Raw genomic sequence first — 69,979 nt, forward strand, 5'->3', positions numbered from 1 at the left:
GTAAAAAGGAAATTACTAGATAGAGGAGAAAGGAACATAATTACTCAGGATAGAGCCTGCAAAGCAATGCGTGCTGGACTATGCAGGGGCTGATTTCATGGGAAAGCAGGGTTTCAGGACTGAGGGGTCCGGGAGTGTGCCAGGACTTCCAACTGACTGTTGGGGGAAATGGAGAAGGGGAGCATCCTGGAGGCTTGCAGGTGAGATGCCTTGCTGTGACCGGTGGAGGGATCGCTGACACCCCACATGTGAGAAGAGAGGGAGAGTGAACACAGGGAGGCTGCTCCGCTGTCCACTCTTGAGACAGGATTCACACATCAAACCCTACGACAAGCTCACATTTCCCAGCTTTTCTCACCCAGAATCACTGCCTTTGTTTAGAGGAGGGGATGGGGGAGGAGACAGAGGGCCAGGAGGGAGGGGCCCCGCGGTGCCGCCGCCGCCCCCACCCCCTCCGGTTGTGCGGAGCCCGACTGCCACTCAGCTCTGGCGCCGTGGGCGACGGAGGCGCCGGGTGCCCGAGTGGAGTCCCAGACAGCTGCCATCCCTCTGGACCTGACAGGCTGGCCCTGGATTCTTCAGGCATCCCTGGAGCAAGAGGCTGCCCAAGGCGTGGAGCTGGGAGGGCGCTTGGACGGAACCGTTCAGGTGGCTAGGAGCTCTGCCAGCTTTGGTCACCTTGGGTAAGTCTGTACCTCAGTTCGCCTCCGGGTCATCCCCAGTGGGGATGCAGGAAAGGGTTGAAAGAGGCGACTAGAATGCCCCCTTGGGGCAGGGTGTGTGCGAGGGTCCCTGGCAGAGCCAGACCGGGACCGGGGACTGCTAGGAGGCAGAAGCCAGCAGTGCCTCTGGTGGGTGGGCGCAGGGCATGTGTGCACTGCAAGCTGGGGAGAGGGGACCGCGCACCCTGGCTTGTTGCTCGGCTCAGTCCTCCAGACCCACGTCTGCCAGACCAGTCCCAGGTGCGAAATAGGGGCGCTACCTCTTTAAAAGCGTCCGGGCTGAGCCTCTGCCGCACCCTGTGATTGCCTGAAAGGCCCGGCTAGGAGCTCTGCGGCGGGAGCCTGGAGGACCGTGAGCTGCTACGCGCGGTGCTGAGAGCCCAGCCCTGCCTGGCGCGGCCTCGAGCCCTGAGTGGCACCAGGTGTCCGGAACTTTGGGCACAGCCTCTGGGACTCCCTGGCCACCAGCAGACAGGATGGTGAGCTCCCTGCATCCTGTTCTGTGGGCATGGGTAGGCAGAGCCAGGCACTGGGGACCCGTGTGGGGTGAGTGTGTGCTGGGAACTGCCTCACACCTGACAAAATAGCCGGTGGAGGAGTGAGTGCCGCTCTTTTATGTTGTCGAATGGATCCGCTGGGACTGATAAGGGGAGGGGACAAAGATCTGGCAGAGAAAGGGTTAGGGTACCCCACCAGCTTGGGCAGGCACTAGATGTGCCAAGTGGGGCACATCTCCAAAGGGCAGCTGGACTTCCAGAGCCGCCTGGGTTCCCCTCCCCTTCCCAGGCAGGCCTTCCCACCCCAGGCTTCCGTGACCACAGGTGCTTGCCTCCTGCCCCTTGGTGCCTGTCTGCTGATGTGCCCAGCCTGTGCCCACCATGCCGCCCTCCATCTCGGCCTTCCAGGCCGCATATATTGGCATCGAGGTGCTCATCGCCCTGGTCTCCGTGCCTGGGAACGTGCTGGTGATCTGGGCAGTGAAGGTGAACCAGGCACTGCGGGATGCCACCTTCTGCTTCATCGTGTCACTGGCAGTGGCTGATGTGGCAGTGGGCGCTCTGGTCATCCCACTTGCCATCCTCATCAACATTGGGCCACAGACCTACTTCCACACCTGCCTCATGGTCGCCTGCCCTGTCCTCATCCTCACTCAGAGCTCCATCTTGGCCCTGCTGGCAATCGCTGTCGACCGCTACCTCCGTGTCAAGATCCCGCTCAGGTGAGTCCAGAGCAGCTGAAGGTACCTGCTGTGCCCCATGCTGGGTGGCTTGAGGGCCATCTAGAGAGGATAAAAGGTAGAGCATAAGACCCCAAGTAAGCTGGATATTCTCTGGGCCATTGTGCCCCAGCCCTCACTCTGCCTTCCTCTCCTCTGCCCTGCAGTATCAGGCTGAACTCAAGTTGAAGCAGGAGGGGGCTGGGTGGCTGGAGGAATGTGAACCTGGCAGTGCTCAGGACCCCAGAGCTGAAGCTCTGCTGTTCTCCTGACCCGGCCAGGGAACCTGAGGCTGCCTGTTCAGCCTGGCCTGGGGTGGGGTGGGGGCGGGGGGGGGGCGGGGTAGACAGTGAGCCCTGGTTGGGAATGAGCTGATCTCCACCAGTTCGAGGGAAGTGGAAGGGGCAGAGCAGATTGCTAGGGTGGGCTCAGGGTGGCGCACCGCGGACAGGAGTGCTGCTTCTCTAACCAGAACTGGGAAAGCTTCCTGAGGATACTCTTTCTTGTTCTGCAGATACCCTTGTGCTAGCCAGCTCCCTGCCCCAGGGCTGTCCTGTTGAACCCAGACAGTCTGATTACCTCTGCCCAACTCCCACTTACGGAATCGCTGTTGCAGGCAGGAGGAGGCAGGCTCTTAATGTTCCTGTTGGGTTGCAAAACCACAGCAGAGGTGCTTATGCCGCGTCCAGGCAGCACCAGGGTGGGTGACCTAATAGTGGCGGTCCTGTCATGCAAGTGTCCAGTCCACATTGGGGCTCTTTCCCTGGGCCTGCCAGGCCATAATCTTGTCACCAGGCAGTGCCTGGGCCACCAAGTGCCAGCAAATGCCTGGGCACACTGCCAGTGCTGGCCTCTCTGGGACATTCTTGTGAGGCGTGCTTGCCCCCTCGTTAAATCTTCTCACCAGTAGATTCCCTTTCTACTGCGGAGTTCTAGACGTCTTCAGCACCTGCTGTCCCTGGAGTAGCTTCCATACCTGGGACATGGAGCCTCTGGCCTCACCTGACAACTTGCCCAGGCAGGCCTAGGCACCCATGTTTCTCCTGTTTGCATTACATTTGTACACATTTAAGTTTTCAAAGATTTTATAATGCACCATGGTTTTCCTCTTTTCATCGTGATCCTATAAGGGAGGTGAAGTAGGAGCTGGTAAAGGGGAAAGAGATCCAGAGAACCTCCTGAAGCTGATTGGGAGCAGAGCCTTGATTCCACTACTCCCCTTCCTTCCTGATTCCCCCAGTGTCCCAGCCCCCTGATGGCAGTGTTCCTGCCCTGTTTACCTCCTTCACAACCTCCAAGTTTCCCAGGGAAGGTGAGGTGAAGACTGCTGCTCAGGAGAGAAGGGAAGACAGGGAAGGCAGCCCAGAAACCCTGTAAGCTCAGCCGCTGAGGGGCCTTCATGCTGCCATTAGTCCCAGGTTGTGGCTGAGCTATATACCAATGAACCTGATTTCAACCCATTAGTGTGGGCTGGGCCTCTGAGCCTGGTGATTATAGCAAAGTGTTGCCACATTAGGAAAGTCATGCAGATACGTGAATATAGGAAGGCTGCTTAAGAAATCTGGTCTACTGAGTGGGTGCCAAGGCAAACCAAAGGCCTGGTCGTGATGTAACAGAGGTCACGGGCCCACAGAATGTGCCCTCCTTGTCCTGTGGGGATGGGGATGGCTGTGCTGGCAGAATTGCAGGCTCATTCTTCCAGAAGACAGCTTCTGTTGCTCCTTGCTCCAGCCTTGAAGAGCTGGGGGTCTTTAGGAGCTATCGTTGGAGGGCCAAGGCAGAGGTATGCATAGAGGCTAAGAATGCAGGCCTGGGTTCAAATCCTTGCTATGAATTCCTAGCTGTATGACCTTGAGAAACTCACTTATTAACCTCCTTCAATTTTAACTTCCACGTCAATAAAAGGAGACATTAATGATAGTACCTTCTTCCTAGGGTGATTGGAAGAATATAATAAACTCCTACATATAAAGCACATGGTACTGTATAATGCACCTGGTGGTATATGCAAGCCATAAGTGGTAGGTTTATTTTGTAGTTTTATTATCATTGTTAACATATGGCTCAAAGTGGGTCTGAATAGGCAAGCCCTGCGCCCTCACCCCCCCACACTGATGCTTTTACATAACAACACATATGCCCTTATACACATGCACGCACACATGGGCACACAAGACACACCACATTTCCAGAGAAGTGTCAAAGTACTGTTAAGTTATAGTTATACATGTTTTTCTCCCTTGCTAGATTGTCATGCCTCAAGTGCAGCGACCTGGACAGTGGCCACATTTTGTTCGTTTGTACAAATTCTCCAGAACGCCTAGCATAGTGTCTGGCGCATAGCAGACACTCAGTAAATGTTGATTGAATTGGATGAGTTTTCAGAGCTCACATGGTTGTGCCTCAGGCAGGCCTTCCAGGGGTCTAACCTCTAACCATCGTGCTGTGGCCTGTATCTTCCCAGCATTCTACCTCAGGGCCCTGACCACAGCTGCCCTTAACAGCTCAGGTGGCTCCTTCAGAGCCACACTCCAGTAGTGCCTGAGAGAGGAGTCTTTCTCCTGAGTTAGAGAAAGGCTGCTGGGCCTACCTTCCAAAGCTGGGATCCTGGAGGCTGGGCTGAGGTGACGGGTCACTCCAGGTCCCCCCGCAGGAGGAACACATGCGCTGCTGTCCCCTGGGCAGCTGGAGTCAGCAGGCTGCTGGGTCTGGGACAACACCTTTCTGCTGGAGGTCCCCAGGTGCCTGGCTCCCTGCCCTGACAAGCCAGGCAGAGGTAGATGTGGCCTGGGAACCAGGGGGCAATACTGCTCAAGCATTGGTGAGGCATGTATGGGGCGTTCAGTGACAGGAGTCAGCTGGGCCCCTCACCAAGCAAGGCATGGTTTGGTCAGTAACCACAAATTTTATTTCCTTCCACTTGGCAGAAAGCCAAGAGGAAAAAAGGTTCACGTGGTGTAGTGTGATCCAGTTACCAAAAAAAAAAAAAGCTTAAATTGTTGATGCATCAATAACCTGTGGTTATTTACATGTATTTTACAGGTTATTTGCCTTCCACCTCCACATGCTTGGTAATGGATACCCCATTCCCCTCAGCTCCTACTTCTAGGGAATCCCTGGGTTTTCTTGGGGGCACTCTGTGCCAACTTGATACCTACTCCAGGGGGCTTGTTATGGTGAGGAGTGCCACTCCCTGACCACCACAGCCCTCTCTGTGGGAAGGAGACCTGACCCTCTCTGTGGGAAGGTGACCAGATGGGTTGGTGTGGGGTGAAGGGGTGATGGGTATTTGGGAGTCAGAAATACCTGAGTTTGAACCTTGCTGTTACAAACTAGCTGTGCAACCTTCTTGGTTAAGTTACTCAATCCCTGAGCCTCCTCTTCGCCACCACACCCCCTGCCACCATCTGTTAAATGAAGGGAATGGATTCTGGATTCGAGGTCTCTGAGGTTCCTTTCAGTTCTAACTTTCTATAGTTCTTCCTGACCATGACTCCTGCCAATACTGTGTTGAAATCCTAGGAAGATTGTGTTGTGTTTTTTAGCTCCTAGTGCTTATGAGCTAGGCACAGTGCTATATATATATATATATATATTTTTTTTTTTTTTTTTTTTTTTTTTTTTTTCAGTACGCGGGCCTCTCACTGCTGTGGCCTCTCCCGTTGCGGAGCACAGGCTCCAGACGCGCGGGCTCAGCAGCCATGGCTCACGGGCCCAGCCACTCCGCGGCATGTGGGATCCTCCCGGATCGGGGCACGAATCCGTGTCCCCTGCATTAGCAGGTGGACTCTCAACCACTGCGCCACCAGGGAAGCCCACAGTGCTATATTTTTATAGTTTTATCTCATTTAATGCTCATAGTTTCTTGCTGGTAAAGGTTATTGTTATCCCCATTCTAGACATGTCTATAGATACACTGAGGTCTAAAGCTCAGGAAGGTTCAGTAATTTTCCCAAACATCTTATCAGGAGCCAAGACAGGATTTGAATCCAGGTCTGTCTACCAGAGATGCCTTTAACCGGTGAGCCCATATGTGTTTTGAGTCAGCCTCAGGAAGCTATAGGATTTATGGAGCAGTTTCCTCACGGCTATCAGCGGGGGTGATTTTTCCCCTCTGATTTTTGCCATGGCCTCTGCACTCTGCTCCAGCCCATGCTTGGTGCCTCTCCGTCCCTCCTCACCTTCACTCCAGTGGGCAGCTGAGCCCCTGGCAGCCCTGCCTCTGTCCACAGCTGGAGGCCTTCCCAACTGGGCTGCTGACCAGGGAAGTACAGCAGAGTGTGGGGGAGGCCAGACTGCTGGACCAGGGCTCTGGGAAAGAGATCTGGTAGATTAACGTATGTTTGCTTTTAGGCATCAGTTTAGCCCTCTCCCCCCACCCCCCAGCTAGCCTGGGCTTTTCTGGACAACTAAAGTGCCTCCTGTGCTTGCACCACAGCAGGTGACCATCTGTGGTCTCAGGGTCCCAGAACAGTTGCTCTCTGGTGGTGCCATCTGCTTTCAGCAGAGGTAGGCCATCTCTAGCTCCTGTACGGATGGATTAGTCGTTGGCCTAGAGTGGCTGAGATAGAAGAGGAGTGATAGCAAGCCCTGATGCCCAACTCCCTCACATTTGGACAAGAGGAAACAGAGGCCCAGAGTTCCAGCATGTTCAAGGTCACTCAGCCACAGGCTCTTTTCTCCTCCTAATTCTGACTCTGGCTCCCCAGCCTTTGATGTAAAAGGCTTACCTGCAAGGAACAGAACAGAGAAATTTCAGCCTCCACAGGTTAAGTCAGCAAATTAGTGGTGGGCTTAGAGGGGGAAAGTGATGGAAGGATGTCAAATTTGTGATTAAAAAGGTAATTTCTTTGTTTGAACTAGGGATAGCCTTCAGGTGGATTATGCTAAAGAGTGCTCTGGGCAATCCACATTAGTATCAGTGGTGAAAGCTTCTCCCAGCTGACATTGGAATGAGTCCTTTAGCAGTGCTGCTTGGAAGCAAGGGAATGGCCAGGATACTTTCTGAAGAGCCCCTCTACCCAGAGGTCATGGGGCAGAGCCTTGGAGGCTGTGTTGTGTTTGATATTTATTTCCAAGCATAAAAGCAATCCATGTTTATTGTTAAAAATTTGAGAAATATAGAAAAGAATAAAGATGACAAAATAACCAGTAATTCTGCCACCTGCAGATCACTACTGTTAAATTTCTGGTGTTCCAGAAAATTTTCCAACATATATAGATGATAGATGATAGATGATAGATAGATGATAGATAGATAGATAGATAATTACTTTTGCATAGTTGAGTGTATCTATGGTTTTTATATCCTATTTTATACACTTAATGTTACATTATAAGCATTTCCCCCATGTCAATAAAGAATATTTTCTAAGGATTTTTATAATGGTATAATATTAGATTGTCTTTTTATTCATCTTTTAGGTCTTAGCTAAAACAGCCCCTTCTTAGGGAGGCCTTCTCTGACCCCCTCCCCTGCTAGACCAGTTTCATTTCCTCTGTTAGTTACTCCAGGTGGATCTATTTTTCCTTCCCCATCTCTCCTGGCCCAGGTAGTTTTTCTGGGCTTGGTAAGCACCAAAAGGGCCAGGACCACATCTGCTCACATACCTATGTAACCCCCATGCCTGGCACACAGTAGGCATGCTATAAACGTTTTTTTGAATAAATGATTATCATATTTTATATGACTTTTATATTTTGTATGACTCATTTTTATAATTTTGACTAGATTTTTACTGATTTTTAATTTTTACAAATAACACTACAGTGATACCCACAATTCACATTGTTTGTAGGATCAGAGCCAAGCCTAGAACTTTGGGTTTTGCCTCCTAGTAGATAGCACAGCTTCTGTCTGTAAGGATTTTCTTATAAGGTTAAATATTTCCCAACTCCCTTTCCTCCAACTCTCCCTGCTCCTCCTGCCCAGTTTCACCAAAATTGCAAACCCCCAGAGGTGCACCTGGCATTTCTCTGCCCATTTGCCCTTCTGGGCTAGGTAGGGCAGGACTGTCTGGGCCCCAAGTCTAGTCCACATTGCCTAGTCTCTATTCCTCTTAGGCCTGGGCATCCTGTTTCTTTGTGTCTTAGTGAGGAGAGCAGTCCCTAGAGTAGAGGGCTTGGAGTATGGTACTTCCTGGTTGGCCTCATTTGGCAGGATGGTCACAGAACAGAGAGGAAGGAGGATACCTGGCTCTTTGAGCTGCATGAATCACCCCTTCAGCCTCAGCCTCCTTCTTAACTCAAGCCCCAAGGAGGCTACCAGCTGCCCAGGCTACCTATAGATTGATTTTGCCTGTTCTTGAACTTTTATAAAGGTAATTGAGTAGTATATACTCTTTTCTGTCTGGCTTCTGAAGCTTAAAATTATGTCAGAGATTCATCCATACTATTGAACAAAATAGTAGGTTTTGCTTGTTTGTTTTTGTTTTGTTTTGTTTTTTCTCATTGCTGTTAGAATTCCACTGAATGAATGTGCCACTATTTTTAAATTCTGGATGTATTTGGAAGAAAAAATTTTTCTTATGGATTGGATATGGGGTGTGAGAGAAAGAAGAGTCAAGTATGACCAAACTTTTAGTTCTAAGCAACTGGAAATATAGAGTGTGCATTATCTGAGGTGGGAAAGGCTGCAGGTGATACAAGTTTTGGGAGCAATAAAAGGAGTTCAGATTTAGACACGTTGAGTTTGGTGTATCTATTAAATGCCTCGGTGGAATGTTGAGCAGGCAGTTGGATGGATATACAAGGATGGAGTTCAGGAGAAAGGTCTGGGCTGGGGATGTAAATGTGAAAGCCATTGGCATGTAGATGGTGTTTAAATACATGAGGCTGGATGAGATCCCCAAGAGAGAAAGTAGAAATAAAGAAGAGGATGAAGATGATATGATACTATATGTAGAAAATCCTGAAGACAGCACCAGAAAACTACTAGAGCTCATCAATGAATTTGGTAAAGTTACAAGATACAAAAGTAATATACAGAAATCTGTTGCATTTCTATACACTAATAGTGAAGTATCAGAAAGAGAAATTAAGGAAACAATCCCATTTACCATCGCATCCAAAAGAATACAATACCTGGGGATAAACCTACCTAAAAGGCAAAAGATCTGTATTCTGAAAACTGTAAGACACTGATGAAAGAAATTGAAGATGACACACACAGATGGAAGGATATACTATGTTCTTGGATTGGAAGAATCAATATTGTTTAAATGACCATACTACCCAAGGCAATCTACAGATTCAGTGCAATCCCTGTCAAAATAATGATGGCACTTTTCACAGAACTAGGTCAAATAATTTTTTTTTTCTTTTTTTTTGCGGTATGCGGGCCTCTCACTGTTGTGGCCTCTCCCATTGCGGAGCCAGGCTCCGGACACGCAGGCTCAGCGGCCATGGCTCATGGGCCCAGCCTCTCCACGGCATGTGGGATCTTCCCAGACCGGGGCACGAACCCGTGTTCCCTGCATCAGCAGGCGGACTCTCAACCACTGCGCCACCAGGGAAGCCCCCAAATAATTTTAAAATTTGTATGGAAACACAAAAGACCCAGAATAGCCAAAACAATCTTGAGAAAGAAGAACAGAGCTGGAGGAATCACACTCCTTGACTTCAGTCTGTACTACAGAGCTACAGTAATCAAAAGAGTACGGTACTGGCACAAAAACAGTCACATAGATCAATGGAACAGGATAGAGAGCCCAGAAATAAACCCATGCACTTATGGTCAATTAATCTACGACAAAGTAGGCAAGAATATACAATGGAGAAAAGACAGTCTCTTCAATAAGTGGTGCTGGGAAAGCTGGACCTGTACATGTAAAAGAATGAAATTACAACATTCTCTAACACCATATACAAAAATAAAGTCAAAATGGATTAAAAATGTAAATGTAAGACCGGATATTATAAAACTCCTAGAGGGAAAACATAGGCAGAACACTCTTTGACATAAATTGCAGCAATATTTTTTTGGATCCATCTCCTAGAGTAATGGAAATGAAAACAAAAATAAACCAGTGGGACCTAATTAAACTTAAAATCTTTTGCATAGCAAAGGAAACCATCAACAAAACAAAAAGACAACCTACTGAATGGGAGAAAATATTTGCAAATGATATGACCAATAAGGGATTAAGAGCCAACGTATGTAAACAGCTCACACAAGTCAACATAAAAAAAAAAACCCTGATTAGAAAGTGGGCAGAATAACTGAATAGACATTTTTCCAAAGAGGAAATGCAGATGGCCAAAAGACACATAAAAAGATAATCATCAGGGAAATACAAATCAAAACCACAATGAGATATCAACTCACCCTGTCAGAATGGCTGTCAACAGAAAGAACACACATAACAAATGTTAGAAAGGATGTGAAGAAAAGGGAACCCTCCTACACTGTTGGTGGGAAGGTAAATTGATGTAGCCACCGTGGAAAACAGTGTGGAGGTTTCTCAAAAAACTAAAAATAGAACTACCATATGATCCTGCAATTCCACTGTTGGGTATATATCTGAAGAAAATGAACACACTAATTCGAAAAGATACATGCGCTCCAATGTTCATAGCAGCATTATTTACAATTGCCAAGATATGGAAACAACCTAAGTGTCCATCAACAGATGAATGAATAAAGAAGATGTGGTATATATATACAATGGAATACTACTCAGCCATAAAAAAGAACAAAATTTTGCCATTTGCAGCAACATAGATGGATTTGGAAGGTGTTATGCTGAGTGAAATAAGTCAGAGAAATACAAATACTGTATGGTATCACTTATACGTAGAATCTAAAAAACACAACAAACTAGTGAATGTAACAAAAAAGAAGCAGACTCACAGATATAGAGAACAAACCAGTGGTTACCAGTGCGGGGGGTGGGAGGGGTGGGGGCAATATAGGAGTAGGGGAGTGGGTGTAACATAGGCTTAAAGGTGTATTGTACAACGTGGGGAATATAGCCAATATTTTGTAATAACTGTAAATGGAAAGTAACTTTTCAAAATTGTACAAAATTTTTTTTTAAAGTTTAAGAAAGCAGAGGAGAGGACCAAGGACTGAGCATTGAGAGTCTGGGGAGACGATGAAGCACCAGCAAAAGGGACTTAAGGAGAGCTACAGATATAGGAAGAAACCCAGAGCCCCAGGTGTGGTGTCCTAGAAGCCAAGTAGAGAGTATATGAAGGAGGAGCAAGAGATTGGCTGTCAAGGGCTGCGAATGGGTCAAGTGAGGTGAGGACTGAGAATTACCATTGGATTTAGCAAGAGCAATGTTAATAGTGGTAGGAGCAGAAAGTCTACTTGGAGAGGGCTCAGGAGAGAAGAGGAATGGAATTGAAAACAGCTGGCGTAGATTACTTTTTTGAGGTATTTTGTTGCAGAGCGTAAAGGCATGGGGCAAGAGCTGTCAGGAGAAGTGGAAACAAGGCATTTTGCTTTGCTGTTTGCGAAGAAGGGACATTAGTATGTCTGTGTACTGACTAAGACCATCTAGTAGAGAGTGCAAAACTAATGATAGGGCAAAGGATAGAATTTCTGGATTGATGTCCTTGTTTAGGCAAGCAGGGCTGGGACTTAGGGCAAACACAGAGGGATTGGCTTTAGAGGAGCCTGGAGATCATCCAAGAGGCAGAAAGGCAGAGTATGTGGGTGCTGGTAGGTGACGTTCTCTTCGGAGTGTTTCGGTTTTCTTAGTGAAGTGGGAAGCGAGGTCATCAGCTGAGAGGGAGGAGGTGATGGAGAGAGTAGCAAGTGTGAAATAATTCTTTAGGAAGTAGGAGAAAGGCTAGACTCAGAAAGTCTAGTATAGTTGGAGGCAGCGTTAAGGGCCCACCTGAAGTTCGTGGTGATAAATTTGAGTGTTCAGATGCACAGGCCCAGGCATGGAGGAGGCAGCAAGTTCACTCCTTCACTAATTCAGAAGCACCAGACTCCATGCCAGACATTAGGTATCTTATCATGGCCAAGAAGTCGGTCCTGGTCCCTGCCCTCATGAAATTTAGAGACTAGCTGGGAGAGAGCCAAGACACAGATAAACAAGGAGGTAGCTACAATTACAACTTGAGAAGTATTTGAGGAAGGAAGCCATCCTGGAATTGACTGTGCCTGGCCCTTGTTGGCTTCTCTAAACCCTGTGTCAGTCTAGCCCTCACAGGGCTCGAGGACTAAGGTAGGGCCTTATAGGCCATGTGGTTCATGGTCAAGAGTTTGGATAGGATTCTAGGTACACATTGAAGCCTTTGAGTGCTTTAAGCAGGGAATGACATTATCCAGATTACATTTTTAAAATGTCAAGTCCTTAACCAAATATTAGCAAATCAAATCCAGTGACACATAAAAAGGATAATATATCACAACCAAATAGGTTTTATTCCATGTTAGAGTTAGAACCAACTGGTGATGGACTGGATGTACAGAGTAGGAGAAGGATCAAGTATGACTCCCCAGGATTAAGGCTGATGCCACAGGGTGGATGCGGTGCCATTTCTGGAGATAGGGAAGGGTGGGGAAGGGAGGGATGGGGAGAAGATTCAGATCCTAGTAGGTACTCAAGTGGTAGTGATATAATGGTGGGTCCACTAGTGGTCTCTCTCTTGCTCGTTCCCCAGCTTCTGTCCCTTCATGTGGTCCAACAGATGGGCCCCCTTTTGCCTCATGCAGCACCAAAGAAGGAGTCCTTCAAATATCCAGCAAGTTTCCTGGGTGCCTCCAGCTGCCCCATCTACTGTTCCCACCTCACTTCTCAGCAGGCTTTTGGCTTCCTTAGGCTGAAACCACAGCAATAAGGACATGTGGCTTTGGGCTCCCTAAAGCTTCCAGAAGGAGACAGCAGAGTTGGGGGTTCGTCCTTCTTGCCAGGCTTTATTCAGAATGAGACACAGTAGCTTCTGTGATAGCTAAGGCCCCCCAATTCTCTACCCATCCTCAGTCAGGTGGTCACTCTCCCTGGATGCTCTGTGCCTTCACAGCCTCATTTCCCACCCTCATCGCTGGAACCCACTAGTGGCCTGGCACTGGGGATTGTGTTAATCCCCTGCACAGTGGTCGTTCCTCCCCAGTTCCTCAGCAGGGTCCTCTCACAGCTGCTATATTGGGCACTGGGTGGCCCAGTTTCAGCTAATGCAGCAGAGAAGATGGTCAACCAATAAGCAGGCAGTTATCAAGTATCGGCTCCAGCCTAGCCCTGATGGGCAAAGCAGGAGGGCCGGGGGAGCCCCAAGGCTAGCATAGGGCACACGGGGACAGGGTCTCTGTCGCTCTGGACTGTTTGGTGGAGCACTGTCAGCTCTTCTGTGCAGAAACTATCTTTTGCCTTGTGTAGCAGAGAAAGCTTCGCAGTGCAGTTGGTGAGGTTGGTGCAGAACCTGAGGGCCAGACCTTGCAGCTCTCACCATGCAGCCTGCTCTCAGAGTCCACAGGCTTCCAATTCTCTGCTTCCCACCCCTGGGAGAGCAGGGGCCGAGACTACAGCAGAGCAAGAGCGACTTCTTAGCCCTTTTTTTCTAGCCCAACGGAACCAAGAGCTCTGATGCACACCCACCCAGCTAGAATGCAATGTCCCAGGCAGTGATTCTCTTGGGGGCACCAGAGGGAAAGGTCTGTTGAAAAAAAGCCCCTCTACCCCAGATTTTTTGTTTCATTTTTTTATTGAAGTATAATTGACTTACAATATTAGTTTCAGTTGTACAACATAGTGATTTCATATTTTTATACATTACAAAATAATCACCAGGATAAGTCTAGTTATTGTCTGTCACCATACAAAGTTATTACACTATTATTGACTATATTCCCTATGCTGTATATTACATTCCCATGACTTATTTTACCCCAGATATTTTTAACGATCACCTTTTCAGAGACACATCTCTCTCCCCCTGCTTTATGGAGGTACGCGAGTCGAATGAAGGGTAAGGGCGGTCTCTCCAGACAGTAAGTTCAGGTACTTGGAACTGTGTCATCTTGGAGTAGTTACCTAACCTTTCTGAGCCTCCATTTCCTCTTCTGCAAAACAGGCTTCTTAATACTTCCTCTAAAGGTTGTAATGAGGCTTAGGGATGAGATACATTAAGAGCCTGGCACATAGTAGGCACTCAGTAAATGGGGACTGTTACTATCGTCAAATAATCCAAACTTGGTTCTCACATACCACTTGCTGTGTGGCCACTGTAGTTCCACTGGGACAAGTCCTCATCGAGATGAGTTGCGTACTCTGTGAGAGAAGGGTGTGGTTCTCTCCATCTGCCTCGCTCATTGTATTTCAGTACCTAACAACACATGCCTGGCTGGCACTCAGTAGGTGGCTGAATCAGTGTCTGTGGGGGGAAGGAAGCCTTAGTGGGGCAGACTGAGTAGCCGGGTAGAGAAGAAGTTAGTTGGAAATTTTACATTCACCCACAGAGGGCAAACGCAGGTACTGGAGAGTGAAGGGTTATTTCATTAAAACGTCCCCAGGAGATGAGAGGAGTAAAGGGTCTCGCTCAAGCTTACCTGGCAAGTTAGGTGGGAGTATTCTGGCCTCCTGACCCCCAGCTCAGCTCCTGTTGGTCCCCGTGCTCCTGTTTCTATGAGGAAAGGGTGTGAATAGTCCCTCCTGAGCTCTGCTTGTCTTCCCAAGGCCTTGTCCAGCCCTTCCTGGACGGTTGGCCTCTGAGGGAGCCGAAGCAAGGGCTCCGCTGCGGGCTGGCAGCTCCGTAAATCCTCTCTGGGGAGGAAGACGTGCGGTGTGTTTGGGGACTTGCTGTGCTCAGCAGACACACCTGCCATGGTGGCCCACCCTCTGCAGAGTAAATACAGCACCCCGTACCCCACATTATGGGCTCCTGGGGCTGCCGTCCTCAGATGGCCCAGCAAGGGCAGGGGAGAGACGCAGAAACCACTCAGCGGCTCTGTCAGGCTCAGCGGCTGACAGTCTGGGAGCAGCCAGCAAGCCAGAGAGGGGTGTGAAGGCATGACACCTTCCCTCTGCCGTCATCACCTGTAATCATGACAGGAGGCCACGGTGGCTTCAGGCTCTTTGTGTGTGTGTGTGTGTGTGTGTGTGTGTGTGTGTGTGTGTGTGTGTGTGTAGGGAGCTATAGCTTTTTATTTTTAAAGGTCAAAAAATTATATCCTGGGTTTTCAGACCTTTCATTCAATTCTGCTTGCTCACCCCTGCCCCCGCCCATCCCAGTCCCTCATTCAAGGCCTTGTTGGGAAGAGTCCCAACAAGGCTAATCTCTTTCCTGTTTGTGCCCCACCCAATCCTCATGCCCTACCCCCACCATTAATCTTCCTTGACGTAGGAACACAGTTTATACGTTCAAGTTAAGAAATGTGTTCTGACAACACAAGTCCTGCCCTCAATGGCACAGACCCACAGTCTCTTGGGCAAGACTGACAATTTACCAGCTGCCACGCGGCAGGAGGCCTGAGCAAGCCTGGCCCACACAGAAGCACACAGGGCCAAGGTTACTCCCCCAGCCTAGGATGCTCAACCCCACCCCACCTTTTACCTGTGCTCAAAACTCACCTTCCCTGCCTCCTAGCCAGTTATATCTTAACCTGTCCAGGCCTTGGAGTTGAGGAGAAAGATGAAAGAAGGATGTTTAACATCTAAGACCATGTCTAAAACACACACACACACACATACACACACACACACACACACACACCGCTCAGAAATCTGTTCCCTTTTCTTTCCTAATTCCTACTCATTCGTTAATAGTCAACTCAGATGACACCTCCTCCCAGAAACCTTCCTTGTTTTGGTGTGTTTACAGCTCCCCATGCTCCCCTGTAACACAGCCCTTGTCAGATTGCACCGAGGTAACCTCCTTCACTGGCCTGTGAGCAACTTGAGGGTGGGGTCCAAGCCTATTCAACTCTCCTTCACAGTGCCCAGCGTGGTTTCTGCCCATTTTTGGTATCTGATGCCTGACCAATAAGTGAACGGTAATAGTAGCAAGTGACTCTCGAACACCTAACGTTTGCTAGGTCTTTGCGAAATACTTTATGTGGATTCTCTTATTTAAATCTTTGCACAATTTTATGAAGAGGCACTAATAGTGTTTTCTAATAGTAATAATATATTCCTATTTTCCACATTTTCTGAGGAAGCTGAGGCTCAGAGAGGTTAAACAACTTATTATTAGTCACACAACATGTAAGTGTAACTGGAATTGTTGAATGAACAATTGAATGGATGAATGAAAAGACCTGCATTTGAGCCTTGACTCCAACCTTACTGCTCGGTGATTTTGGGTAAATCACTTACTTCCTTGGGTCTCAGTTTCCACACCTATAGAATGGGCACAATTCCTTATCCCTACTGCAGAGAATTGTCTATAAAGGAGTGCTCTCAGAAGAGGAAAATGGCTGCATTGTTCAGGGATGAGTCGGTTCTGGGTGTGTGTGGGGAGGCTCCCAAACCCCCACCCCAAGCTGTCCTCTGGCCTGCAGAGTACCGCCCAAGAGCTGGCCTGGCATGGAGGTGGCAGAAGGAGCTAATGTTGGCTGCCGGGCTGTGGGTACATGAGTGGAGCAGAGACCCGAGAGACAGACACAACTGTCACCGGGAAGTAAGAAGGATCAGGAAGTGGGTGCTGCCGCACGCCTGGCAGAGGGACTGAGTTTGTCTTTGGAGCTGACGTTTAAAGAGAAAACCTCTTCCCTCTTCCCCCTCGGGTGTCGTGCCACACTGTCTACCACCTGCTCGAGCTGTAGACAGCTCTCCTGGCTGCTGGGAGACGGTGCTGCATCTCCAGCACTCAGTGGAGTGGAGGCTCCACACCAGCAGCTCCCTGACCACACGAGGTGGGCGGGCGCCTTGGGCCTGGTGGGGAGGGAACTCACAGCGACTGGATGTGCAGGCTACAGCTGGGCTTTAACTCCTCCATGATGGGCAGCTCCAGGGCCTCAAGGGGTCTGCACAGGAGCGGTTGTCACCTCCCACCGCTGAAGTCCACGCAGGCAAGGAGGGGCCATTCTCTAGGCCGCAGTCTTCCTGTCAGAACATGGCCTGAGTCTGAGCTCGGTCTACTGTCAAGGTTTAAAGAAAAAAATGTTCAAGGGAAACACTTGGGAGGAGAATCAAGAACAGGGGAACCCCCTCCCAAACCAGGGAGACCTGATCCCCGAATTCACCCAGTACAGAGAGAGACCCGGAGCCGGAACTCAGAGGCTGGAACTGTCTGCCGCTGTACCCATTTGGACAAGCCACCTCACTTCCCCGGCGCTGCATGTTCCTCAGCAAAGGGGACGCACAGTCCCTTCCTGACTTCTCAGGGCTGCTGCAAGGATCCAGCACGCAGTGTGTGTGCTGAGTCTCAGGAAAGAAGGGACGCTGAGAGGCACAGAGCTCTGAGTGCCTTAGGCGTCAGGCTGGCAATGTTGGTCTCCCAGTCCTGACTCTGCTACTTACTTGTTCTATGATCTTGCCCAAACTCTCTGAGCCTCAGTTTTACACGTGTAAAATGGAAATAATGGCATCTTCCTCACTGGATTGTTGAGGGGATTACACGTGAAAATAATGTAAGCCCACCATCTCTCTCCAGTATCACAGGGGCTTGTTCTTCCCCTTTCCTGCCGTTTCATGGGAGGGAAGACGATGGATGGGTAGCGGCATGCACACGTGTGTCTCTCTGTCTCTGTCGCGGTTGGGGCAGACAGTTAATACAGCCACCCTCAACTGTGGCTTGAGAGGTTCATTTACATGCATGCCATGGCCTAATGTTGGTGAGCTCCACCTGGGGAGGTGGCCGTGGCACGGCTTGGAGGTGCATAGAGCCGTATACACAGGTGAGGTGTGCTCTGTCACTGTTCTGGGTACAGTCCCCCTCTGCTTCAAGCTCCTCCATGAGTCCAGGGGCTGCCTGACAGGAGAGGATCCTGAGGAAGGAGACATGTGGTCTTGGGGCAGAGGGAGTACCTGCATGCTGAGTGTCCCCTCCATGTCAGGAACAGTGATGAGTGCCTTCTTTGGTAGCATATTTAATTTTATTTAGCCTTGCAAGGCTGGCATCAACACCATTTTTACAAATAAAGAAATAAGAGAACCAGGGAGGTAAAGGAACTGGAAAATAGTTATCCAGCTAGTAATTAGCAAAACTGGGGTTTGTACCAGCTTACCAGATACCAAAGTGAATGCTGCTTGTGATATACCCACTAACCCAGCCACTCTCCTCAGGGATTTCCAGACTGTGGGGAACCACAGCCCCTGTCCTCAGAGAGCTTCTAGGCTAAGATGGAGGCAGAACACAAGATTTTGCAGTTAAGAGAAATTGGCACAGGCCGAGCTAAGAGGGCTGAGATTTCTGGGACAGAGGCTGCTAGTGGGCACAGGCCTGGCCTGACCTGCCCTCTGGTTTCCTTTAGGCCCTGCCTGCTTTCTCTCAGGTTCTAGGGCCTGCATGTGCTCATTTGCACAGCTACCTCGATCACAAGTGCAGGGAAGCTAAATCAGGAGGTGTTGCTAACATCATGGCAGCAGAAATAATCCCATGGGGTCCGTGGAAGTGAGAATGGAGGAGGTGGGCTAGAGAGGCAGCCCAGCCGACCCTGGGCTGGGTCCTAGGGCTGAGTGTTGTGAGGGAGTCCAGGAGACCTTCTCTGCCACCCACAGGTAGCATGCATGCCGCAAAGAGCACTGGGCCAGGTTCAGAGGAACCTGGGTTCAGTCTCAGCTCAAACACTAATCAGCCAAGCTATAGCCTTGGGCACTCACTGAACCTTCTTGGGCCTCTGTAAAATGGCAACAACAGGGGCTTCCCTGGTGGTGCAGTGGTTGAGAGTCCGCCTGCCGATGCAGGGGACATGGGTTCGTGCCCCGGTCCGGGAAGATCCCACATGCCGCGGAGCGGCTGGGCCCGTGAGCCATGGCCGCTGAGCCTGCGCGTCCGGAGCCTGTGCTCCGTAACGGGAGAGGCCACAACAGTGAGAGGCCCGCGTACCGCAAAGAAAAAAAAAAAAAAAAAAAATGACAACAACAGAATCTGCCCTGTCTATCAGGCAAGCTGAAATGCTTTGTGAGGAGAGCTGTGCACCCCACTATCATTTTGCTGAGGTGGGGAGCCTCTTGCCTTCCCTTCTCCCACCCTGGCTCCCTGCCTTTCCTCTCTCCATATGGTGGAGGTGGCTGTCCATTAACAGAAACAAGTCACACAGGTGGTTTGCAAGGGACCTGGCAGGGATTTGAGTTCCTGTTTCCTGCAGGGTCCAAGACAATGCCTTTCCTTTTTCTGGGCTCCTCAGACAGGCTTCTCCCCAAACAAGGGTGGGGAGGGTTACTTCTGGGCCAGCATTAGGCTGAATGCCATTGGGCCTTGCTTCTCACACACATTGCAGTCTGAGAAGCTTGGACAATAAGGGGTACTGGGGAACATAAGACTATAGTCCCTATTCTCAAAGTCCTCACAGCCTCATGGGGATATGGTGTGAAACACAAAACCCTGGTTTGGGACGCAGCTGACCTGAGTTGCAGTTCCAATTCTGACCACCAGCTCTGTGACCTTGAGGGAGTTACCCAGTCTTCTCATCTGTGGAGATGCTGCCTCCCCCCTAAGATGATTGTGGGAAGAGGAAAGGAGAGACTGTATGTAAAGCTCAATGCCAAGTGGTTACTATAGGAACACTGGGAGGTGGGCTAGGCAGATATCAGCTCCATTTTGGATAAGGAAGCTAAGATTCTGAAAGGTGATGTAATCTGCTAACACAGCAAGTTTGAGTCTGGTTAGAACCCAGGCCCTCTAATGCCTGTCACACGCCTGCCAGTGTTGTGTTATCTGGAGCCTTTTGTTTCCTCGGCCAACTGGTGTAACGCTGTTGGAGATAGTGGGTACCAGCTATGGAGGTCAGAGAGGGAGAGTTTTGGGTGGTCAGGCCTTCGTGGGATTTGAAAGTTGGGGACCCTAGAGTTGGACCTTCCACACGGCCCATATTGTTGGTATTAATATCAGCTGGGTGAGGGAGGCCACTTTGGTGTCCCCACCCTGTGCCTGCAGTGCCTGTCCTACCTGATTCTTGCCTGGTTGAGTCCCCAAGGCCCATTATTGTCAGCAATCTGCATTTTCTTTTTTGTGGCTCTGAGCACAGCACTTTGACGTTTTTGTGAATGGTGGATGGGAAAAAAAGGTTTGGATGTAATAAGCTTCTTCCACTCCCACATACATCCTAATGTGAGATTCCCGCATCGAGGGTCGTGGCAGATGTAAGTGATTTATTGGGCTTTGCAGAGTGGCAGAAGTGACTGAAAATATGGTCATTGATCAATGCTCAGAGAAGCTGCCTCTCCAGACCCCTGCTCTGGGATGCTGCCAGCGGCTCCATGCTGCTCCGTTATCCTGGCGCAAATCACAGGGGTGTAGGGCAGCTCCCTGAGAATAGACCGTTCCCTACTTCCACCCAGGGACGGCTGTGAGGGGAAGGGCTGGTCTTGTAGTTAGAACCACCTAATTAAGTGGCTTAACGTATTAAGCTGGATGACTTATAATGGAAAGTGACTGGGTGACTGGGACAGAAACTTGGAATGGAAATCTCAAGGATTCTATGGAAGGTCCCTCATCTGGGTGGGCTGGGTGCAGGGTCTTCTACCTGCCAGGAGGGATGTTGTGGAGAGAAGCAAAAAGCTTCAAAGTGGCTTCCTCTTACCCTCCTTCCTACTTTACTCACATTTAAAGTGGTTATTGATATCATTGGATTAATGTTTACCGTGTTGGTAACTTTTCTATTCATTGGGTTTGTTGTTTGTTTCTCCCCTACCTTCTCTTTTCCGCCTTCTCTGGTTTTAATTGAGCATTTTATATGAATCTATTTTCCTTTCTAAAAATATTATTGTGTGCCGTACTGTGTACCAGATACCACAGTGTGTGCTAGGAATACAACATTGAACCAGACCTGACTCCTCCTCTTGGGGGGTTGGCAGTTATATGCTCAGGGAGGAAACAAATAATTTTACTGATTGCCCCACATGGGGAAGAGGAGGGCATCAGCTCCCACCTTGATCCAGGGGATCCTGCTGCATGCTGTCCTGGGCAGGGGACTCTATGCCCAGCCTGTATCTACCTGGGCAAGACTGGGTGCTTCCCCACCTTCCACTGCATCAGGATCCCCCTTATCCCCAGCTCATCTCTGGGGCTGGGGCAGAAAAGAGGAGGAAAACCTGCAGCAAATGCAGGGCGTTGGAGGGGCAGGGTGGGGCAGGGCTCAGGGCTGATAGCTGTTGCTAAACTCTTCTGCGTGCTGCTACCTGAGTGGCTGCACTGGTTCCTGGGTTGGGCCTGGCCTGCAGCTTCATGTAAATGTTCCTGCACGCTGTGGGGCTCAGTGAATAGGCATGTGTTGGGACGTAAGACACAGAAAGCAACAAGAGGCACCAAGGAGGGATGATGGGAAACTGCTGGGTGCTGGGGTTCTTACCACTGTTATCTGGGCTCCCAACTCCACCAACCTGGATGTGAAGTGGGGAGAAAGTCCAGGACCTGGGAGAATATGACTGCAACTTCTTCCAGGTCCCAAGAGCAGGACTGCCTTGGGTTGTGGTGTAGCAAGAGGGACTGAAGTTAGATCCTGGGTAGGACTTTCTTTCTTTTTTTTTTTTTTTTTTTTTTTTTTGTGGTGTGCGGGCCTCTCACTGTTGTGACCTCTCCCGTTGTGGAGCACAGGCTCCGGACATGCAGGCTCAGCGACCATGGCTCATGGGCCCAGCTGCTCCGCGGCATGTGGGATCTTCCTGGACCGGGGCACGAACCCGTGTCCCCTGCATCGGCAGGCAGACTCCTAACCGCTGCGCCACCAGGGAAGCCCCTGGGTAGGACTTTCTGATGTAAAAGTACAAGTGATGGAATGGAGGGAGGCCTGAGGGTGAAGGTGGGACCTTTCTTTAGAAAGAGGACAAAAGTCTCCCTGTCTTCTCTGTCCTCCTCCCACATCCTGCCATCTGTTGCATTTTTCTAGAATAGAGGGCTAGAGGCTATGAACTTTAGGGAGCCCTGAAGGCCCAGGCAGCTAAAGCAGAGAAAGACCCCAAGCCCTATGAGAGCAGTTGCCTCCTCAGGGCAAGCATCCCTGTCCCCCAAGCCAGCCTCTGTGACTCCAGGCTCTGGGCACTAGGGCACTGGGCCTGCTGTCTGGCTCTCAGTGGACCACTGCCTTTGGGCTGCTCTGGGATCTATATACTGTCTCTCTGGCCAGAGTTGGATCATCGTCCCTAGAGGGAAACAGGCCTTCAGATGTTGAGTACTCTGTGGCTCCAGACGGGCCAGGAGATATGCAGAAGGGAGGTGGGAGAAGGGGCATCACGAGCTCCCCCTGAGTCTGCCTCGCCTGTCTCCAGTCTCTACACTGGCCACTTACTCAAGAGAGCTTTACTGCGCTTAGCCAGGAAGTGTGGCCTCACCAGGGCCCTGTGTGGGGTTTGTGCTGGGCTCAGCGAGCTCCCACATCCCTATCTGCTCCCCACCCAAGACTCAGATGCTAGGCAGACAGACCAGGGAACACAGACCAATTCTGTACCAGGGTTGAGTTAGGTAGGAGAGCTGAGTGCAAAATGGATACTAAAGCCATGTGACCAGTCTTTCCAAAGTGAAACAAATAACTTTTTGTTTGTCTGTGTCACTGCAACCTGTTTTGTATCTCTTCAGGAGCTGACTGTATTCTCTGGGGGAGTCGGGGACATCCTTGGGAGAGGGGTGGTGATAACACTAGACACCAGCTGCCACTATTCACAGAGGGGCCTCATGGCCCCAGTGAGCCTGCCAAGCAAGTCTTCTTGTGCCGTTATGCTGAGGACAAAAGCAAGGCTCAAGGAATTTTTACTTGGTCAAGGCCACAAGCTGTTAACTGGGAGAGCCACAGCTTGAACTCAGATCTGGCTCCGCAGCACTCTTCATTCATTCCTTCATTCATTCACTCACAACAAGTATTTATTTCTCTTTCCATTCCATGTTGCTTCCCATCTTCCTCTCCATGGGGCACATAGCTGGAGCATGAAATCCTTAGAGGGGGGACTCCCTTCTGGGGAGTTGTAGGTGCCTCTCAACTACTGCCCCTGGGATCCCCATCCCCAAACTGGTTTTTGGTGTTCCCTCCCTCCACTAGTGCCAAGCTCACCTCTTCGTATAAGATGATCTGACACATTTCAGAAGAGGGGAACTTGACCTGCCAGAGCTTGGGAAACATCTCATTCGGTCCTACATTATCCAGATGAGGATAGAGATGCCCCCAAAGGAGAGGAGTTTCACCCAAGGCCAGCTCATTCCCTCCCAACAAAGCCTGGACCAGAACCGAGGTCTGCTGGTTCCCACCACAGTGAGGTGCTCCAAGGGAGGACTGCCCTGCTCTGGGGGTCCTCATGTCATTGCTGTCCTTGCAGGCACCTTGATGGGCAGCGTGGGCCCCCTGCTCTCTCAAGCCTGGGGAGCTCTGCACATTTCCAGCTCCCTCCTGCCCTCACCCTCTTGATGTGTCAGCCAGGCTGCAGGATTCCCTGCCACCTCTTAAAAGTGACCACTGTCTGCAAAGACCAGAGAGGCTGCTGGGGAATGATTCAATCAGCTCCCTTTTCCTATAATGTCAGGTCTTTCCACTTAGCTGGAAAAGAAATTTGGCCCCCTTTACTACAGTGGTCATCCCAGTAAGGCCTCACTGCGCCAGCCACTCGTAGGTCATTAAATCCATATGCAGACAGGAAAATTTTTTTCCATACTGCCGAATGAGTCAGAAAGTCTCCCACAGCAGGTGGGGTAATTTGCCCTTGGTATTTTCACCATCCTGGCCTTACCCCAAGAGCTGGAGAGAATCAAATCTCAGAGCAGGAAATGGCCAGGAATGCTGAGGTCTGGGTCCAGTTGTCCTGAGTTTACAGTTCAGGTCAGACACCCTCCTCCCTGAAGACCACCCTGTCACTGGGATGTGGGGCTGCACTGGTCTCAGGAGTTAGAGGACTGGGGCTGGGGAGGAGGTAGCTGCATCTCAAAATTACCTAGGGGATTGTGTCAAAGTGCAGTCCCTGGGCCTCCCATTGCCTGTGTGGGGACATTCTGATATGCCCCAGACTGCGGGAAAGGGTTGGGGATTGTAGGCAAGTATACTTTGAAAATATGCCTTCCCCAAACCTGAGAACCTCCCTCCCTACACTACCCCCTGCAGCCTCCTCTGGATCAGGTGCACTGGACAAATCCCAACCCCTCTTTGTAAGGATGAGAGGATGCAACCAGAGAGGAGAGGGGCTTTGTCACAGGCACACAGGCCTGAGGTAGAACTTGCAATGTCAGTTACCTGTGCCACCTTTCAGTCTGGGGTTGACGCCAGGAACTTTGGCCTCATATGTTTTATTTAGCCTGGGCTGCTCTCCCATCAGACTGGGCATTCCCTCTGCTCAGGGGCTATACCTTCCCCATCAGATGGAGAACTCCTTTAGGTCAGGGGCTATGTTTTTTCTGCTCACTCCCAGATTCAAGGAAGGGGCTCTGAATCTGAAGCAGGGAGAATAGAGGACGTTCAGAATAGAGGACGCTACTGGGTCACATACATAGACATAATTGTTTTTCCCACCAGGCTGTTGAGTTGTTTGTCCTCAGAACGTGACCAGGAGTTATTTCCAAGGCCCATTACGCTACTAGCCTAACGAATTTATCCAGCTCTCTTCTTTCAAGGAGTTCAGTGTCTGGGCCCGCTCTCTATAGTTCTGCAAACTAGCCTTGAGGGTGTCCAATGGATCCCCCTTTTGGGGATTGGTGACACTGATATTTAGAGTTGGTGGGTGATGCCACAGGTCCTGAAGCAAGCAAGATTCAAGGCAGGATTATTAGGACCCAGACATCCAAGTCCCTCCCCACGGTCCCTGATCCAGACTCCCCCGGGGAATGTTACCGTTAAATATTTGGCCCCTGGAGTGTGCCCAGTGCCTTTGATTGTATCCGGTTTCCTGTTTCCTTTGAGAGGGAGAATTTCTCTGAAGGAAGTGGTTTATAGTCCTAAAGCCTTACTTCCCTGGTCTTGAGATCCAAGTTTCCAGTTACAACTAGCTGAGATCAATGATAAGGAGGGAGGCAAGGAAGGAGGTCACCAGAGCTGTGGAATATCGCTCCTTCTTACAAGGCAAGAAAGTGGGAAGGGAAGATGGAGGGTTCAGTCCCAGACTATCCAAACTGCCCATTGCAGAAAGATGCAGACATGCTCCGGTCCCCTACCCAGCCGCATGCCCAGTGACTTGGTGACAAGAAACAGGGACAGCCAGGCCTGAGGACCCTGCCCTGGTCTCAGCAGTTCACAGGACACTTCATCACCCCTGCCTTCAAACAGAGCCATGTTTAGCCTTTTCCAAACCCATCCTGTGGATTCTCTCTCTCTTCTTTTGAGTCAACACATATTTATTAAGCGTCCGGTCAGTTCTCTCATCCCTCGAGGAGGGAGTTCTTTGTGATAACTACATTCAATTTTTCCTGCTCCAGCTTCACTCCTGAACCATTGGGATCTAACCAGGAACATGGAAATCGCTTAGGCGTTTACAGCTGAGGGCTTTTATTGCCAGGAATTGGTCACACAGGTGATGAAGCATCTAAGAAGTCAAATAGGGGATAGTGAGGTAACTCAGACATTAGCAACAACAGGAAGCTACCCCTAGGCTGAAGGGCAAAGGAAGGAGGTGGTCCTGGAGCCCAGGGGCTACAGGGGGCTAGTGGACGCTGAAACCATAGGGGTCCTGGCTGGTGGGAGGTAGAGCCAAGGAAGAGATATAACCGCTGCCTGAGACCCATCTGTGACAGAGAGAGGGGGGTGGAAATATCCTTCCACCTCCTTCCTCCAGCACTCCAATGCCTTCCATGAACCCAGCGACCCAGGAGCTTGGGAAATGCAGCCTGCAGGGGTCAGCCGCCCTCCCCCGCGACTCAGAGCAGGGCAGGGCAAGGAGGGGAAGCTGAGGACATACAGCTTCAGGACCAGCACACTCCAGTCTTGTTTGTACAGTGATGGAGCAGCTTCTCTGAGCACCTTCCTCCGTTGGTCAGTTCTTGGTCCACCAAAGAGAGTTTTTGCGGATCTCTATGCCGCCTGCCCCCCTTCTCTTTTCTCTGTCAAATGCATCTTTCCTGCCTCGGTCCCCTGGTGTGTTCACCACCTGATGGCATTCTGAGCTTTGCCTGTTCTAAGGAGGCTTATTGTTCATGTCCTCAGAGTCAGCCTAAAAGTCGGTCCCCAGTGGTGTCCAGGAAGAGCCCTCCTGTGAGGCTGTAGGCAGACAGAGGACACACCTCTGTGCAGTCAGGCCTCCACCTGGATTTGATCCCACCTATGAAAGGGGCCTCTTCATGAAGCAAAGGACCAATGGAGAGCTCAGGCAGGCTCGTGGCTCCTGCTGGGGCTTAGCTTGAGTTGGAAATGCTGCTCTGGAAGACTCTGGGGAGGCGAGCTCTGGCCGGGTAGCCTCTGCTGGTCTCACAGTATGCAGGGACAGAGCCGGGGCTCAGGGCTGCCGTAGGTGTGCTGGAGGCCGGCTGGTGGCCTGGTGGCACTCACTCACACCTCTCATAAGGGGCCCTCATCAGAGCAACCTTATGTCACAGGACTTAAGTAGGGGGCCAGCAGCTCTCTGACTTAGCAGCAGATCCCCACAGCTTCTAGCCCAGTGGGCAATGAACAGGGGAAAGGGCACTGTAACTGCTTCTAAGACTTCAGCTATGCCTTTCTAATCTGACTGTCTCTAATTGAACACCTACCATTTAATCCTTACCTGTGGTTCCCTGACGTACTCACATGGTAGGTCCTCAATTAATCATGAATGATCGAATAATTTTTTTTAATTTATCATTTTTATTTATTTATCATTTATTTATTTATCATTGAATAAAATGTATTTGTCATTGAATAAATCATAAATGATTGAATAAATGGATATATGGATTCATGTATCCATTTTTACGTCTATTTACTCATTCATTCAACAAATAATTATTGAGTACTTTTCTAGGTACTGGGAACACAGTTGGTGAACTTGCAAAATGAATCTCTGTCCTAATGGAGTTACATTCCACTGGAGAGAAACAGATAATAAATTCCTAAACACCTACATATTTATATCTATATCTAAACGAGAGAGGAAGCAGTTGTGGGCGGGGGTAGATGAATGGATTCAGAGAGTCAGGAAGTGATAAGGTCTATCAGGAGAATTAAAAACGGCAGAAGGCTATGGAGTGAAGGGCTTCTTTTGCAGGGTGGCCAGGGAATCTCCTCTGAGGAGGTGACATCTAAGCTGAGATCTGGACGTGGGGGAAGGAGCCTTCCCAGCCCTCTCAGGGAGGTGAGCAGGAAGTGCAAAGGCCCCAGGTGGGAGGTGCACACAAAGAAGCGTCCAGTAGTGTGGTCTGGACTTCCTGAGTGAGTGCAACAGGATTGGGAGTAGGGGAAGGGGCCCTGGCCAGAGAGGGGTCAGGGTCAGGGAATGGCCCCACTCTCCCTTCAGTGGTCGGGATCAAAACATGAGAGTCATCCTGATGGTGCATTCTCTCACCTGGACATCCAAACTCAGCAACAGGTCCTGTTGGCTCTGTTCCCAAACACATCTGACAGCCAGGCACTCCTCCCCACTCCCCACTGCCACCCACGAGAGCTCACCACCTCGCCTCTTATCTGGATGGCTGAAATACGCTCTCCCCACGGTGTTCTTGCTTCCCCTGCTGCACACAACACACTCTCCACACCGCAGCCCGAAGTATCTTTTAAAAACAGAAACTGGAGATTACTCCTTTGCTTACAATGGCTTTCCCTGCACAAGAATAAAACCTTGGAAACTTTCGTGTGGCCTGCCCAGCCCAGGCGGCCCCGCCCTGGCCCTTGCCTTCACTCTCGGGAAGCCCCCACTATAGCTGCTCTGCTCCCTGAGCCACTCGGGCCTCAGGACTTTGCCTGCTGGTACCTCATGCCTGGCTGCCCTCGGTGATCATGTCCCTCTCAGCTCAGTGTCTCCTCCCCAGAGAGGCTGTCCTGAGCACGTACCCAACCTAAGTCAGCGGCACTCCACGCCCAGCCACTCGCCCTCAGGGTGTCCTATTTATTTCACCTGGTAGGTCTCAAACAATCTGTTTATTGGTTTATCCCCTGCCTCTAGAATGTTACTTTCCTGAAAGCCTGTTCTCTTCGATATTCCTGAACCCGGCACTTGTAACCGGGCACCTAAGAGCCCTCCGTGAATATCTGTTTAATGAATGAAAAGGGAGGGTGCCTCAGCTGCCTACTTGCCCCAGCACTGACGACTAAACCGCTGAGCAGATCATGAACAGACCAGTCTGAGGGCTACAAAAGAGGTTGGACTTGGAGGGAGGAGGGAGGCTCCCAGGCAGGCCTGCTGCCATCTTCAGAGCTGCCCAGTCCAGAGGGTTACCTGAAGCAGCGGAGGTCCACCATGACTCCCTTCTTCTGTACTGGACCTCCACCCTCTGAGCCCCCCTTGTCCTCCATCTTCCCAAAGTGGCAGAGCTGGGGTCCTTCATGGGCTTTGGACTAGGACAAATCTCAGTCTTAGAAATTCCATCTCTACCTCTTACTCACTGAGTGACCTTGGACATGTTTCATAATCTGAATCTCAGTTACTGCGATTAGAAAATGAGAATAAAAATCATAATAATGCCTAAGTCACAGGGCTGTCTATAAAGTTGGTGCCAGCACATGAAAAGCATCAATAAATGTTAGCTTTTATTAGCATTGTTATTATTGCTGTCAATCAGTTAACTATTATTTTTGAACATCCCCCCTCCCTTAGCCTCCAGGACCTCCTCCCCTCCTATGGCAGCCCTGCCGAGGTGTCCAGGGAAGTAGCAAAGGCTTCCTCTGCCTTGCCCTATTTGGGTACAGGATTTGTAGCCCTCCTTCCCTAACTTTGACCTCTAAACCACACTTACTTATTGTTGCAGCAGCTATATTATGAAAAACTTGTCTGTTCAGCTAGGCCAGCTCTTGGCAACAGGAGACTCGTCTACCTCTCTCCTTAAGCTCTCCCCTTTCCTCTTGGAGTCTCTGCCACCCCAACTACTCTAGGTACCCAGTCTTTTCATTTTTCTCATCATCAATAAGAAGACACTGACAAATAGAGTAATTCATACTACGGAGTCAGCGTTATCTTGGCTTTAAAAATAACAACCCAAAGGAACATCTCACCAATGGGGGGATTTTATGCACTGTGTGGGAGCTACAGGAGCGGGCAGGGCTCTCCCTGGTTTCTTCAACAACATCTTTAAGGAGCTGCCTGCCCTGCTTGCCTGTGGACAGGGCTCCACTTGGTATTCCAGTGCCTCCATTCTGTTGCCTCCCCTTTGTCTGTCTGAGACTGCACACTCCCGAGGACAGCCATCTCTCTGGCTAGCTCTCACAGGGCTGTCTATAAAGTTGGGGGTTATGAGGCCTTGGACCATGACTTGGTGGGACAAGTGTTTGTGGCACATTCAGCACGCCCCACCCCATGTGCACCCTAGGACTTGCAGCCTCTGCTTCTCTTTCCCACGTGTAGGGAGAGGTAGGTTTTTCTCCCAGCTCTGAGAGGCAGCCCTTCCTGTGAGAGCCAGCCCTACCTCAGCCAAGGTCCTGGGTCCAGCCCTTTCCCACCATGGAGAAAATAGCAAGAAAAACAGATGAGAACTGATACCCTAAACTGCAGGGTCTGCTGGGACCTGGCCCGGAGGAGCCCTAGGAAAGCTTTAACCCCCGGGGCTCCAGGCAGTTGAGAAGGGTGAGGGGAAGAGAAAAGGCGGCACCTCTCTAGCTAGAAGTTACCTCCTCCTCTGTCACCTGGGACACTGTCAGAATTCACCTCCTCTCTTGGTGGGTCATCACTGCCCAAATGTGGGTCCTGGGAAAGATACCCCCTCCCCTAGTCCTCAGGCTGGACGGCAATACCAGAGGTCACTTTGTCTACCCCCCTTTCTCTGGGTGGTACCACCCTTGAATAGGGTCTAGACATTCCCATTTTAAAGCTTGTAGGAAAGGGATGTTCCCAATCTGCCAGTCACCCACATCTAAACAACCCACAGTCAGCCTGGTGCCCTGAGGAGAGCTGGTCTTGGAGTCAGGAGATGTGGGCAAGTCGTTGCCCATTTCTGGACCTCGAGTTCCTAATCTGTAAAATGGGGATTCCATTTTGCGCTGTACTCACCTCACAGGGTGGTTACGGGGATTACCTGGGACATGAACGTAAAAGGGCTTTGTAAATGATCAATATGACGTAAATCATAGCTGTGATGGGCTGTGATAGGGGGTGCCTGGCCTACATCCTTCCTTCCGCAGCTGCCGCTCCATTGGGCTCTGCGGCGGCTCGCCACAGGGACCTGCACCCTGCCTGTGACAGCTGTGGCAGAGTACCTTAGCCTTTTTTAAAAATTTTTTATTTATTTTTATTTTTTATTTTTACAGCTTTATTGGAGTATAATTGCTTTACAATGGTGTGTTAGTTTCTGCTTTATAACAAAGTGAATCAGTTATACATATACCTGTGTTCCCATACCTCTTCCCTCTTGCGTCTCCCTCCCTCCCACCCTCCCTATCCCACGCCTCTAGGTGGTCACAAAGCACCGAGCTGATCTCCCTGTGCTATGCGGCTGCTTCCCACTAGCTATCTATTTTACGTTGGTAGTGTCTATATGTCCATGCCACTCTCTCGCTTTGTCACAGCTTAGCCTTCCCCCTCCCCATATCTTTTGATAGAATGACCTGCGCTCCTTTAGTCTCACCCCATGGACTTGCCCAGAGCTTCTTTCACTATAGGACATGTGGGAAGCACTTTAAGCTCATCAGAAACAAACATTGAGCCAGCTGTTTACAGAGCCATTAGGCTGTGTTTGCTGAGCATCTAGAGATAGCAGGGTTTCTCAGGTGCGTGTGTTTTCAGGGGCTTGGAGGGTTAGGAGCTCAGGCACAGGGATATTGGTGGCGTGCTTACAGAGCATTTCCCATATGTTAGCTCATCTGAAGTGGGTCCCACAGTCTCACTTTACAGGGGAAGAACTGACCTAGTAAGTTGCAGACCTGGGGCCCAGATATGGATCTCTCTGACTCCAAAGTATGCACCAGGCTGGCTTTCCTGCTGGGGATTCAAGAGGTGGAAGTAGGCTTTAGTTACAGCAAGAGAGCAAGGATTAGACCTAAGAAAACTTTGGGAAGGCAGAAGCAAACTGGCCAGATTTCAAGGCCCCTTGGAGCTTTGGGGACACAAGGACCCTATGATTGCAGAGTAGGGGATGGGGCACCACACTGAAGGTGCTGGAGTCATCTAGGGGCCTCAGTTTCCCCACTGGAATGATGAGATTAGAAATGAGGTTGCTTATCTAGTGCTTGCTTTCTAGATGGGGTGGGGGTGGGGTCCAGTTTCTCCCATCCCTCAAATCATTCCCCTTCCCACTCCTGTAAAGCCTTCAAGGAGCAGTGGGCTTTGGTCCAGGGTGAGAGGGACCTGAAGAATCATTGCTGTGAAGGAGAATGCCGCAGATTCCACAGGCATGGGACAGAAGAAAACGGAGTCAGAGGGAGGCCTCCGCCTCCACACCCGTGGGTCTCAGTAGCTGTTCACATGCTCAGGAGGGGACTCCCTCCATCACAGAAGCTACATTGGAAAATAACAACTGGGCAAGCTGCTGGGCTGAGCCAGCTCCTCAGCACAGAGCTGGGCGGGCCCCAGCCCTTGGCGCTAGCTCCAAGGCCAGTGCGTGGGCAGAGGACGTGCTGGCTGCTGGCTGGATTGGTTTAAAGGGAAGTGGGGAGCCCCCCCCCTCGGAGGGGCATCACCTCAACCCTGGGGGCAGGGGTGGGGGAAGAGTCACGGCCCATGGGCAGCCACATCCATTTTCTGTGTCATCCAAATGCTTTCATCATCTGTGTATGTCATGGCATGAAAAAGCTTGGCAGCTCTGCCCCCTGACATCGTCCTGCTTATTTCCTTCAAAGGACGTATCACAACCTCTAGCTGTCTTGTCTATTTATTTCCTTACTTTTGTGTTATCTATTTCTTCACCCAAAATGTGAGCTGCATAGAGGTAGGGATTCTTTATCTTACTCCTAGCACAGAGACCAATGGCACAGAAAGCACGCAAAAATGAATGAATACACCCATGCATGCATGCATAAATGGGAGTCCCTTGCATGCAGTCCTCAGTGAACATCAGTTTTCTTTCCTGAGAATAATTCCCAATTATCTTGGGGGTGGAGAGCTGGTTCTTGAGATCAGCCCCTCAGGAGATAAGTACTGTACATGACTGAAAGGGGAGGCGAGGTAAGGATGGAGGTGGGAGATGGGGGCACTGGCAGAGATGGGACACAGCCGAAAGGAGGGGGTGTGGGAAGGCTTTTTATGATAGTGTGTCAGCTGGCCCAAGGGGAGGGGTGGTTTGTTAATCACCTTGTCGTTGTGGTCAGTTAGGAAGCACAGGACAGCGCTGCCACCCTCCATGTGGTCTCGGGCAGAACGCGTGGCTACTCTGAACCTCAGTTTTCTCAGCTGTCAAATGGGCATTCATTCTGCTGGTGCTTTTCTACCCCATGGGAACTGTCACGAAGCAATGATAAGGTCACCAGTGGGGGTGTGCCAAGCACATGTGAGCAATTTTTACTTTGGTAATTTTAGTAAGACTCCTAAAGGAATTCATTTGTTATTTTCTTCTCTGTTTTTTCCCACCCTCAGCAGTAGACATGAACCAGTGCATCGCAAGTTCTGGCCTAAATTTTAGATCCCAAAGACTTGACCCTCTAGCCAAAGACATGCACCTCCCCACTCACTGGGCCCTGGCTGAGCAGGGGCCTCCTCTTAGAGACCCCCAGGGGCCGGGTGAACTGAGGAGGGGGCCTCACACTCTGCCCTCCTCTCCCCCAGGTACAAGACAGTGGTGACTCCCCGAAGGGCTGTGGTGGCCATCGTTGGCTGCTGGATTCTCTCCTTTGTGGTGGGCTTGACACCTATGTTCGGCTGGAACAACCTGAGTGCGGTGGAGCGGGCCTGGGTGGCCAATGGCAGTGTAGGTGAGCCCGTGATCAAGTGTCAGTTTGAGAAGGTGATCAGCATGGAGTACATGGTCTACTTCAACTTCTTTGTCTGGGTGCTGCCCCCACTGCTGCTCATGGTCTTCATCTACCTGGAGGTCTTCTACCTGATCCGCAAGCAGCTCAACAGGAAGGTGTCGGCATCCTCTGGCGACCCGCAGAAGTACTATGGGAAGGAGCTGAAGATCGCCAAGTCGCTGGCCCTCATCCTCTTCCTCTTTGCTCTCAGCTGGCTGCCCCTACACATCCTTAACTGCATCACCCTCTTCTGCCCTTCCTGCCATAAGCCGAGGCTCCTCATGTACATCGCCATCTTCCTCACACATGGTAACTCGGCCATGAATCCCATCGTCTATGCCTTCCGCATCCAGAAGTTTCGGGTTACCTTCCTTAAGATTTGGAACGACCACTTCCGCTGCCAACCTGCACCCCCCATCGATGAGGATCCTCCAGAAGAGAGGCCCGATGACTAGACTCCACCTCCTGCCCCCAGCTGCGCACATCTGGGGCATCTCAGCCCAGTACTCACCTCCCTGCTGTCCCGCTCGTCTCCCTTGTCTCCCTGACTCTTCCCTACTGGCCTTTGGGCTGTGAGTGCCCTGCACCGCGAGGTCCTGGAGGAGTTTTGGGAGGGCAGTCCATGGGGAAAGAACGAGGTAACCTGAGGGGACGGGGAAAGTGGGGGCAGCACCCTAACCCTAACCCTAACCCTCCCCACCTGCCTGACCAACCCACAGGCAGCCCAGCGCATCAGGCTGAGTGGGGCTTGGGGACACTGAGACTGCCATGGGGCCATGTGGGCCAGGAGGGCAAGCTCAGCTCCCGTGGCGGGAAGGGAGGGGAGTCTGCTTGTCTTAGGTGGTAGTGGTGCAGCCCTGGGACCAAGTTTAAGGAGAGGAGAATATCCCTGCCAAGATGGCGGGAAGGGGAGAAACTAGATGTCCTGACCTTGTTTTCTCTCCTGTTCTGTAGCAGAAGGTGGCCAGAGCCACTGACAGGCAGGAAGCAAGGAGCCTCAGTCCCCACCTCCCAGAACCCTGTGTTCCTGGCCATGCTGCATGCCAGGGTGCCTGCTCTCTTTGCCCTGGGGATCCCAGGGTTATACTTGGGAGAGGCCGAAAGAACGAGTCCAGAAATAATTTCCAGTATTTGCTTTATTCTCCACTAGCCCTTGGACCTGAGTGGGGGCTCCGAGCTCTCTGGAGCTAATGTGGAATGGTAGGTGTGGGCCTCAAACAGCCACTGGGAGACAGTGTTGAGCCCTCATTCTTGCCTTGAGCCTCCCAAGTAGGAGACTTGGAGTGTAACTGCCTGTCCTCTGGGTCACCAGCTCTCGGTGATGGGCATGTGCCCTCTTAGGTGACACCCATCTCTGTTGCTTCTGAGCCAGATGGAGAGGAGAGCCCCAGACATGCCAGCTCTTGGGAGCATTCCGCCTGCCTGGGGAGTGGATGAAGAAGGGAAAGTGGGCTGCTGTGGTCATGCTGGGATGAAGTGTGACAGGGTGGTCAGGCCAGAGGAGACTACCCTCCTGGGTGTATGGGCAGGAAGGTCTTACCAGAATTTAGGTACCCTCAGTACCCCTGACACTTAGCACAGTGTTCATGGGCTTTGCGGCTCTGTTGCAGAGTCTAGGCCTTTAGCCTAAACCCTTGGGGAAGGGTCTACTCCTGGCCAAGCCCAAAGCTCCTTATACAGAAGAATGAGGGGCCAGATTCTAAGTGTGAATAGCAACTCCAGACATGATTCCAGGCCCTTCCCTCTCTCAGAGGTGGGATATCCCCTGGCTCCCAGGGCGGGCCACTTGACTAATAAAAGACTGTGAACCCTCATGGAGAACGTACCCCACCACCGTCTGAGGGCAACAAACAACCTCAACAGAGAAAAAGCAATGGTGGGGGATAGGGAGAGGTGAAGAGAGGGGGGACTTGGAGGCATTTGGAGCAAGGAGGGTTCCAAAGAAGGGTGTGTCTCTTCCTATAGTTATCCTCTTAGGGTAGCAAACTCTGCATGTGAAATGAGATCCTAAAAAATCTCATATCTGGAAAAGCCCCATGACACCACGAGCCCCCTCCCACGGGCACCTTCCTCATGGTGTCAGAGGTGGAGACCCCCTCATGGTGACACATTCAACACCCACCTCGTGGTGACGCAGTGCCGCCCCCATCGTGATGATGCTCATTGTCACAGAGGCCCCTGCACTGTATCACCACACACCTTTATTCAAGTGCTTCTCGCCCAGTGTACAGCTCCCTGCAGGAGCGCTCCAATCTTTGCACTTTCCAGGGCCCCTTGTATCCAGGAAGCCTGGCCTGGGGCCTGCTAGGCAGGTACCAAGGAGCAAAGCCATCAGTCATCACTGTGGAGATGGGAACCTCTGGCCTCCGTGGAGCTTGATTCTGGGCCTGGCTGCCCTGAACCCTCAGGCCTGCAGCACCTAGCAGAGAACATGTTTTATGAGCCCCTGCTGTTAGGCAGAGCTGGGCTATACGTGCCCTGCTGAAGGGTTGATATGGGGAGGGCGAAGCAGTACCCCTCTTCCTTTCCCAGGCCTCCTTCCCCTTAGGCCCTTGGGCCCAAAGCCCAGGTCTCAGCTCTGCCCACTGCAGCTCCAGGATACATCCTTACTAGTCCAGGGCCTCAGAACCACCTGGGGACGGCAGTCAGGGCAAGGATGTTGCCCCTACTTCTCTGACTGAGGAAACAGGTCCAAGGGAAGGCCCTGGCCTAAGGTCTTTCAGAGCCAGGACTAGATCCTGTCCTCTGACCATCCACTGAATCCCTTCCACTGAATGCCCATGCCTTCCAGGCGTCACCAGCAGCACCCTGCCCGGCAGCATCTGTGGAGCACCCCCAGGACTGTGCGTGTTCGTTGCCTGTGACTGCAGATTTGTACTCAGAGCTGGCTGCCCCCTTCCCTTCTCACTCCCACCCCTGCTCCTGGCCTCCACCCCCAGAGGCAGCGGAGGGAGTGCATGCAGCCATTTACCTTCCTGCTCATCACAGCCTCCACCAGTGGCTCTTCAGTGTGTGGCTGAGGCTGGGAGAGATCTGAAGGTTAGAGCTCAGGGAGGGGGTGGGTGTCTGCTGGGGACCCGAGTGGGGGGTGAGGGGGGGTGAGTGAGTCTCATGCCCTCACCCCAGTGATCCTTCTGTCTACGAGGCAGACTCTACCGCCTCCTTTACCCACATTAAGCCATCCTCCCTCTTGGAAAGTCCTTCTGACAGCCTGACCTCGATTTTCACTACCCCTGTCTTGCCTTGATTTTCAGCGCTCAGCCTCGTCTAGTCCAGCAGGAGAAGAGGTGGCTTCTCCTGGTCTCCCATCCATTGGAGGGTTCCTAAGGAGTGACCCCTCTCAAGTCCTCACCTTTGACCTCCAGCCGGCAGTCCACAGACGCCTCCCCCAGCACATTGATGGCCTTGCAGGTGTAGACCCCGGAATCGAAGGGGCTGGGTTTCCGGATCTCCAGGGTGCAGACACCTTGCTCAGAGAGGGCGCGGTATTTGGGATCACCCTGGATGTCCATCTTGTTTTTCATCCAGATGATCCTGGGCTGGGGAAGCAAGGTCAGAGGAGAGCTGGGAAGTTTGTGGGCCAGGACGAGGCTCTCGAAGGCCATCCTCAGCTTAGGGAAAGATGCCTGGGAAGATTCTTCAACCCCGGTGCCCCTGCCCAGGCCACAGCAGGGCCCTGCCCCTCACCTTGGGTGACGCTCGGACACTGCAGAAGAGCTGCGTGCTGTAGCCAGGGGTGGAGGTGTGGTCAGCCAGGGGCTGGGTGAACGAGGGGGCTTCTGAGAAGTCTCGCTCAACAAAACTTTTAGGTTTGGCAACAATATCTGGTTTGGAGGGAGAAAGTAGGGTGAATTTGAGGTTACAGGAGGAGACCTCTTAAGACTGACCTCATCCATTTTCTTAAGATCACTACAGCTTACACTTCGGTATGCCATTTAATCTACACAGCATTCCTTTGCAAGGATAAATTTGTCATCCCCAGTTGACAGATGGAAAACTTAGACCCTTCATAGATGAGGGACTTGCCCAATATCACGTAGTGAGTTTGTGGCTTAAGCGATGGAAGGTCACATGATGACTATGGCTCTCTGAGCAGAGAGCTGGTGGTCTGGAGGAAAATTAAGGGCGGGAGACAATCCATTTCATCCCTGCCTCCTCCTCTGGAACCCCATGGCAGGACCCTAGGCTCCTGGGGTCTTTGGGAAGCCAGGCACAGCCAACATGCCGGAGCTTAGAGGCAGAACGTCTCAAAGAGGCAGAGGAAAGCCGAAACGACAGCTGGGTGAGTCACTGAGGGGAGGAGAGAGGGGGCTGGGCAGCAAAGCCAAACAGATGAGATGATCTTGGCTGAGGGTGGAGACTAAAAACCCAGGGATTCTACATTTCATTTCTGTTTGTCTTTGGAGACTTGACTGGCTTTCTTCTTTTAAATGAAAATTTCTTCCTAATTCTGTGCTGTTCAGGCTAATGTGTGCTTTCTGCAGCCCGCACAGACTGTACGGGGGAGGGCCTTGGAGCACACAGGGTGACAGGGAGAAAGGGCTTGGAATTTCACATTTGACGCAAGAGGGCCATGTGCCTGTATAGAGACAGTAAATACCCTTATCTCTCTTGTCCATCTATGTGGTGTTATATTAGGGTCGGGAGTTTGCTTTTAGCAAACTCACCAGTCTACCTATCCGCACACATTGCCCTTCACAGTAGCTCCCTTGGGACACTGCACAGGAGACCCAATGACTGCTATGATGTTGGCAGCCATACAGCATCTTTAGAACAAGTGCACAGCCTCCCAAGGGGTGCTTCTCATTTGCATGGGTTTGCTCTGATGTGTTTGTTTCAATCAATCAACCATGTCCATTTCTTTACAGTCACAAGGTGTGAATGTGTGTGTGGGGGGGTAGCTGTGGAGTGGGTGTGGAGAGGGCAGCAAAATCTCTGGCAAGTGGGCACCCATGAGAAGCACAAAGGGAGGGGTGCTGACACACCAAGGAAACGTCAGAGACAGGGAGAAGGGTCAGCATGGCAAGGCCTAGCTTGGTTTCCAGGCTTGGACCCAGACCCACCTGTCTTCTGGATGTGGGCGAGCTCCTTGGTGACGGCCGCCGAGGCACTGAGTCCACACCGGTTTTCCGAGAAGACTCGGAAGGAGTAAGAGTTACCCACGATGAGGTCTGAGATCGTGCAGGTGGTCGGGTGGTAGCGCTCCAGCACTGTGAACCATTGCTGCAAGGACCCTGGGCCTGTCATCCTCACCTCCCCCCTGCCCTACCCCTCCCTGCTCCCCCTGTGGCCTCTTCCTCAGAGGGGCTTGTTCCATGCCCCAGCCCTGGGAGGCTGAAACATCCAGCTTTGGGTCTGAGGGACTTTAAATTGGGAGAAGGAACCCCTGGGAGAATGTGACCTTGCTGGGGTCTTCAGAGAATTCTAGAACTTTACTGGTCAAAGTGTGGCCCGAGGTCCTGCAAAGTAAGAATCACCTGAGAACTTCATAGAAGTTCAGGATCTCAGTCCCCACCCCAGACCCACTGAATTAAGATCTGCATTTTAGCAAGATTCCCAGGTAATTCATATGCACATTACATTTCCTGAAGCACTGCTCTAGAGCTTGAAGGGCCTCCAAGAGCCACCCTTGCAGTCTTCAGGAGGAAACTGAAACCCAGAGATGAAAGAGATTTGCCAAGAGCCACACAGGGAGTCAGGTTAGTGGAAGGCAGACCAGAGCTCTTCAGTCCGTGGACTCTTAGTGGACAGGCCTTCCCAGATACCTAGGCCACTTCTTCCCCCACAAACCCAACCCCAGTCAGACCTTCCTCCTCCCCTTACTCTGCTCCAGCGGGCCTCACCCCTGTCTTTTTGTCTGCCTTCTGCACCGTGTAGCCCAGGATCTCAGTGTTGCCTGTGTCCTGGGGTGGTGTCCACTCGAGGGCAGCGTTGCAGCCCCAGACATCCAGTAGCCTGATGCTGCTGGGGGATCCAGGTTTATCTGTAGGACCCGAGTGTGAGAGAGAGTGAGGGGGAGGGCTGGGCTTGCTGCAAAATCCCCCCACCCAAGATCTGGCTCTTACCACTCTCTCTTGGCCTGACCCCATTGGCCATCAGTTCTGGGGCAGGAGGAGAGGTCTCTGGGTCCCCAGCAAGTCAGCCCTGCCTCCCCTGGCCCCATACCGATCACCAGGATGTCGATGGCTGCCTTGGCCTCCAGGCCTTCCAGCTGTACTGTGAGCTCATAGCAGCCTGAGTCGGAGCGCTGGGCTGAGCGGATGAAGAGGATGGAGTCCTGGTCCCCGGTGCGCACACTCACCCGCTGGCTGTCCAGGGCGTGACCGTTGTGGGTCCACGAGGCCTGAGGCTTGGGATTCCCCTGGGAGGGAGGAGCCCTCAAGGTGAGCGCAGAAGGCACCAGCACCCCCACACCCACTCAGCTCCAGGGATCCCTGTGCCAGGGGAGCTGTCCGCATTGGCCCTTCTGAGCAGGGGCAGCAGAGGCTAGAGCCACAGGTGCTGCCTAGAGCCTCATTCTCCGGATGTCCAGCCAGCCCCGGGGCCACCTGTCCTGTTCAGCGGCTGGAGAATCACAACTGAGTCATGTGTACAACAGAGGGAGGATGAGGCCATCTTGGTGGGTGAGTCTCAGGCAGACCTCCACGGGGATCCTGACATTTCCTGGGCTCCTCTAATACACCTCACACGGGGGCCCTTATTTCACCCAAGCTCTTATCCTGGGCAGGAGGCATACTCACCTGGAAGGGGATTTGCAGGTTAATCATCTCTCCCACCTGACGGACATAGGTCTGACGAAGGTGGCGGGGAACGCGGATCTTGGGGGCCTCTGCATTAAAGCGAGAGGCTAGGCTTAGCACAGCAGGGGGCTGCTGATTGGAGGCTTCTGTGGCAGGGGCAGGGGACAACTGGAGAAGGCTGCTGGCTGGGCAGGAGGTCTGAGTGTGCTCTGAGGCTGCCTCCTTGTGGACAGGGCAAAGCTCACTCCCCAGATCCAGGGACCCAAATCCTCTGAGGCCCTTGGGGACTTGAGAGCCAGGAGGTTCCAGGAGGGCAGGACCTCCACGGTGTGAACTGGTAGGCATCCGGGGCACTCCCTTGGTGCCCTGACCCTGCCAGGCTGGGATTTGCCCTGCTGCTCTGGTATTCCTGGGCTCCAGATGGGCCCCAGCTGGCTCCCTGGCTCCCCCTGGTGGGCAGCGTGTGCTGCGCCTGTGGGCCTGCATTCCCTGGAAGGGTGGCAACACTGCCTTCCCAGTCCCTCTGCCCTTCTGCTTTGAACAGCTCAGGCCTTCAGAGAAGCCCCTGTGAGACCCATTTGCCCACTGCTCTGTCTCCAAGCCATATGGGAGGATTGGGATCTTTCCCTTTTTAAATGAAGCCAGAGCAGACCTACCCCCTTCCTTCTCTCTTACTCCTGCCACTACCTTTCAGTCTGCGGTGGGGGAGTCCTTCCAGACACTTTACTTCAGCCCCATGCTACGGTAGAGAACCACCTTCCTGACTATCACCTAATCATGTGCAACCACTGAAACGGTCGGGCATTCCAAGGGAAGCTGCAACAGCCCCTGCCACTATCCCCCCGGGCGGGAGCAGGGGTGGTGGTAGCTGAGGCTCCTCAGTGGCAAACAGGTGGCAGCAGTCGGTCAGTGGCATGCAGGGCAGAGAGGGAGGAGACAGAAGGAACACGGTGTCTCTGAGGATTAGCTGTGCAGGCACTTGGCCCTGGGAGCATCAGGCGTGGAATGTTCCAGGGGCAGCTGCAGGGGGCCAGGAATGCTTGGCAGCTCCAGGTGGCTGAGGAGGGACAGCTGAGCAGCTGAGGACTCTGGACAGGGTCCCCACCCTGCCCTGCCCATGAGGGGGGCCTGGCTGGCTGCTCCCTGTTTATTCACAGCCTCCTCCCCTCTTCTCTCCAGGAAATCCCCTTCTCTCCTGCCAGAGGAATTTTAATGGAGTAGAGGGCGCTGAGTCTAGCGGACTCCTCCAGTGTTAGGCCTTGAAGTAGAGGACCCTGGCCCCTGCAGGCTCTCAGAGTCTGAGATCCCTGGGCCCTCAGGAAAGGTCCAGGATGCCCACCAACCCCACTCCCCAACAAGGAGGGCTTCCTGGCACTCCCAGGCTAGAATCGGTGAGTCCATATTAAGTTGCCAGGTGGCACCATGTCTCACCAAGACTCAAAGGAGGGGAAAGGCCTCTGGTTTTGAAAACCACCAGAAAAAGAGTCCCTGCTGCCTGGTAAGACATGAACTGGCCTGTGTGGGAGTCAGGTTCTGGGACTGCCGCTAATAGGCTAGGTGACCTCAAGGGAGTCCTGGGTGCCTTTGGACCTGCTTGGCTTGGATGGACAAGCCGTGACAGTCTACAGTTCTACACTCCCAACCCCCTGGTGCCCACATCTCTCAGGCCTTAGAGTTGAAAAGTATTTCCTTGAATCCAAACTTGACCTCCTTCTGTGGCCATGAAACCCCCTCTGTCTGGAGGCCTTGTCCAGAATTATGGGGTCAAGATGAGGAGGGGGGAACAAGGAGAAAGGTGGAAAAGGCCTCAGGCCACCTGCTGGCCTATGTCTCTTGTCACCCTGGGGCTCTGGGCTGTCCCCAGAAACCTTGGATCAGACCAAATGACTCACTGCCATTAACAGACTGAAACCTGATCGGTCCTGGGAGGGCTTGAGGCTAATGCACCCTACAAATAGAAATCTTAGCAAGGGGACAGCAGCTGGCCTCCCAGGTTCCCAGGGCAGCACTGGCCTCTGGGGATGGAGAAACCTTCACGGACCTTTTGTAGGGCATTAATCTTCTTCCCACTAGGGACGTGGTGCAGCAAGAGGCAAGCAAAGACTCCTATCTGGAACCCAGGCCATATGAAATGAGCAGAAAATGAGCTTCCATGGCCGCTGAAGGATTTAAGATTAGGTAGGAAGAATGAAATGACTCTAAGCATTGGGACTCTGAGACAGGTGACCTGGGGAGCTTGAGCTCTCACTTCTGGAGGTCAGGAAGCTTGGGGGCTGGGCCACTCAGGGAAGTGGCCTCTTTGACCTCTAGAGGCCCCTTGCTGCTGAGGAACCTGGGACTTTCTTAAGGCAGAATGGCGATAGCAGGTGGCTTGTGCACGTAAGTGTGGGATGGGGGGAAATGACTGTCCTGTTCGCTCTACCCATTGGCATCAGTTTCTCCATCCATTAGATAAGGTGCCTGGGAAGGGCTGGGGAGCAGGATTTACCGATGATCCTTTGGATGTGGACAGGCTGGTCCAGCACAGCCGGTGGGCCAGCCCCTGCAGAGCTCACTGCAGCCACACGTATGAAGAACTTGTCACCTAGAGCCAGGTTCCGCACGGTCTGCTGGGTCACCATCATGGGCCGGGAATTCACAGGCACCCACTCCAAGGCTGAGAGAAATGAAGAGAGTGCAAGGCCCTGGCTCCATGACTGTGGGCACCCTTCTCAGTGGGGTTTCCCTTCTCGCTGATGATCTGAGGAAGCTGACCTCCCTTTCTGGGACTTATTTTCCCTTTGCTTCCCTGACTTCTTGTTGTCAAATGGCATCAAAGACACCTGATGTTAGAACCCTTGAGTGGTGGCCAGAGATGGGTTTGCCCGGAGCCCAGAGAGGGTTGGACACATTTGCCAAATCACACAGCAAGGTAGGGGCAAAGGCAGCCACACGTATGAAGAACTTGACTGCCATGGAGGTGGATAACAGGATGCTGGCATGAGGAATTTGGCCAGAGCTGCCCGTCCCCTATTTCTCCTCACTCTCTCTTACAACTTACCCTCCCCCTCAGCTTCTTTTGCTCTCCACCTCCTGCTTGCCCTCCCCAAGCAGGGTCCTCTGTGACTTAGCACCTCCTTCGTTCTCACAGAGGAGTGCCCCACTGTCACCTACCCTTTTATCTCTGTTACTCAGAGGCTTCCTGGAGCTGGAGGACAGGGGGCCTCCTAAGGCCGTTTGGACATCCTCCTGCTTTCAGAGGTGCATTTGTGGAGCAAGAAGCTGTGTGTGAGTGGCTTGAGTGGACTGCTTCCTCTCCCTCCTTCTGTATCTCCCCTTGGACTGACCCAACTGCAGAGTCTGGGGGCTTGTCCCTGCTGCCCTCTAAGCCCACCTCCCCTGGGTGTATGCAGGGCTTAGCCCATAGCTCACCTCCCTCTCGGCGGAGTTCCAGAACATAGCCCTGGACCCCCAGCTTCCCTAGCCTCTCCGGGGGTTCCCAGCTCACAGTCACCGAGCTGTCACTCACGTCCTCCACAGCCAGCAGCAGCGGGGCACTGGGGACATCTGAGGGAGAAGCAGGGGGAGATAAAGAGGTTCGTAGCCAAAAGCTCTCCCCGCGCCACTCTCCGCCAAGGCTGCCTCCCTCCTCCACCTGTCCCGCCTCTTGTCACCTTCACTTGGAGGTGCGGGTTTAGAGGCTGCGGGGGCAGGTGCCTGAGGGGCAGGCTCCTGTGGCTTGGGAGCCTGCTCTTCCCCGGTAGACTTCGGTGCCGCCACTTCTCCAGAGGGCTCTGTGGTGGGCACATTTGCAGACTCAGAGGCAGTCTCCTCCGGACCACAGGCAAGGGCTTCCCGGGTGGCTTTTCCTCTCATTGCAAGGATTGCTGGAGGGTCGGGCTGGAGGGCGCAGGTAGTAGCACTGGAGGGTCTGTGCTTCCAGGGTGCCTGGGACACCCAGGTCCAGGCTTATATAGTCAGGGGGCTGCCCCACCCCCAGGCAAATGATTCCCAGCTGTGGGGTCAGGCCAGGCAGGGGGACTGGGGGGGGTGCGTGGGGAGGCGCTGAAGCCAGGAATAGCTCTGGCGGAGGACTGCAAGGGTCCCTTGAGGAGTGCACGACCTCGTCCATCACCCCGACTGGATCTCAGCAGGCAGGGTTCTGGTGCCCAGATGGGAGGAGGGTACAGATCGGTGAGATGGGACATTGCCAGGAGCCTGCGCCAGGGGTCAGGGCAATGGGAACGAGAGCTTCCATCTGGAGAATGAACCCAGATCAGGCTCTGTGTGTTTGGCCTCTGGGGGACCACTTGTGCCCAGGGCTTCTCAGCTTGGGTGCTGGGGTTCCAGACAGCCTGGAAACAGCCTCCTCTTGGGAGCACTCCCAGCTTTGTCCCTGGGGTCCCACACTCCCCTGGTCCTCACATTCCCTGGGAATTCTCACTTGTGCTGTATGAGGTTGAGGGCCTAGAGAGGGAGGGAATTGGGATGCCCAAGGTGGGCCTGATTGGAGGAAGGTCTTCTAGCAATGGGACCCCAGGAAGGGAGTCTAAGGCCCCTGGTTACCCAGCCTCTCCAATCCCTGCTCTGGACCTCAGTTTCGCCATCTGTTACAGAGAACACTATGACAGTCCCCTAGCCCTTGGGGGTAAAATCAAGTCATAAGACAGGTCTGGAAGAGACCTTGGAGGAGGACAGCACTCTGAGACTTGTATTCTTCGAAGCAGGACATCTGCATGCCACGGGGAAATGAGGCAGGTACAACCAAATTCCTAGTCATTGAGTCATTCATCCAATAAAACAGTAAGATTGGGAATGATTTAATAAGCCTGAAAATAACACGTGTCGGGGAGGAGGGGAAGTAACAAGAACTCTCATTGCTGGTGGGAGTGTAGATGGGAGCAATCTCTTTGGAAAAAGTGAGACAGTATCTAGTCAGATTGAAAATGTGCAAATTCTATGACCCAGCAGTTACACCCCCAGAAACTCTCACACCTGTGGCCCAGGAGACATGCATGCAAACATTCACAGCAGCATTGTTTGTAACACCAAATCTGGAGAACACAGCTCTCCCTCAACAGGGGAATGCATAAATAACTGTGACATGTATGTGCCCCTCTAAACCAAAAATGGAATATAAAATGAGCAAACTTCAGCTACATGGTTGATCTAACAGACATAATGGGGAGCAAAGGAGCCAGGCACAGAGAGCGATGAGACACCTTTCATATCCAATTCAAGCACGGGGAGCACCAGCTCTCTTCTTCAAGGGGTGTCTCTAGCGGGTGAGACCACAAAAGAAGGCAGGCAAGGTCAGGACAGTGCCTGCCTCTGGGCAGAGGGACAGGGAGGTATGTGACTGTGGAGTTTCAGGGGCACTAATGAGGTCTCATTTCCTGTCCTGGGTGGTGGTTACACAGGCTTTCACTGTATAGTAATTCTTTAAATTAAACAAATACATTTTACGCACTCTTTAGCTTGTATGATATATCCCCTAATTTAAAAATCAATACACATGTAATTTGTTTAGGGCCCTCAGTGGCATGCACTGAGGGTGGAGGCCTCACACCGGTGAGGTGTGGCCACCTCTCACCACTGGCTGTCCTTGTTGGGGAGAGGCAGTGGAGGGCCTGGGGAGCCTCCAGATCCTGCCCTGCTTGGGTGACCGTGCCCTCTGCCGGGTGACTCAGTGTCCTGCTGGGCAGTCCTCCAGGACTGGAGACCCGATCTCTATCCCTGGCCTCTGACTCTGCAGCTATAAGTGAATGTGACTAACTCTGCAGGACCCTGAGTCAGCCCTCCAGAGACTGTCTCAGGATGGGGGAAGGGTGGCCAGGGGAGGTAGGGTGGGGGTTGACTTCCCTGGAGGACTCACAGCCCCTGGCTTTTCAAACACCCCTGTGTGGTAGAGTAGGCAGTGGGCAGGGATTAGGGAATGCTTGGCCCACTGGCCAGCAGTGAAATGCCAGGTACCCCTGAAGCTCTGGCCAAGTTCTCACTCTCTTTTCCTTTAGCTTGGCAGTGACCTCGGGATCAGTTGCATCTGCCCCGCCCCAGCTGGTTCAGATTTCAGGGAGGCCGATAGGTATTTTCTTCCCCACACCTCAAACCAGTGTCACAAATCACTAGGCCAAGTCACAGATAATCCAAACATCAGGGAATCCACAGATAAATTCTCTTTGGTTTTGAAGCATGCAGCTGAACTCTCTTTGGATACAAGGCATGTTTGGGTCTCTGGGAGTTCACAGAAACTGCTGAGAACGTCTCTACTTCATAAAGCCTGGAAGGCTGGCTGATCTGAGCTCATCCCGTTTGACCCATCCCATCCCATCTGGCCCCCACCTCATGTCCCAGGCTGAGCTAAGGAGTCTTGGTCTCTGCATGGGCTGAGGGCTATGTCCCAAGAGGGGAGAGACGGAGGGCTGGGTTACAGCCCTAGGACATCTGACTGATTTCAGTCCAGCAATGGAAAGGGTTCCTCTAAGGGAATGAGCAACTGGTCACTGAGAATGTGGGGGGAGGTTGGAAGGCTAGCTCTCAAGCCCTGTAGAGACTCTAGGCCTGGGACGGAGGGAGGGTATGTGAGATAACATAGGTGTCTCCTTCTAGCCCTGAGAGTCCAGGGTCAGGGCTCTCTCTAACCTGAGCCTGTGTTGGCTCCTATACCTCCCCGAGGTGAGAGGAGATGAAGGGTTGGTGTTAAAGCGTTTCCTTCCTAGTGCCTGCTAGCCCTGGAAACAGAAAAGGCTTCTTTCAACAAGGAACTGTATCGAGATGTCTGGATGACAATGACTTTAAGATCTGGAAGCCCATCGGCCCTCTTGGGTTAAGTCCATGACTGATGGGTCTGGCGATGCTTGCCTCCTTTGGGGACTTCTTGGGGCCCGGCAGAGGACAGGGTGGCCTCATTTTCTGCAGCTCAGGACTACCAAGCCTGAGAGAGAGGAATCCAGAAGAGATGGGGGAGGTGAGCCCCGTGGGTCCGGTGGGACCGCAAAGATAGACTGAAGCAAGCGCTAATAACTGGCGGGCCCCAGTGCTTTACTGAGCAGGTGCAGAATCAGGAAAGGGAAGCGGAGTGGGGACATGATTATGACCCTGAGTAAAGGTTTCAAGCTGGGCTTCGCAGAGGATATAATTAGCGTGGTTGCTGCTTCTTGTAAGATATTTCACTCTGCAGTGGTACAGCTTGCCAAAAGGGTGTCCTTAGGCATAGAGGCCTGGGGGTGAGGGAGGTGAAGAAATCTCCTTGTGTGGGGCCTGGAGTAGTTGAGCATGCTCCTTACTCAGCGGCTATGTGCTGACCCCGTGTCTTACACTGTGCTGGTCCCACAGCCCCACTCCTACCTGCCTGTCCACCAGAGCTGAGCTCAGATGGCAGAGCTGTGGCCCTCCGCATGGGCCCAAGGAAGGGAGACTGAAGCTCAACAGGGGACCCAGCAAGGCAGGTGATCAGGCTCCTAGCCAGTCAGGGCCAAGTGATCTCTGCCCCACTGTGTGCCCAAGAACCGAAGGCTACACCTCAGCGAGCGCATCCTTGATGGCACTGGTGAGAGGGAAGTGCAGATTCTGTCCGCAGAAGGTGCCCTGAAAGTCATCCAAGTCCAGGGCCCACACCATGGCGCCAGCCAGCTGCCTGTTCCTCAAGTACCGCACCTGCTCTGGAGACCCAGAGCAGGCAGGGCTGGGTTCCCTGGGCCAGGGTGCTTATGGGAGGCATGCTATCTGGACACCTCCCCATGGGAGAGAAAAGCAGACACCTGAGACCCCAAACACCTCTGTAGCCAAGCCCCACCCTCAGTGCAGGGGGCTTCCCTCCCCCTCTTCAACTTGGGGTGTGGCCTTAGGTACATACCTTGTTTTCGATGCTCTCCTGGTCGTCATACCCCCACCCACTGGTTGCCCTTAATGGCATAGGGGACCTGCTGACCAAGGAGTCTATGGACTGTGGCTCCGCGGAGAAAGTCACAGATCTGAACAGAGAACAGAGCAGGCGTGGTGTGGGGAGCTGTGCTGAGACTTTGCGGGTCACCAGGGGGACGCCACAGCCCAAATCTCTCAGCCCCTTGCTTCTTCCTGCAGGCTACATCTTCCCCTAGAGACTGCAGGCTTCGCACAACTTTGCTTAAAACAGATGCAAAGATCCCAGGATTCTGTAGCTGCTGTAATCTGAGGGCATTATGGGGGCTCTGATTAGCATCCTGCGTCTTAAACAGGGATGTGGGAAATAGTGCTTTGACACTGAGGACCGGCCCAAGGCAGCACAGAGCAGCAGAGGATGGGCCGACACAAAAGAACCTACCTCTTGGCCATTGCTTTTTCCTGGGCTAGAAGGAAGGCCCCAACTTGGTGGCCAGAGGGGGTGCAGACAGGATGTGCCTGGCCTCCTCCTCCCTCTTCTGCAGAGTGCTAGGTCTGCTGGAACATTTTTTTTAATTTCCAAAGGAGTAAAGTGTGGGTGGGGTGGGAGGCTCAGCTTCCCTGGGGCTGCGGGTGCCCCGGGAAATCTTACCTTCTCCTCAGCTCATACCTCATAGTAGGCGAGGGTCCCTTTCTCCTTGGTGAACCGGCCTGGTATTCCTGGCCCTGAGGTCGGGGCTCCCACATCTGTCTTGGAAGAGGCCAGGGTGAAGCTCCTCCCAAAAGTGGGGATACCCATCACCAGCTTATTGGCCTGGGCCCCCAGCCTCAACACATAGCTCACAGCGTAGTCCTGTGGGTGGGTAGGGCAGGACAGTTTGAGCAGTTAGATGCTGGTGGTCTAGGAGGGGAAAGGTTGTGCAGTACCCACTGCTGCCTTGAAAGGTGGAGTTCCAGGTCTAGACACGTCTGGAATTCCCTTCCTTCTGGGAACCTATAATGTCAGTCTAAAAAGCATTGTGTAATTTCAGTCTTGAAAAATATCCTCTTAGGTGTAGGAAGGGATTATTACCGTTCGATAGTTGCAGGACTCTGGTGATTGGCCCAGGTTACACAGCAAACAATGGCAGGTCTAGACTAGACTCTTGCCCTCTCAGCCCCCAGCCTTCTCTGTGCTCTCTTCAGTCTGCCCTCTGCCTTCACTAGGTCCACCCTACAGGCCCGTCAGGAGATGTCCTGACTCTTTATGGAAGTATCACCTCCCCAGTTCCCAGAGCTGTGGAGAATGCATAAACTTTGGGCCTCAGTTTCCTCATCTGTGAGGTGGGCCCTGTAACCCCTCCCTTGCAGGATTACTGAGGAGTGGAGAGGTTGGTGTCTGAGCTCTGGCAAGTGGCATGTCTGTGGTCCCCTCTCAGCCCTCCCTCCTTTGGGACACTCACAGCATTGCTGAATCTGTCAGAACTTGTATCTTCCTGGCCTCGGAATAGGGGGCTGTGATGTGCTATGGTCTGGCGCCACGCTCCATGAAAGTCGTAGGTCAGAAGGCTGATGAAGTGCAGGTGTCTGTGGAAGAGTGGATGCAGGGCAAGGCGAAAAATTGAAAAAACGCACCACCCTAGCAGGATGTGAGCTGGAGAAACAGGCAGCCAAGAGAAAAGCCATTAACCCCAAACCCAGTAGAACCCAGTGACCCACTGTCTAGGCTGCTGGACCACCTCCCTTGTGCCACACTGGGAAGTGGGCTCAGGGTCCCACAGGAGCATTCAAGGCAAGAATGGGGTCCTTCCAATCCACCCCCAGCACACATTTGGGAGCTGGCCTCCAACACACGTCACCCCCTCCACTCCAGCCACATTCATCTTTGAGAAAGCCGATTACAAGTGGCATCAACAGCTAGCCTTGTCGGGAGAGAGAAGGACCAAAGGATGGCCTGAACCTATGATTCCTGCTGGTGGGAAGTTAGGTTTCCACACACAAAGGTGGAGGGTCTGCAGGTGGATTGCATGAACATGAGCTTCAGGTGTTTGGGGCAAATGGTTGAGAGCCACCTCATTCCCACCCTCTAAGTGATCAATTAAAGCACCAAGTCTACACTCCCTAAGACCCTAAAGAAGATTCTAAAGTCAGAGCGAAGAGTCTTTGTCTCTTACTCTTGGGTTTCCTAAGACCCATGCCTTTGTCCCACCGAGAGATCAGCCTGCTTGGCTGGGGACTGCTCATTCTCATGCATGAGGAGGAGGGGCGGGATGAACAGGAAAGGGAGGGGGTCACCTGCATGTGGCAGCACCGTGAGGACTCCCCAGCAGCCTAGAAATGAAAGGTATCATTACTGCTGCCTTGCCCCTCCAGAGACTAGTGACTGGCTGGTTTGTATAACTTTCCCTGCTTCCTGTTCCACAAATACATACATTCATAACGACTTTCTCAACTGAGCAGCGCAATACCCCAAATGAAAAGGAAGGATAGGGATCGTTATGCCCCGTTTGACAGATGGGGAGGCTGAGGCACACAGAGGGGAAGTGACTTGCTCAAGGTCACACATCTTTGGAGAAACTGGGACTAGAAGCCCAGTCTTCTGGTTGTACATGGAGTGCTAGGGCAGAGTGCATCAGGAAGGAGATTCACCGGGATATCTGGGCGATGTCATAGCCTCTGTCAATGGCAATCTTCCCAGCAGACACTGCCGCGCTGAGCAGGAGTTGCTCTGCTCCTGCCTGGGCTTCCCTTGCAAACTCAGCCTCCATTTCCTGGTTGGGAGAGAGGCAGGTGAGTGACAGCAAGCTTGAGGCGAAAGATCTCTGAGCATGTCATTGGCCTTCGCTGTCTGCTGTAATCTCCAACCTGACTGGAGCTCAGTGGGAACGATAAAGAGGTCTCACCCTCAGATTCACCCATCTTTTTCCTAAAAAACTGTTTGGACCCATCTCATCCCTACGCCCCGCGCATACTCGTCAACACTCAATTACTCTCTGTCCTGGAGGGACCGTGAGGATAGAGAGTGACCCCACTTGGTCCACAGATGATGCTGGAAGATATTTACCTGTCGGTCTGTGCTTTGTTCAAGCTTATAAAGAAGAACACAAAATTAAAGTGATTTATATTGTACCGTGAACAGTTTGTTTAAATGATCACTCTGTCCCTGGGGTAACTGAGTACCTCTGATGCAGTGCATGCTGGGGAGTGGGCAGTGTTGGTTTGGGAATGAATGCAGGCAGTGAGGAATGGGTTCTCCGCTTAGTGACCTCTGCCTCTTAGAACCCCACCCTACCTCCCACTGTTGTCAAAAGATGTCTTCCTTGCTGTGTGAGATCTCAGGACACAGGCTTGTTTGTCTTATCCCTGGTCCAGATCTCAGGACCCTGCAGCAAAGAGGCCTCAGTCCCCCTTTGCCTGCCTCAGGAGAATATCTCTGAAGACAGCTTCTGCCCTCCCCACTCCCTGATGCTCCCTACCTCCCTGCCCTTTTCCCTGACCCAACCAGCACCTTGACCAGAGTGGTGAGATGCTGCTTGTCTCTCCGCCCGGGGTTGAGCCAGGCTAGGTCCAGTCCATCAAAGCCATGGGTCCGCAGAAATGGTGGCACCGACTCGATGAAAGTTCTGCGACTCCAGGTGTTGGAGGCTATTTTGGAAAATCTAGAACCGAAATCAGCCCAGTAGAGGGCTCAGTACCAATACACTGGGTGCCTTAGCCCTCTGGAAGGGTCTCTGGGGCATGTGGAGCTGGGAGTCTGAACCCACACAGCTCTAGAAGGGCATGGTTGGGACAGGACCCACCTCCAATTATCTTAGAAAGACCATGTGCTTTGGAGCCAGATATCCCTGGCTCTATCACCTACTAGCCAAGCCACTTTGAGCAGGTTAAAACCTGAGCCTCAGTTTTCTCATCTATAAAATGGGCATAAATATAACATCTCACAGTGCTATTATAAGGATTACATGTGATAATGGTTGGATAGGATGCCTGACACATAGTAACAGCTCAGTAAATGAGAGCTGCTATGGCCATCTTTGCCCCCTTTTTAAAGCCTGCTCCAATCCTACCCACTCCAGGATGTCCTCACAGGGTCTCCACTCCCAAATTTCCCATTCATTCCATCTCTCTCCTTCCAGCCCTTAGGACAGTATCCCTCGCCGCCCCAAATTTCTTTGTTTTCATGTCTGAGAAGTAGTAAAAAGAGCATTGGCTGCCACCTTGCTGTGTGACTCTTGACAAGTTCCTTTCCCTCTCTGCGCTCTGATTTCGTGGTTGTACGTGAGGCAGGCTCCTGACAACCATTCAGACCCCTGTGCCTGACCAGTCTGGGGTCCCTGTGATCCCCATCCAGTGGATGAGGAGAAAGCTATGCCTCCTCCTATTCCATCAACCTCTGGAGGATGAGTCATCCTACCTTTGAGAACCAAAGTTCCATCCTCCAACAGATAGAAGGGTCTTCAGGCTGGGATTCCTGTGGGGCACAGGGAGGCAGGAGGGCAGGGGTTGAGTGAGGTTGTTGTGACATGGGGTGGCCCCACGTTTAGGAGGCTGTATCAGGCTTCTAGCTTTGGGTGGGAGGCTGAATCAGGCCTCTGAGGTCCTTCCAACCCTGAGATTCAGTATTCTAAGACTTTCTAAGCATTTGTGGCAGTTACTCAGAAGTATGTTGCCCATATTTGTTCCCTCCGGTGGGGAATATGGCAAAATAGAGTCATGAGCACTTTCTCCGTGGAGAGGCACCCTCAGAGGATGGAGAGGGGTCCCGTTCCCAGGGGAGCTCAGCTGTGCCTTCTTCTACGGTCTTCTTCTACACCCTGACACCTGCCCTCATCACTTCTTCCCACTTAAGCCAAGGCCCTCCAGTTCTCCACCCAGAGGTGAGTACTGGGGACCTCGCCCACCCTCTTGAGCAGGAGTACGCTGCCCTGAGACCAGCCCTGCTAACCCTCCATCTTCCTTCTTCCCTGGCCAGCCAGTGGCCCAACCTGTTCTTGAGTGTGTTCAGTGTGTCATAGAGTGTCACATCATTCCACTCCCAGGTGTCGATCGCATTGTTGCTTATGTTGGCAAAGCTGTAGAGATGTGGGTACAGAGGAAGGGGTCGATGGCATCTGGGAAGCAGCTCCCATCTCCCTCCCGGTACTGGGACCAGCTGGTGTAGTAGCAGATCAGCTTGTATGCAGCACCTGAGGAGAAGGCCAAGATTGAGCCAGGGACCCTCTGGCTGAGCCCTGAGCTGAGCACTAATGGGGTTTTGGGGGGTGGGGTTGATGGGCAGAATTGTGAGCAAAGTTAGAATTCTAAATGCAAAGGGCTGGCTCAGGGGAGTTCTCTGTCTGACGAAAACAAGGTCTATTTTGAAAATGCTTAGAAAAGATCAAATATAGTAGATAAACATACTGCAGACTAAGAACAGAACACTGTATGGGGTGAGGGGGTGCCGATGAATAAAGATGAAATGGGACTTGGTACAAGTAAAGAAGGCTTCCTGGAGGCAGCGACTTTGAAGGAGAAGAGGGACCCGACAGCCATATCAGAAGACCCTGGCCTTCAGGCGAGAGTCTTGCAGGACCTTCAGTGGAGTCCTTGATCTGGGAGGCTCTGGCCCATCTCTTCTCTGCCTTCCCGTGGGAGTGCCCCTAACTTGTAACCCACCCAGAATGGCATCCCCCAGGCCCCTTCAGTCCATCCCCCGAGCTGGGGCACAATATCCCAATGGACCCGGAAGTTCCTCCTCCCCGCTCATTCTAATTTTTCCTGCTGCAAAGTAGGCCTTTTCTGCCCTCTTGACTGTGGAGGAATAACTGGGCATCACTCATCCATGCTGCTACTGGTCTCCTGTTAGTTGTTCCCAGTAAGCGATTAGTTGAAGCCTTCATTGAACCTGAGCCTTTGAAAGTTTTTAATTTTCAAAAATTTTAAATATACAGAAAAGTAGAGAATAGTATAATCAACACCTATATACTCATCACCTTGATTAAACAAATGCTAATATTTCTGAACCATTTGAATCACAGAAGAAACTGGAAAAGTGCTACCTCAGTGGCAAGGTCCCTTCCACACAGCCCTCACCACACCCCCACCACCCGTGACTTAAAAGGGGTTACTTACAGCTCTGGGGCAGCACCAGGACCACAAAACCTGAAGGGAAATCCAGGGTGAGACCCCCTGCAAGTACCTCCTGCCCTTCCCCCTGCTCCCTGCACCCCCCACCATAAAGGAATCGAGGGCCTCCTCACACCAGCCTCCTCTTCTCTCTCCCCACCGACTCTGCTACCCCTCCCACAGCAGGTAGGAGGCCAGCCCCTCTGCGGAGCGGCTCTGTGGCCAACCCAGAGACCTGTCTGAGCCACCCTCAGACCCATCCTGGCTGCAGCAGAGGGGGGCACGGCATAGCCTCTTCCTTTGCCCTCAGGCTCCTGGTGCCCAGCTGCCTAGACAGGACGCTTCCCTGGGCATCCAACTTCCTCTTATACCTGTCCCACTCCACTCCCCCGCACCCCAAACCATGCCATGTACAGAAACTGAGCTGCGTGTCAGTGAAGGAACTAGCAGGCTGGAAAGTGGCGGGGCCGAGCACTGAGGGCTGCCTGAGGTGGATTGAGAAACCCTGGAGAGTTCTGAAAACGTGGGCCAGGTCTTCCTGAGGCACCTGCCGGCAGAAAAGCCACCAGGTGGATGATCTGGGGGCTCCTGTGGCCAGTAACTCAGCCTCCCACTCAGTTTCCTCCAAAACCCAGCAGTTTCCGGGCTTTTCGGGCAACCTCTACTTTTGCCTCTCCAGCCCTCTGTCCGGGCCCTTGGCCAGGTTGAAACTGGGCACAATTGAGTTCTGTAACCAGCAGTAACCCCAAAAAAGGCTGTTATTTATTCTCTCCCTGAGCCCAGCAGCACCCTGCCTGACCCACTTTCCCCCTCGCCAAGCTGTTTCCCACAGCCGGCCTGTGCTGATTATTTTAAAGAAAGGCTGGAGAGGAGTGGGAAATTGCTGAGAACGCTCTGAGACCTGGTGCTGCTTTGCTTCCTTTTTGAAAGGCCCGTTAAAATGAGTATGAATCTGGCAAGCCTGGGGCTGCAGTGAAGTACCAAGGAGTAAAAATTCAGGGAACTCTTGATTTCCCCCAGGAGCAGAAAATCTCAGGAGATAAATTATCTCCACACTCTCAGCTCCTCTCTGTTGAAACCTAAGTGTAACGATGCCACCCCTTTCTAGATCCCTCAGTGATTTCTTATCGCTCTTCAGATAAGAACAAAACTTCTTAACAAGGCTCTGCATGATTTGTTCCCTGTTTGTGGATACTTTTTTTGGGCCAAAGATCCTGGACAACTCCATTCTTTGCAGGCTATAAATTAATTAACAGGCCGGGAGTGAAAAGTTCAGAACTCCAATTGCCAGAATGGGACAGAGGGCTTCTGAACAGATACCTTTCTTTTTACAATCATATTAGGTAATAATCCAATGTTAGCCACACTGATTTCACAGCCCTCTCTTGGTGAGGTCTCTCCCTCTGTCCCACTTCTCTTCCTTCCTCTCCCTAGAAACTGAAACATCTCTTTATTAAGAGAAATCGTCAGAAAGCAGTTTGTCCAGAGTCATACTCACGAATACTAAAGGGTCATGGCTTCACCCTCTTAAGGCAACTAGCCTTCTTTTGTACCCTAGATGATTGGCAGCAATGATAGTCCATGATAACTTTCCCTTGTTTGTTTAGGGCACTGGGAAGTGGACTTCCTTTCATCTCTAATAGAAGTATTACAAAGTAGTCGGCACGTAAAAATGTTCATAACAGGGTGCAGGATGTTAAGAAAACACCCAAGTTCACTCTCTTCCTTTGTTAAAAATTACTTCATAGGCACAGATTAGCCCAAGCCTTGTCCTGTGCTCCCCCAAACCCAGTTTATTAGTTCCACATGTCCTGCATGAAGGTGGCATTGTCATAACAGCCAAGACATCCCCTGGGCCTGCCCCAGCAGGATTGGCCAGGGGTCCCATGGCACATCACCTCTCAGCTTCATCTCACGCCATGCCCCCTTCACTCCCTATAACTCATCCATTCATGCCTTCCTTCTTATATTTGCTCTACTCTCTCCCACCATAGTGCCTTTGTATATGTCATCTACTAGCCTGTCAATAACTATGAAGGGCCTGAGGTTTTATACTACTTGCAAGTTAGTGAGATGACAGAATCTCATGGATTCTGGCAGAAGACACAAGAACCCGAGGTCGGAGACAAAGCGCTCATTCGTGGCACGTCAAGCAGCATGGACTTCATGTTTGCATCACTTCCTGTGAAGAGGCAGCTGTTTTGAGCTGCTGCCCAGGCAGTTTACAGGATAACTCCGCTCATACCCAGAGTCTGGACATTTAGATAAAGACCTGAGTTTAGGATTCCAGCCACAAGGTCCTGCTTTGCATTTCCCAGGACACCTTTTAAAATAAGCACTTAAAGTTGAGCCCTGGAAAAGTTAGTGGTGCTCCCCAACCACCTTATAAGTAAAAGGTGCTTACTCTCTGTCTCCTGCTGGCTTGTGACCCAGGACAGAGGACTGACCCCGCCCCCAGCTCAATGCACACCTCCCTCCTCTGTTTCTGGAATCTGAAAGTAATACATCTTGTCACTTTACTTTCTTCGTGTGAGTGTATTGAAACTGTGCCTTCAATCAAAACTGCCCTGGGGTTTTCATTTCCCCAAAGTGGAAGCTCAGACAGTGAGGGAGCTACCTGCCCACCCTGTGTGTACGGTTTGTGCATCCTTATTCAGCAGGTCATACTCTGCATATTCTTAATTAAACACTCCTACTCATCCTTCAGATTGCAGCTCAGCAGGCACCTTTGGAAAAGGCAGACTCCCTAGTGAGGGAAAACCCCTATCGGGGCTGTCAGTGTACTTTGTACCTCTCCTCCTAGCACGTGACTCGGTTATAATTTTACATCTCGTGTGTCACTGTGGATGTCATTAATGTCTGCCTCCCTCACTAGACTATAAACTCAGTAAAGGCAAGGACTGTGTCTGTTTTATTCACCTTTGTGTCCATCCCTAGTGCTTGACACATAGTAGATGCTTAGTAGTTATTGAACGACTGAAAAAATGAATGATCTCAAGATGGTACATAACTCCAAACTCTTCTATTTTGTTTGGAACCTGAAATTCTAGAAATTTCATCTCTTTCCGTAGTTCTTGTCACCTTGTGAATAACCAACTCAGGAGGTAAGATGAAATCGCAAAAGAAACATCCTGACAATTTCCCTGGTCCCATTGTTCTAAGCCCCCACGCTGCTCTTATCATTCGTTTACTCATTCAACCAATGCTTACTGGCAGGGCACAGTTGCCTTGCACCGTGGGAGGTGGTGAGGGCAGAAAGGTGAGTGAAAACAGAGAATCAGTGCCTGTCCTCATGAAGTACATGGTCTGGCAAAGAACATGGACATTAAACAAAGGATAGCATAAATAATTTATTACAACTGTGAAAAGTTCAACAAGGCAATTCTGAGGGTTAGGAGAGTTTATAAAAGGCTACAGGTGGTCAGGGAACTCTTCCTTGGGAAATGATGTTTCAGCTGAATTGTGAAGGAACAGGTACTAGCTTGGCAAAAACATGTGAGGCAGGAGAAGCAGAAGAAGCCTGGGGTGGGAAGAGGCTGCCAGGCTCCAAGACCTGGGAGGATTCAAGAGTGGTTGAAGCATGAGGTAGGGCAAGAGAGGCACAGATGAGACGGGTGGCCTCTTAGGTGTAACTGTTTTGAGGATCCGTTCCTTTTGCATGGAGTGTCAGAGCAAATGAAGGTGGTGTTAACATCCCGCCAAATATCTGAGGGGAAGTTCTTTTTTTACAGGCAGGTGTCTTCCTCCAAGTTCATTTCCAAATCCTCAGCTCCAGCATATGGTGTTAGTGTCAGCACATAGTAAACGCCGTCAAAGACTCAGAGACAGAAACATTTGGACAAATAAACAATTTACTGCAAAAGGTAAAAGGGAGTCCAAGTTCAGAAAGAAAGATTGGTTTGTCAAATACAAATCACAACAAGTATTTAAAGGGAAAAAAAGATGACCAAGGCTACAATATTCATGGTAGAAATCAGCAGCTTTCTCACATGTCCATCATATTCACAGTTTATCTTCACTTGTTAGCATAGTAAAAATCAAGGAGAAAATTGTTTTTGCCAGAGTCCATATTTATGAGAAATAATCAGAGTTTATTATTTTGGAGTCCTGAGCCAGCCACGATAGCCTGTTGTTTTCGGATTATCTCCAGATGTAGAATGTCCCCACCCCCACCCCGCAGTGGTGCTCAGTCATGAATGAAGCAGAAACAAGTGTCAGGTTTTGCTTCTGCAGTTTTTCTTTTCCTGTGGGCAAGTTCTTGCCTTTGAGAAAACCTAAGCCGATTAACAGTTTTCTGACTCAGTGTTATTAAATTGATATTTTGTTTTATTTGACTAAAATTTATTTCCACAGGCATAACAAGAGGAGCTGATGTAACATAGAAACACTTCCTTTTTGAGTGGCTAACAGAATTAGAGCCACATGACATTGAGGCTTGACAGTGAACTTCTGTCTGGAGGCTTGTAAAACTCCTAGGGCTGGGAATAACTTTTGTGTCAGAAGAAATTTTACCATCCTTATTAGCACTATTTTCTCTAAGATCCCCATATTTGTTAATATGCCTGCCAGGAAATGAAATTTTTACTACCTGTAAGGCTGGAATTTCATAAGTCATAAAGCCATCCCAGATGGCTCCCAGAGCCATCCCCTCCTGGGAGGACTTCATAGATGTCATTCTCACATGTAAAATGTAGTCTTTGTTCCTTAATAAAGGGCTTATCACACCTAATTAAATGGAATTTTTGGCATAGTGAATATTTAATTATATTCTGGTAAGAAAAAGGACAGATTCTTATTGAACCTATATAAATAATCTACATGACCATAAGTACTGAAATCACTCTAGAGGTAAATAAGGTACATCAATTTGGTTCCATTGCCTCAAACTTATAAAATAGGGAATTAGGCCATAAAAAGTATAGGAACTGGGGGGGACCTTCAAGATGGTGGAGGAGGAAGATGTGGAAATCACCTTCCTCCCCACAAATACATCAAAAATACATCTACAAGTGGAACAACTCCTACAGAACACCTACTGAAGGCTGGCAGAAGACCTCAGACTTCCCAAAAGGCAAGAAAATCCCCATGTACCTGGGTAAGGGCAAAAGAACAAAGAAAAAGCAGCGGCAAAAGAATAGGGACGGGACTTGCACCTTTGGAGGGAGCTGTGAAGGAGCAAAGGTTTCCACACACTAGGAAGCCCCTTCACTGGTGGGGATGGGAGGTGGGTGGGGGAGAAGCTTTGGAGCCATGGAGGAGAGCACAGCAACAGGGGTGCAGAGGGCAAAGCGGAGAGATTCCTGCACAGAGGATCTGTGCCGACCAGCACTCACCAGCCCGAGAGGCTTGTCTGCTCACCCGTCGGGGCGGGTGGGGGCTGGGAGCTGAGGCTCAGGCTTCAGAGTTCATATCCCAGGGGGAGGACTGGGGTTGGCTGCATGAACACAGCCTGAATGGGGCTAGTGCACCACAGCTACCCGGGATGGAGTCCGGGAAAAAGGCTGGAACTGCCGAAGAGGCAAGAGACAATTGTTTTGGGGTGAGCGAAGAGAGGGGATTCCTTCCCCGTCTGCCCACAGAAGGCAGAGCACCACCTAAATGACCTCCAGAGACAGGCACCAGCCACGGCTGTCAACTCAGACCCCAGAGATGGGTATGAAATGCTAAGGCTGCTACCACTGCCACCAGGAATCTTGTGTGCAAGCACAGGTCACTATCCACACCACCCCAGGAGCCTCTGCAGCACACCACTGCCAGGGTCCTGTGATCCAGGGACAATTTTCCTGGGAGAACACACGCCACGCCTCAGGCTGTTGCAACGTCACACCGGCCTATACCACCACAGGCTCGCCCCACGTTCCAGTTATGACTACCGTACCCCTCCCTCCCCCTGGCCTGAGTGAGCAAGAGCCCCCAATCAGCTGCTTCTTTAACCCCCTCCTGTCTGGGTGGGAACAGACGCCCTCAGGAGACCTACATCATAGGCGGGGCCAAAACCAAAGCTGAACCCCAGGAGCTGAGCAGACAAAGAAGAGAAAGGGAAATCTCTCCCAGCAGCCTCAGGAGCAGCGGATTAAATCCCCACAATCAACGTGATGTACCCTGCTTCTCTGGAATACCTGAATAGACAACAAATCACCCCAAAATTGAGGCGGTGGACTTTGGGAGCAACTGTAGGCTTGAAGTTTGCTGTCTGCAACTGATTTGTTTCTGATTTTTATGTTTATCTTAGTTTAGTTTTTAGCGCTTGTTATCACTTGTGGATTGGTTTATTGGTTCGGTTGCTCTCTCTTTTTTAAAAAATTATTATTTTTTAATGTTAATAATTTATTAAATTTTATTTTTTTTAATTTTTAAAAATTTTTCTTTCTATTTTTCTCCCTTTTCTTCTGAGCCATGTGGCTGACAGGGTCTTGGTGCTCTGGCCTGGTGTCAGGCCTGGGCCTCTGAGGTGGGAGAGCTGAGTTCAGGACATTGGACCACCAGCGACCTCCCAACCCCATGTACTATCAATCAGTGAGAGATCGCCCAAAGATCCCCATCTCAATGCTAAGACCCAGCTCCACCCAATGGCCAGCAAGCTCCACTGCTGGACACCCCATGCCAAAAAACTAGTAAGACAGGAACACAACCTCACCTGTTACCAGAGAGGCTGCCTAAAATCATACTAAGTTCACAAACACCCCAAAACACAACACCGGACATGGCCCTGCCCACCAGAAACACAAGATCCAGTCCCCCCCAACAGAACACAGGCACCAGTCCCTCCCACCAGGAAGCTTGCACCAGCCACTAGTTCAACCTCACCCACTGGGGCAAGACATCAAAAACAGCAGGAACTATGAACCTGCAGCCTGCAAAAAGGAGACCCCAAACACGATAAGTTAAACAAAATGAGAAGACAGAGAAATATGAAGTAGATGAAGGAGCAAGGTAAAAACCCACCAGACCAAACAAATGAAGAGGAAACAGGCAGTCTACCTGAAAAAGAATTCAGAGTAATGATAGTAAAGATGATCCAAAATCTTGGAAATAGAATAGATAAAATACAAGAAATGTTTAACAAGGACCTAGAAGAACTAAAGAACAAACAAACAATGATGAACAACACAATAAATGAAATTAAAAATTCTCTAGAAGGAATCAACAGCAGAGTAACTGAGGCAGAAGGACGGGTAAGTGACCTGGAAGATAAAATAGTGGAAATAACTACTGCAGAGCAGAATAAAGAAAAAAGAATGAAAAGAATTGAGGACAGTCTCAGAGACCTCTGGGACAACATTAAACGCACCAACATTCAAATTATAGGGGTCCCAGAAGAAGAAGAGAAAAAGAAAGGGACAGAGAAAATATTTGAAGAGATTATAGTTGAAAACTTCCCTAACATGGGAAAAGAAATAGTCAATCAAGCCCAGGAAGTGCAGAGTCCCATACAGGATAAATCCAAGGAGAAACATGCCAAGACACATATTAATCAAAATATCAAAAATTGAATGCAAAGAAAAAATTAAAAGCAGCAAGGGAAAAGCAACAAATAACATACAAGGGAATCCCCCTAGGTTAACAGCTGATCTTTCAGCAGAAACTCTGCAAGGCAGAAGGCAGTGGCAGGACATATTTAAAGTGATGAAAGGGAAAAACCTACAACCAAGATTACTCTACCCAGCAAGGATCTCATTCAGATTCGATGCAGAAATTAAAACCTTTACAGACAAGCAAAAGCTAAGAGAATTCAGCACCACCAAACCAGCTTTACAACAAATGCTAAAAGAACTTCTCTAGGCACGAAACACAAGAGAAGGAAAAGACCTATAAAAACAAACCCCAAACAATTAAGAAAATGGTAATAGGAACATACATATCAATAAATACCTTAAATGTAAATGGATTAAATGCTCCAACCAAAAGACACAGACTGGTTGAATGAATACAAAAACAAGACCCATATATATGCTGTCTACAAGACATCCACTTCAGACCTAGGGACACATTAAGACTGAAAGAGAGGGGATGGAAAAAGATATTCCATGCAAATTGAAATCAAAAGAAAGCTGGAGTAGCAATTCTCATATCAGACAAAATAGACTTTAAAATAAAGACTATTACAAGAGGCAAGGAAGGACACTACATAATGATCAAGGAATCAATCCAAGAAGAAGATATAACAATTGTAAATATTTATGCACCCAACATAGGAGCACCTCAATACATAAGGCAAATGCTAACAGCCATAAAAGGGAAAATTGACAGTAACACAATCATAGTAGGGGACTTTAACACCCCACTATCACCAATGGACAGATCATCCAAAATGAAAATAAATAAGGAAACACAAGCTTTAAATGATACATTAAACAAGATGGACTTAATTGATATTTATAGGACATTTCATCCAAAAACAACAGAATACACTTTCTTCTCAAGTGCTCATGGAACATTCTCCAGGATAGATCATATCTTGGGTTGCAAATCAAACCTTGGTAAATTTAAGAAATTTGGAATCATATCAAGTATATTTCCTGACCACAATTCTATGAGACTAGATATCAATTACAGGGGAAAAAATCTGGAAAAAATACAAACACATGGTGGCTAAACAATACGCTACTAAATAACCAAGAGATCACTGAGAAAATCAAAGAGGAAATCAAAAAATACCTAGAAACAAATGACAAAGAAAACACAATGATCCAAAACCTATGGGATGCAGCAAAAGCAGTTCTAAGAGGGAAGTTTATAGCAATACAATCCTACCTCAAGAAACAAAAAAAAAAATCTCAAATAAAAACCTAACCTTATACCTAAAGCAATTAGAGAAAGAAAAACAAAAAAAAAACCCCAAAAACCAAAGTTAGCAGAAAGAAAGAAATCATAAAGATCAGATCAGAAATAAATGAAAAAGAAATGAAAGAAACAATAGCAAAGATCAATAAAACTAATAGCTGGTTCTTTGAGAAGATAAACAAAATTGATAAACCACTAGCCAGACTCATCAAGAAAAAAAGGGAGAAGACTCAGGTCAACAGAATTAGAAATGAAAAGAAAGTAACAACTGACACTGCAGAAATACAAAGGATCATGTGAGATTACTACAAGCAAGTATATGCCAATGAAGTAGACACGCTAGAAGAAATTGACAAATTCTTAGAAAAGCACAATCTTCTGAGACTGAAACAGGAAGAAATAGAGAATATAAGCAGACAAATCACAAGCACTGAAATTGAAACTGTGATCAAAAATCTTCCAACAAACAAAAGTCCAGGGCCAGATGGCTTCACAGGCGAATTCTATCAAACATTTAGAGAAGAGCTAACACCTATCATTCTCAAACTCTTTCAGAATATGGCAGAGGGAGGAATATTCCCAAACCCATTCTACAAAGCCACCATAACCCTGATACCAACACTAGACAAAGATGTCACCAAAAAGAAAACTACAGGCCAATATCACTGATGAACATAGATGCAAAAATCCTCAACAAAATATTAGCAAACAGAATACCAACAGCATATTAAAAGGATCATACACCATGATCAAGTGGGGTTTATACCAGGAATGCAAGAATTCTTCAATATATGCAAATCAATTAATGTGATACACCATATTAACAAATTGAAGGAGAAAAACCATATGATCATCTCAATATATGCAGAAAAAACTTTCAACACCCATTTATGATAAAAACTCACCAGAAAGTAGGCATAGAGGGCACCTACCTCAACATAATAAAGGCCATATATGACAAACCCACAGCCAACATCATTCTCAATGGTGATAAACTGAAATCATTTCCTCTAAGGTCAAGACAAGGTTGCCAACTCTCACTACTATTATTCAACATAGTTTTGGAAGTTTTAGCCACAGCAATCAAAGAAGAAAAAGAAATAAAAGGAATGCAAATTGGAAAAGAAGCAGTAAAACTGTCACTGTTTGCAGATGACATGATACTCTACCTAGAGAAACCTAAAGATGCTACCAGAAAACTACTAGAGCTAATCAATCAATTTGGTAAAGTAGTAGGATACAAAATTAATGCTCAGAAATCTCTTGCATTCCTATACACTAATGACAAAAAATCTGAAAGAGAAATTAAGGAAACATTCCCACTTACCATTGCACAAAAAGAATAAAATACCTTGGAATAAACCTACCTAAAGAGACAAAAGACCTGTATACAGAAAACTATAAGACACTGATGAAAGAAATTAAAGATGATACAAACAGATGGAGAGATATACCAGGTTCTTGGGTTGGAAGAATCAACATTGTGAAAATGACTATACTACCCGAAGCAATCTACAGACTCAATGCAGTCCCTATCAAACAACCAATGGCATTTTTCACAGAACTAGAACAAAAAATTTCACAATTTGTATGGAAACACAAAAGACCCCAAATAGCCAAAGCAGTCTTGAGAAAGAAAAACAGAGCTGGAGGAATGAGGCTCCTTGACTTCAGACTATACTACAAAGCTCCAGTAATCAAGACAGCATGGCACTGGCACAAAAACAGAAGTATAGATCAGTGGAACAGGATAGAAAGCCCAGAGATAAACCCATGCACATATGGTCACCTTAGCTTTGATAAAGGAGGCAAGAATATACAATGGAGAAAAGACAGCCTCTTCAATAAGTGGAGCTGGGAAACTGGACAGCTACATGTAAAAGAATGAAATTAGAACACTTCCTAACACCATACACAAAAATAAACTCAAAATGGATTAAAGACCCAAGTATAAGGCCAGACGCTATAAAACTCTTAGAGGAAAACATAGGAAGAACACTCTTTGACATAAATCACAGCAAGATCCTTTTTGATCCACCTCCTAGAGAAATGGAAATTAAAACAAAAATAAACAAATGGGACCTAATGAAACTTAAAAGCTTTTGCACAGCAAAGGTTACCATAAGCAACACAAAAAGATAACCCTCAGAATGGGAGAAAATATTTGCAAATGCAGCAACAGACAAAGAATTAATCCTCAAAATATACAAGCAGCTCATGCAGCTCAATATCAAAAAAGCAAACCACCCAATCCAAAAATGGCATAAGGTCTAAATAGACATTTCTCCAAAGAAGATGTACAGACTGCCAACAAACACATGAATGGATGCTCAATGTCGCTAATCATTAGAGAAACGCAAATCAAAACTACAATGAGTTATCACCTCACACGAGTCAGAATGGCCATCATCAAAAAAATCTAGAAACAATAAATGCTGGAGAGGTTGTGGAGAAAAGGGACCTCTCTTGCACTGTTAGTGGAAATGTAAATTGATACAGCCACTATGGAGAACAGTATGGAGGTTCCTTAAAAAACTAAAAATAGAACCACCATATGACCCAGCAATCCCACTACTGGGCATATACCCAGAGAAAACCATAATTCAAAAAGAGTCATGTACCACAATGTTCAATGCAGCACTATTTACAATAGCCAGGACATGGAAGCAACCTAAGTGTCCATTGACAGATGAATGGATAAAGAAGCTGTGGCACATATATACAATGGAATATTACTCAGCCATAAAAAGAAACGAAATTGAGTTACCTGTAGTGAGGTGGATGTACCTAGATCTGTCATACAGTCTGGAGTAAGTCAGAAAGAGAAAAACAAATATCGTATGCTAGCACATATATATGGAGTCTAAAAAAAGAAAAAAATGGTTCTGATGAACCTAGGGGCAGGACAAGAATAAAGATGCAGACGTAGAGAATGGATTGAGGACACAGGCAGGGGGAAGGGTAAGCTGGGACGAAGTGAAAGAGTAGAATTGACATATATACACTACCAAATGTAAAATAGATAGGTAGTTCGAAAGAGCTGCATAGCACAGGGAGATCCCCTTGGTTCTTTGTGACCACCTAAAGGGGTGGGATAGGGAGGGTGGGAGGGAGAAGCAAGAGGGAGGGAATATGGGGATATATGTATACATATAGCTTTGTTATACAGCATAAACTAACACAACATTGTAAAGGAATTATACTCCAATAAAGATGTTAAAAAAAAAAAAGACATCACAAGTAAAGGGGAAAAAAAAGTATAGGAACTTAGTAAAGGCACTTTCCATACTATTTAACCGGTGTTATCATTGTTCTGTAGACAACTCCAATCAATACATGTCATTACAATTTACAAATTGCTCTTTTAAAATTGTCCTAATGAGGGGGCTTCCCTGGTGGCGCAGTGGTTGAGAGTCCGCCTGCCGATACAGGGGACATGGGTTCGTGCCCCGGTCCAGGAAGATCCCACATGCTGCAGAGCGGCTGGGCCCGTGAGCCATGGCCGCTGAGCCTGTGCGTCCGGAGCCTGTGCTCCGCAATGGGAGAGGCCACAACAGTGAGAGGCCCGCGTACCACAAAAAAAAAAAAAAAAATTGTCCTAATGATACATTAGCTTATAATCTATATTAGGATCACTCATGGAATTTTTTTTTCCTTTTGAAATTTAAAAGTTCATTTGGGACAAAATGACATTCAAAATGTGATTCAGGGCTTCCCTGGTGGCACAGTGGTTAAGAATCCTCCTGCCAATGCAGGAGACACGGGTTCGAGTCCTGGTCCAGGAAGATCCCACATGCCGTGGAGCAACTAAGCCTGTGCGCCCCAGGTACTGAGCCTGTGCTCTAGAGCCCACAAGCCACAACTACTGAGCCTATGTGCCACAACTACTGAAGCCCGTGCTCCTAGAGCCCATGCTCCGCAACAAGAGAAGCCACTGCAATGAGAATCCCACGCACCTCAACAAAGAGTAGCCCCTGCTCTCCGCAACTAGAGAAAAGCCCGCGCGCAGCAATGAAGACCCAACGCAGCCAAAAATAAATAAATTAATTTTTTTAAATGTTAAAAAAACGTGATTCAATGGGCTGTAAGTATAAAAATAAACACTGCATTTAAAACAAAATTGAAGATAGAGAATTTAAAATGTAAAATATCTCTAATATTTTTTACATTGATTACATGTTAAAATGTTGATATTATGGATATATTGGGTTAAATAAAATATATTATTTTAAAAATTTTAGGTATATTCTAAGTAGAGGATAAGAAATATATTTAAAAAGAAAGGGCTTTTTTTTCTTATGTCAATTAATATAAATGTTAATCATATGAAATCGGTTCATTTAGTCCACTTAGTTGTAGGTAATTCATTTTTATTTTATTGATCTGGGGTTAGGTAGTCTACTTCTACAAAGTTGTATACTTTTAGATCAGTTGCATACTCTGTTTGCAACCACTCAATCCTGCTGTCGTAGTAGGAAAGCAGCCATAGATAATAGTGACTCAGTGAGCATGGCTGTGTTCCAATAAAACGTTATTTACAAAATCGGACAGCTAGTTGGATTTGTCCCGAGGGCCATAGTTTGCTGACCCCTGTTCAAATCTAGACCGAAACCACTCTAGGAATTCTGACTCAGCCACTTGGTTCAGTCTAACAGATCCATGGTAATGATGTCCACTTATTTAGGGAGGTCTGTACCCATGAGTGTATCCTATCATATCCAAGTCAAGAGTACCAGGTTCAGGGACTTCCCTGGTGGTCCAGTGGTAAAGAATCCGCCTTACAATGCAGGGGACGCAGGTTTGATCCCTGGTCAGGGAACTAAGTTTCCACAGGCTGCACAGCAGCTAAGCCCGTGCGCAAAATTGCTGAGCTCAGAGCCTCAACTAGAGAGCCCACGGGCCCTGGAACCCGTGCGCCACAACTACAGAGCCCACTTGCCCTGGGGCCTGTATGCCACAGCTAGAGAGAAGACCACGCACCGCAATGAAGAGCCTGCGTGCTGCAAGGTCTCGCATGCCTCAATGAAGATCCTGCATGGCGCAATTAAGACCCGACGCAGCCAAAAATAAATAAAATAAATTTTTTTAAAAAACGAGTACCAGGTTCAGTTTTTTTTAATTGATGTTCCTTTGTTATTTCTTTCAGAAGACTGAATTCCTGATCTTCAGCTTGTAGCAGGGGCCTTTAGTAGATGCAAGGAAAAGTAATCTGTAATTATGATTAATTAGCTATCATCTGTAATAAGAAGATTAAATGGTTCTGGTTAATCAACAGACTGTAGGAATGTAGAGCCTTTTTAATTCAAGTATAATATGCAATCAATTTGTGTGAGAGAGGCAGGATACTAGCAGATCTCCAGGGCCTTTATTTTATGCCATAAAGTAAGAATGTCACCAGTTGACAAGGATATTTAAACCTAGGGACAAAACCTAAAATAAATAGCTGTGTTGGCAATTATTGTGTCAGTTTTTGTACGTGAACATCAGAATGTTTCTTTGCAAAGTGAAATGTGAGTATGATGTTTTCAATGGAATCACTGAAATGGTTAAATGAATACATTTTACTTATAAATACTTAACCCTAAAAAGCTGAATGTTTCTTTTTGATAAGCAGGAATGAAAAGGATGGCTCTAACAACTGTGTTGAGCTAATCAATCATCTGGAGAATGTCAAATATAACTAATTATTTTTCGTACCTCACCTTTTATAAGGTAAAAAATAAATTCACGTGCTACCCATGGCCATCTAAAAAAACCCATAAATAGTCTGGTAAAAAAAGACATCCTAACAGTTTTACGATTCTGAATAAGGGGCCTGAATTTGGGCAAGATAAAATTCGAAAGAGTTGTCAGAGGATACAAGATATGAACTTACATCAAAGTATTTAAAGGCAAGAAATAAACAATGTTTTTTTAAAACACTCAGATATAGGTAGTAATAATTATTAGAAATATTAACTTTTTCAAAAAGAAGGATCTTTGTTAAAATGTAAAAACATGCCAAAAGAACAGAGAATTAATATTAACAGAATATATTAATGATAAAAAGAGATTTCTGTTGTTTTGGAATAGGTTAAATTGATTATATAAATGGGCAGAAAAATCTCAGTAAGGGAACACAATACTAATGAGTAAATTAATTAACATTGGTCTAACTGCATTTAAAATTTTAACATATATAATTATGCTTTTCAAACTCATTATTTGTAGCTATTTTAAACACAAGAAAATAAAGTTTACTTCCCCTCAGACCATCTAAGCTTATGACACAACCTCAGATTTGTCTCTTTTATGTTTTGACACAGCAAGAACATTTTCAGTTTAAGATAAAGTTATTCCTTTTTTTCCCCTTGATAAGCAAAAACACATCCATTATCTTGCATACACATTTCCCTACTGGCCCAGGCATTTTGTACTTTTCTTAAAAACTCAATGTGTACATTAACATAACCCAAAGGCATTTACATAAGCTTCCAACCTGTTACTGTTGGCTATCTTAGGATGCATAAAATAACAGTGGGAGAAGTTTTAAATTTGTTGTTTGAGTATCCAGAGATTATTACTAATTCAAATTAATGCAGTATTAGTTTAAGGTGATAAAGTTAGCTAAGGGTCTGGAAATTACAATTTAAGTTGGCACATCAAGTCTATGTGATCTTTTAGCATTACATAAAATAATCTCCTTTTACAAAGATATTACTTATTATCATCTATTTAGATGAACTCTTTAATTTGCAATTTTATAATCTTAAATAAATTGATGTTAGTTTATATGACCAGAAAATACAGTAGGGGAAATTTAGGCAATCCTAAAATAACTGGATTTTTCAAGAGAAAATAATCCCAAGAGTTACAAACTAGAGCACTGTGCCTGCATTGTTTTTAAATGGTGGTAAAATCAGGGAGAAGGCATAGAGGTGTTTTAAGCCAAAATTGTTAAACCAGTTTAATTTTTCCAAAGAATCATCTTGATGAGAATACTATACAGATTTTTCTTCTTATACAATTATATATTAGATGTTAAAACGTTCACCTTATTTAACAGTAATACTTTTGCTTCTTATTTTGTAACTTAGAAACAAAGGTCATTAATTAAACCCAGAGTCAAAACCCTTTTTTCTTCTTTTTCCCCTGAATTACAGCTTTAGGGGGAAAAAAAAAATCTGAAACGGTCAACAGATTTAAAGCATGTAAGTAGAAAATATTTTAGAAATCTTTGGATTCTTTACATTTGTGTGTTTGATATGATGGTATTGTTTTTAGAAAAAAGACGTTTGGAACATGAGCTTGCTCCACTAGATTTTAAAACCTTATAAATGGGTCTTCCCTGGTGGCACAGTAGTTAGGAATCCGCCTGCCAATGCAGGGGACATGGATTGTATCCCTGGTCCGGGAAGATCCCACATGCTGTGGAGCATCTAAGCCCATGCGCCACAATTACTGAGCCCGTGTGCCGCAACTACTGAGGCTGCGTGCTGCAGCTACTGAAGCCTGTACCCCTAGAGCCGGTGCTCCACAGCAAGAGAAGCCACCGCAATGAGAAATCTGCACACCACAAGGAAGAGTAGCCCCC

At 49.5% G+C, this 69,979-nt stretch overlaps 3 protein-coding genes and 1 long non-coding RNA gene across 6 annotated transcripts; 1 reads left to right on the plus strand and 3 right to left on the minus strand.

The window, feature by feature from the left end:
• The first annotated feature begins 451 nt into the window (after nucleotides 1-451).
• Nucleotides 452-50,653, plus strand: ADORA1 (adenosine A1 receptor). 3 transcript variants are annotated; one of them, XM_022593244.3, is made up of 4 exons: nucleotides 452-683; nucleotides 1,544-1,941; nucleotides 32,775-35,998; nucleotides 36,214-50,653. In XM_022593244.3, exons 2-3 carry the CDS (start codon nucleotides 1,601-1,603, stop codon nucleotides 33,412-33,414), a joined length of 981 nt encoding a protein of 326 aa, XP_022448952.1. In that variant the 5' UTR covers nucleotides 452-683; nucleotides 1,544-1,600; the 3' UTR covers nucleotides 33,415-35,998; nucleotides 36,214-50,653. The 3 variants fall into 3 exon arrangements, with proteins under 3 accessions (XP_022448952.1, XP_022448950.1, XP_030618133.1); XM_022593242.3 differs by lacking the exon at nucleotides 452-683 and adding an exon at nucleotides 696-1,201; XM_030762273.2 differs by lacking the exon at nucleotides 452-683 and having other exon boundaries at nucleotides 696-1,941.
• LOC115803100 (uncharacterized) lies at nucleotides 10,925-17,776 on the minus strand. Its single transcript, XR_016392270.1, has 2 exons — nucleotides 14,441-17,776; nucleotides 10,925-14,265 (listed from the first exon to the last, which is right to left on the minus strand). It is a non-coding gene; the product is annotated as an uncharacterized LOC115803100 (long non-coding RNA).
• MYBPH (myosin binding protein H) lies at nucleotides 36,283-45,286 on the minus strand. Its single transcript, XM_022593245.3, has 9 exons — nucleotides 43,353-45,286; nucleotides 43,111-43,245; nucleotides 42,188-42,355; nucleotides 39,700-39,788; nucleotides 39,125-39,320; nucleotides 38,803-38,942; nucleotides 38,023-38,182; nucleotides 36,647-36,783; nucleotides 36,283-36,498 (listed from the first exon to the last, which is right to left on the minus strand). Exons 1-9 carry the CDS (start codon nucleotides 43,552-43,554, stop codon nucleotides 36,283-36,285), a joined length of 1,443 nt encoding a protein of 480 aa, XP_022448953.3. The 5' UTR covers nucleotides 43,555-45,286.
• On the minus strand, nucleotides 47,116-52,800 carry CHI3L1 (chitinase 3 like 1; the record flags this gene model as incomplete). Its single annotated transcript, XM_022593280.3, is given in 10 exon segments — nucleotides 47,116-47,334; nucleotides 47,534-47,566; nucleotides 47,568-47,651; nucleotides 48,209-48,391; nucleotides 48,981-49,104; nucleotides 50,167-50,288; nucleotides 51,026-51,176; nucleotides 51,932-51,988; nucleotides 52,503-52,596; nucleotides 52,599-52,800. Coding segments are annotated over 10 exon segments (1,191 nt in total), but the record flags the coding sequence as incomplete, so codon positions are not given.
• Nucleotides 52,801-69,979: the final 17,179 nt, after the last annotated feature.

Source organism: Delphinapterus leucas, chromosome 1 (assembly GCF_059928025.1).
Source record: "Delphinapterus leucas isolate spDelLeu-1000000601 "Yukka" chromosome 1, BTC_Dleu_Yukka2, whole genome shotgun sequence".
Classification (NCBI taxonomy): domain Eukaryota; kingdom Metazoa; phylum Chordata; class Mammalia; order Artiodactyla; family Monodontidae; genus Delphinapterus; species Delphinapterus leucas.

Excerpts from the sequence above, each read along its gene's own strand:
- MYBPH (XM_022593245.3), bottom strand. The coding sequence starts at position 43,554 with ATGAGAGGAAAAGCCACCCGGGAAGCCCTTGCCTGTGGTCCGGAGGAG. Across the intron at positions 38,943-39,124 it reads CATCGACATCCTGGTGATCG|ATAAACCTGGATCCCCCAGC; the intron begins GTATGGGGCCAG and ends CGGGTCCTACAG. Across the intron at positions 36,784-38,022 it reads CGCCCACATCCAGAAGACAG|ATATTGTTGCCAAACCTAAA; the intron begins GTGGGTCTGGGT and ends CCTCCAAACCAG.
- ADORA1 (XM_022593244.3), top strand. The coding sequence starts at position 1,601 with ATGCCGCCCTCCATCTCGGCCTTCCAGGCCGCATATATTGGCATCGAG. Across the intron at positions 1,942-32,774 it reads CGTGTCAAGATCCCGCTCAG|GTACAAGACAGTGGTGACTC; the intron begins GTGAGTCCAGAG and ends CCTCTCCCCCAG.